The sequence below is a fragment of the Nesoenas mayeri genome, assembly GCF_963082525.1.
Source record: "Nesoenas mayeri genome assembly, chromosome: 2".
Taxonomy (NCBI): Eukaryota; Metazoa; Chordata; class Aves; order Columbiformes; family Columbidae; genus Nesoenas; species Nesoenas mayeri.
The window spans coordinates 61916106-61988194 of record NC_137543.1 but is presented as its reverse complement, the minus strand read 5'-3'; the positions used below and the strand labels follow the sequence as shown (position 1 = coordinate 61988194).

At 39.6% G+C, this 72089-nt stretch overlaps 2 protein-coding genes across 2 annotated transcripts; one reads left to right on the top strand and one right to left on the bottom strand.

Annotated features, from left to right (window-relative positions):
* Positions 1–25772: 25772 nt before the first annotated feature.
* LOC308053294 (uncharacterized protein C18orf63) lies at positions 25773–41219 on the bottom strand (the record flags this gene model as incomplete). Its single annotated transcript, XM_080364151.1, has 13 exons — positions 25773–25829; positions 27503–27616; positions 28583–29656; positions 30728–30911; positions 31451–31536; positions 31631–31727; positions 33021–33130; positions 34473–34549; positions 35539–35580; positions 36794–36905; positions 38184–38240; positions 39583–39661; positions 41086–41219. 13 exons carry the CDS (start codon positions 41217–41219, stop codon positions 25773–25775), a joined length of 2223 nt encoding a protein of 740 aa, XP_080220277.1.
* A 4094-nt stretch (positions 41220–45313) lies between these two features.
* Positions 45314–60275, top strand: CYB5A (cytochrome b5 type A). Its single transcript, XM_080339714.1, has 5 exons — positions 45314–45556; positions 53867–53995; positions 55694–55723; positions 58238–58272; positions 59136–60275. Exons 1-5 carry the CDS (start codon positions 45413–45415, stop codon positions 59212–59214), a joined length of 417 nt encoding a protein of 138 aa, XP_080195840.1. The 5' UTR covers positions 45314–45412; the 3' UTR covers positions 59215–60275.
* The last annotated feature ends 11814 nt before the right edge of the window (positions 60276–72089 follow it).

Genomic DNA, 72089 nt, shown 5'->3' with positions numbered 1-72089 from the left:
AGAATAAATGCTCAGTGAATAGTCAGCAAATGCTTGCTATTTTTATTTTTCCTATTGCATTCCATATGAATTTAGAAAATGCAAGAGTAATTAGCAACATGAAAACACAGTGTAGAGAAATAATGAAAAAATAATGGAACACTTAATCAAATTCTGCATTTTTACCCATCGATTTCACTGAGCTTTCTTAAATGATTAAAGAGTTAAATATGTTGGACCACATTGTAGTCTCCAACTCTTAGAAAATATCAGATGAACAGTATTACATTAGCCATAGCCATATCGTCGAAGAAGCATTAGATAATGCAAGTGTACGACATGAATTTCCATTGCCATTTCATTAGGTATCTCTCAAAAGTGAAGAAATGAAGCCAAGAGCTGGACAGGACAGTGATAAGCACTGCTGAAATGCCTGCAAATGGACTCTGTGTTAAATAGCAGGGACAGATCTTCAGCCCCACCTCATTCATTTTGCTTTTGTTTTCCCTTGCATATGCACTTACATGAACTCACATGTGACACTAGCATGTTTTAAGGCTCAAGTTGGATTTACACCAGCATAACTCACTGACATTTCAGTGTGTGCTCTTGATTCATGTCAGCAGGAGAGCAGGAGCTCCTTGCATTTTAAATGGGCAGAGGCAGGATAGTAGGAGCAATAAGCTCATTCAATAAATGTGAGAATATAGAAGTTTTGCTATAGCCCAGAGCTTTTTTCTTCCCCTAGCTGAAACCTCTGTGGGAAGAGCAATGTATGGCTGCACTATCTCAGAAGTCATCTAGGGATGCTCCTTAAGGATCACGGCACTTTCCATCACTATGATTCCACAGATGATGGCTCAGCAATGGCATGTGGCACCCTGGTGATGGGGTTGCGGCTCTGCTCCCACCTCAGCCACCTCCTCTCGGCTTCAGGGCAAGGCTCAGGGCCATGGGTTCTTATTCTCTTCTGCATGTGGACAGTGAGCAGATAGATCAGAACAACCTGCTGGTTGAAGGTTGTAGCTCAGCCCCTCTCCTCCGACGGTGCTGATCATTAGGTAATGAGTTATGAGTGTCCACTGTCCCAGTCCTTGAGTGCAAGCTTACTGGGAAAGAAAAAACACTTGCCTAATGGATCTTCATAGAGTGCTGGAGGGCGAGTCTCTAGCACCGTTCCCAGTACAGATGTGTCTCCTCAAGGAAAATCTCTCCTAAGTCTCTCCTGTGAGGACAGGCTGAGAGAGTTGGGGTTGTTCAGCCTGGAGAAGAGAGGGTTCCAGGGAGATGTTATTGCAGCCTTTCAGTACTTAAAAGGGGCCTCTAAGAAAGATGGGGACAGACTTTTTAGCAGTGCCTGTTGCAATAAGACAAAGTGTCATTCAGGCTGGACATGAGGAAGAAATTGTTTACAACAAGAGTGGTGAAACACTGGCCCAGGTTGCCCAGAGAAGTGGTAGATGCCCCATCCCTGGAGACATTCAAGGCCAGGCTGGACGGGGCTCTGAGCAACCTGATCTAGTTGAAGATGTCCCTGCTCATTGCAGGGGGTTGGACTAGATGACCTTTGAGGGTCCCTTCCAACCTAAACTGTTCTATGGTTCCATGATTTTGTGATAACTGGGGCTCTTCCCAATCCCACCACCAGGGTGGGTGCTGCATGGGGAGCTGCACTACTCGCTGTCCTGCTTCTCCAGTGTGGGCTGCAACAGCCTTTCCCATGCCAAGACTGGTGTCTCAGAGTAACACTGCATTCATATCAAGAAGAGCAGCGAAAGAAAACAAAACAAAAACATGGCAGCATTGGAAGTTTCTTGTCTTTTGATTTCACCCCATTCCCACAGCTCTGGGATTTTGACAGCCTCACACAAACTTTGCTGAGAGAGTCTTACTCTCATAACATAGCCCGCTGCCAAAAAAAAATGCAGGGCCAAATTTAATACTATCTGCTTTTCCATGTGGGAAACAGATAAGAATTGTCTGAATAATCGCTATGAAATAAGGCACTTTTTCTGGAACACTTAAAAGAAGAGAATGAATTTGTTGGGCTCAATCTTCTCATAATACAGACAGCAAAGCAGAGCAAGGCAGTGTCTAATTTGTAGTCCAGGAGTTCACAAAGCTGCCAGCCAGGTCAGATGTCGTCTCTGGAAGCAACGGGGATTTCAGTGCAGGCACACACACCTGCTAGGGCATTTGGATAAAAGTCTGGTAGCTGGAGCATACAACTACACAGCTATAAATATTTAAACGAGCTGCTCTGAGTACATATTCTCAAGCTGCAATGATGCTGGAGTGTTGAGCAGAGCTGGAGCAATGCCAAATCAATAGGCATGGGCTTTTAAACCGTGCTTGTATGTACCTCTGTAGACACTTCTGGTACTGTGAAGCTCTATTAAAATAAAATGATAATGGTATCTTTTCATTAGAAGAAGAAAGCCACACAAAAAAATTACAGCCTCTCTGTTGCATAGGAATAGGAAAGACTATTAGAAGAGGCTGGTAGAACTGGGTACATATAGCCACAAGAAGTGACTGCTGTCTATAGTAAACAGGACTGTGTAAAGAAAATGGGCCCAAAACTCTCTCAGAAGCTCGTGGTGGCAGGACAAGAGGCAACAGCTGCAAGTTGGAACCTGGGAAATTCTAACTCAGTATCAAGAAAAAGTTTTTTTAATGTGATGATAGTCTAACACTGGAACAGGGTCCCAGAGATGTTGTGAAGTCTCCATCCTTGGACAAATTCAAGCTTGACAGGACAAAGCCACAAGAAATCTGGTCTAATTTGGCCTCCTTTGAGGAGAGGGTTGAACAAGGTGACCTCCATATGTTAGAGAAGTTTAAAAATCAGAGAAACGTAATGGTCTTCCTTAACGATTATTACTCAAAATGCTCAAATGTTTGTTTTTTTTTTTCTTTTTTTTAACTGAATATTCTTCATGTGAAGGATCAAAAAGCACATATTTGGTCTCTGCCTAACAAGTACCCCATCCAGTTGTTTGCAGCTATATTCTCCTTTAAACTGAAGCACAGATTTCACACTCTGTCCTAGTCAAAGCCAACTCAGGCTCGAGGAAGCTGGGGAATGGTGAGAACAGGAGTTTCACGAATGCCAAGGAACTGCAGAGTTGCAGGGTCAGCAGGAAGGATCTTCTGCAAAATTCTTAAATCCGAAGACTTAATCTCCATCTGAACACCCAGGACAATATGAACATGGTTTAAACATTGTGTTGTCTCTCTAAGGCTAAGTGGATCAGGGCCTCATTGTGCCCAGAGCTGGACAGGACCTGAGTTTGCATTCACATGTGGACCACTTTGGCCTGCTCTGTGAAAGACCTTCAGGGGTGAGAGTGGATATCAGTATAATCTATGCCTACTGCAAGACTCCACATGAGAAATAACAGGAATTAAGCCCAATAGGTTGTTGCCCTTCAGTGTGACTTAAATTCTTCCTCCCAAACAGAAGCTCAGTGCTGAGAAAATCCTATTACTCCTCCTTTACCATGGGCACAATTGCAAGATTAAGGACAAAAAGAGATCAGCCAAGCACTGGAAGTACAAAGATTTTTAAAAGTAGCTGTCATGTAACTAGCAGAGAATTACAAAATGAATTCTGCAGAAATACAAAAATAAATGCCTTTTAGTTGTTCAGATGAATAAGACATAGCAAGATTCTAAATAATGTATCACTATTGTTAGAAGCTTGAATATTATTGCTTTTTCTCTCCAACTAAGTAGTATATGTGGCAGCTACAAAAGGGTTGTTGTTTCGTGCTTAGGTTTTTTTTTTAGCATTATGCCAAGTTACTGTTTTCAAACACATGTCAATGTGGGGAAGAAATGGGCATGTATCCATCTTGCCTTCAGGCCAAACCATTTAACCAGAACTGGGAAGACTGACAAACTTTCTCAACCTCTCTCTCTCCAGTGCAATTGTATAAAGCAACATTTTACAGATCTCTCTATGAAAATGACCAGTAAAAATCTCATGCTGCATGATTCTGTCTATGAAGTGGACAATTATTTTTAATATATTCCTGAAGAAAGGTGACAGATATGCAGCAAACGTTCTCACGGTCATTATAAAGGAGTATCTGTCAGTCCATAAATCAATTGCTGGCTCGATGCCATTAGCTTCTGAATGGAAGCTTGACTAGTTTTGCAGAGTTCTGCTCCCAGCAACTGAGCATCAATTCTAAGTAGTGTGTAGCTATTAGGGAAAAACTGAGTATGACAACACAAATCATGGAACCCCTGATGAACATCTCTGCACATGGCTGCTTTTTCTAATCACCAGCAGAATTTAATGAGACACCTGCAGTTTATAGACAGTCTTGTTCCAGCATAAATTGCCCTGACAGCACAAAGTCTTCTTTTAAAAAATATTCTTCAGTAAACCATAAACCACAAAGAGCTCATTGTCTCTAATAACACACTCCTCATTAATTTATAATTGTATGAAACCATATTGTTCCACACATGATCTACAACAGATCTGAAGTCAAAGGCCATTAAGATCTCCTAATTAGCATGGTTTTCAACCATTTTAGTTTTCATTAATAAAACAGTGCTGGAGACCTTGAAATTGACCCCTTGCAATACTGCAAAAATACTAATTTTGCATCTATCAACCCATATCAGGTGAAGGAGATGACTGAATGCATCCCATGGGTCTCTGGGTAGGAACAAGCTCAGGCAGGTTGGAATTCCTCCTCTGCTTGAAGCTGCCACGGCATCCAGCTGACTGCAGCCACAGGTGTTCCTGACTCATCTTTCACATCCATTGCAGTGAAGAGGCAGCTTGGACTACCAAAAAACATAGAACATTAGAATGCCAGCAAGGATAAAGGCAATGTATACCTTGTCATACCTTGTCACATTTCCAGAGAGGAGACAATAAAAACCTTTACTTTCTAATCAGTGATGTGTTCTTTCCTGTATGGCAGAAGAAACTGAGCGTGGCATCTTCTAAAAAGAAAACAAAATGAGCTTCTCTGAATCATGAACTTAGAGAGAGAGAAAAGGCTTGTTGCTGAGAATTAGGGATACTGCCATCCACCAAGTGAGCGGCTGGAATCACTGACACAAATTGCTGCCTCTGTGGTGCATCCCAGGTCTTGGACCAGAACATGGTGTGGCCACAGCAAAACAGACGATCGAACTCTCTTTAGTAGGTGCACACGCTCCCCAGGAATTTGGCTACCAGCTGTTTTGTTACCATTGACGACAACATTTTGACTTTTTAACAAGTGGGATGAATACTTGAGGATCTTTCATCTAATTTTGTTGCAACCTGCAAATATCCGAGAGCTACCTTAAGACTTTCCTTCAAATGGTCATCAGAAATTGTTAGCGCATTATAAATTGTGATCTGTGCTAACACAAGCCTGCTGCTTGTAGGAGCAAAAAGCAGGTTTGTGGCATTAGTAGAAGAGCATTTAACAGTAGCATTGACAAAAAGCAATGGAGATTTCATTCTCTTCATCTTTTGTTGTCAAATATAATCTGTTTGTCAGTGGTTGCTTCTCCCACATTTCATAACGTCTTCCCTCCACGCACAGTAGCTGCATTTCAGACTATGCCAGCTGGTGTAAATAGACTCATCTCCAGTGAAGTTAATGGAATTGGGGCTCTTTATACAGTCTGAGGATCTGGTGCTGAACATTTTAAGCTGGCTGTGCATTCTCATCAGTTATTGAATGGGACATGTCAGAGAGCCACTCTGAGTCAGACAAAACAGTTGTCTAACAGCTCTGCTATCAGGAAAGCCACAAATGCTCTCACAAAAACAGTTCTGGTGAAGCTGATAAGTATCTTTTACAACATTGTCCTTACGGGGGAAAAAAAGGGCAGCACATTCTTATTCCTTTCACATTATTTGGAGATTTTCTCATAATCAGAAAAATAAAATGTCAGAATAAGTTTATATGAGAAATGATTTTCTAATAAAGTAAATGGAACCTTCTCATCTATCAGTGAAAGAGAATAATGTTAATAGAATTTTCATTAAAGAAAAATTCTTTTCAAAATAGTACTGACCATTGGGAGAGGAAAATTAGCAGTCAGATCCTCACTGGCTGCAATCTTGCATCATTCTAGTGACAGACCAGCATCTCGTCTAGTCTTGCAAGTGAAATTACATAGTCAAGTTGTGCTCTGACATATGCATTCGTTATGCACTACCTCATATTTGCTATTGTTACCTCAGGGCAGAGAAATAAATCTACTTTTAATAATGAGAAATAAGCAGGCAACATCTAACAGCAAACTTCTTGAGGGTTCTTCCTTAAAAAAACAAAACCAAAATAGCCTACAAAAAATTACAGAATTCAGGATTTAATCAAGCCTCAGTGGTTCAAAACTTCAATCTTATGGTCAAGGGAAGTTTTGACATGCTCACTACTTGCTCAGCACAGGGTCATTTCTATATCACCTGTACCCCAGGGGCCAACCCAGAGGATGCCCTTTACCACCACAACTGAGTCTACAGCTGTACAAAGGGTTAGTTGTGTTGTCAGCTGAGCTATCCTGGTAAACAAGGTCATGGACTACTTCTAAAAGATGCAACAAACATCCTGCCTCCAGATTGCATGAAGGTAACCTACTGATTTGAGGTTTTTTATGTTTTATTGTTTCCCCATGCTTGAATTGCCTCTGCCACTGTCATACCCCAGGACACAGAGGCTGAGAACCCCACAAACTTCAATGGATTTATCCTTGAGCGATACCTCTGCAAAGCAGAGCTTTGCTACTATTCATTTTTCCATGTATTTTAGAGACAAAAAGGAGTAGGGCGTTACACTATTATTTGGATTATTAACAGTCATGGGGAGCTAGTTACATTGCAGGTGGATACTCCAACTAAGTACTTATGTGGATCTCCCAGCACAAGTATCTTTTAAGCCTCGCCTGATCAGACAAGCTGACATAAGATGCTTGGAGGAAAGGTAAGAGTGAAACCCTGACCTTTGGGCTAGTATTTTCAGACCGAAGCCTCCAGCCCCTGTGTATGCCTTGCATTACCACCCCGGTCTCGCATCCTACCTGCCCAGAAAAGCACCCTGAATCACAAGGTAGTGCTGGAGTTGGCAGCTCTAAAGCATCAACATCTGAGGGGAGACCTTATTGCTGTCTACAACTACCTGAAAGGAGGTTGTAGCATGGAGGGTGTTGGTCTCTTCTCCCAAGTAGCAAGTGATAGGATGAGAGGAAGGGGCCTCAGGTTGTGCCAAGGGAGGTTTAGATTGGATATTATGAAAAAATTCTTCATGGAGAGGGTTGTTGGGTGTTGGAACAGGCTGCCCAGGGAAGTGGTGGAGTCACTAAAAGGCATTTAGATGAGGTTCTTAGGGACAAGGTTTAGTGCTAGAATTGGTTTATGGTTGGACTTCATCTTAAGGGTCTCTTCCAACCAAAATTACTCTATGATCTCCATGGTTTGCAGCACTGGAAAAAAAAAATCAGGTGGTGAAATCTCTGTGGAAATCTCTGTGTTTCTCTCCTTCAGTCCTCCCAGAAGGAAGGGAGGGGATGCAGCAGGGCCCGCTCTATGGCTGCACGGACTGGAGGTGTGGTAGATGGGTTGGCTCAGACCCTGAAGTCACCGTCCCTCAGGTCAAGAGCAAGTTTGGTGCAGGCTCATTGACTTCCCTTTACAGGCTACAAGGGTGAGGTGGCATTTGGCAACATTTTAGAAGGAAGCAGGTGATGAAATGTGCAGAAACATATATGCAGCGGGCATGAACAGAGAATCAGGTGAATAAACATCAAATACAGAACCCAGGGAACAGAAACCTTTTTTTCCTGTCAGTCAAATCACAGCCATGGGGCCCAAACTAATTCCATTAGGAAACTCAAAATACCTGAGAGGCACAGGAAAAATTTGACACTTAGCAGGAAATCTGCTCGCAGTGAAGCCACAGAGGGAGCTGGCAAGATAAATTACTTGAATGCATGGAACAGAGCCAGGGAAAACAGACAACAATCGACCAGACATTGCAGAAGATTCTGGGGATAAATCACTCTAGAGAAGCGCAGTGCTCCTTAGGCTGGATTCAAGCCTATTTGAGTATTATTTCTTGTGTAAAGCCTTCACAGCCAGCTGCTTTTGATTTTTTTTTTAGCAACTTTTTAAAGACTGAGAAATATCAATTAATCAGAGCAAATATTTTGTTTAAAAAGTGTATCTGTTTTGAGAAATAACCACGGGAACATGAAAATGACACTGAACTGGTGTGTTTTCTTGCCAAGTTGACTACTAGGTTTAATGTCTGGAGTCTTTTGTTCTGTGGTTGCTCAGCAAAAGGGATGGTCCCGCAGATGCCAAAATTTTCACACCTAGGTATAGCCCTGATTTGTGAGCTGCCTCAAAGCGTAGGACCCCACAGTTTCCAGATCATTTTGCAAAACTGGTGTTGTAGATGCTCCAACTCAAATGACGATTTTCAGAGAACACATGCACCATTTGGGAACCAGGAACTTTGAGCAAGAGGGGACCGTGAGATGCAGAACATTTGGGAATCCTCTGTTGCTGTGAATGATGCTCACCATGCTGCACAAAACGAACTCCCAATTTTAGTGTCACTTTTTTGTAGTATTTAAAAATATAGACATGCCCCCATTAACAGAGTGCTTAATAGCTTTGAAGTATTTTTAATAAACAAAATCTTCACATTTTTCAGCACTGAAATAAAAGCATAAGTGATCCTTGTAAACGTTTTATTTGAATCAGTATTAGAAATCAATTTGGCACTTGTTGTATCATTTGGCCCCTTCCTATGTAAAAGCTTCCTATTCTGTTTGGTATATAATTTTATTTTGATTACTGTAATTTTGGTTGCAACTAAACACGCATTAAAAATCAGCTAGCCTTGAATGGGTCTTCATAAAAAGCTCAACACTATGCTGCTCATTCTTGATAATTGATGCATTAATGCACACCTGATTTAAAATGCATAGTACAAATACAAAATGCTAATTATAGTGAACCAAACCGCAAACATCTTCATGGCTCTTCAGAGTGTGGTGTAGTATTCTCCAGCTGTAGCCCAGGGGCTAGTAGGCTTCATTTAAGTCCTTGTTATTTAATCTATTCCCAACGACCACCTTCCCTGGGAGGCGGGCAGAGGATTTAATATGTCAACTTGGAGCAAATAGCACTACAAGAGCATACAAGCTCAAAAAAAGCTGAATCCTGGGGTCTAGTTCCTCACTAACCTGATTTCTAAACAGCTCCTCATGATGAGTACGTCCTCCCATCCAAAACTCATCAGGCCATTATATTGTTAAATGATATTAGACGATGTTATCTTTTTCTAAAATTGGCGCACTAACCTTTTTTTTTTGTTTTTATAGTTATAATTAGATGTGGTCCACACTTGCAGATTTAGGGCCTTTTTATTTCTCCGGGATGCCTGATCCCCAGTGTACGAGGGAAGCGCTCTGCAGGCTTTGAATCAAGCTTGTGATTCTCCGGCGCAGCCAGCACGGCTCTGTGAGACCACGCTCAGAAGCAATTGCTAGATCAGATCCTTCATTTGTACTTGACAATATTCAACTCACATGCACAATAGGTGGGTGAGGGATTTTGATGGCTTTCAGATTGTGTGGGGGGAAAGGAAAAGAATAGACTTTGTTCTGTATCTGGTGTGAAAAATAATTAATCTCTTTTATATTCCTTTATGGTACAACATGGATGTGGAGTGAGAGAGACTTAGATTTTAATCTTTTCACTGGAGCAAGATAATTAAAAGGTTTCACAAACTCATTTATTTCCACATGAAATATTCTACATCAGACATGTTTGAAAAAGTGTTTCAGAAGTTGGTGATTTAAAGCAAGCAGTTGCATACTGATAACAGGGGCAATATCTCACTGCAGCTTTAGATCACAGGAATCTACTCAGCAAAGGAACCAATTTTTCTTTCTAAAATTTTGAAAAAAAAACCCCACTGGTTAGAGTGCTAGCCTGAAATTAAAACATGTCTGCCTATTTTGCAAGACAAACATTATAAAAATGGGTTGAAAGAACTGCAGCTCTTTTAGTATCTCACAAACAATAATTTACTGCAAAGAGAAAAGCTACTGAATTCTTCTTCCTGTAATTACTATTAATTTGTTATATATGAACAGAATATGTGCCGCTGTTCATATGAAGTCTATGCTTGCTAGAGAAGTTATCGTCACAGAGAGGTGACAGCAGTGGGTTAGATGTGCTCCCAGCGCCCATTGCAGTGCATCCCGGGTGGTCCCGAGCAATGTTTGTCTGCTGGTCTCAGAGTGGAGACTCTATCACCAAAACCATCTAATGCAATAAATGCTTGTAATGTTTTTTTTTTTTTTCCCACCATGTAAAATCCTGTTCTTGTACCTTAGTCCCTGACGGCTCAGTTTTATCAAATGATAAATGTTTTATCACTGCTTAGATGGAACACTTGGATGGAAATGTGTTTTAGGAGAACTGGTGAGGACTTACATGTTGGTTTGCTCCATCCATTTTTCTGTCCTTGGACTTGCCAAGCATGAAGACAGTCAGATCTGGGCAGTGTTTACATTTGATGTCTATCTAGAATAAATGAGTCAAGGAATTATCTCAGACTGACACTTGGAGTCACCAGAGGGTTTTCTGGGCCAAAGAGTGCCAGTGGTGGGCAGACTATCTCTAGTGGGGCTCCTTGGTGGCCCATCAGGTTAAAACCATCCTCTCTCTGCTGTGAGAAGTTTTCACCTACAGATGTCTCCTGTGACATATGGACCCATTATCTTCTTGGCAACTTTTTAAAACTGGGCTTTTTCAAAATAATTTCCCCATTAACTCAATAGTTGGATGTTCAGAGTTTGGCAGGCTTGGAGAAAAAGATTTGCAAGAGAATTCAGGGTTCAGAAAGTCACACTCGTGTTATCAGTACTTTAATTTGCCCTGAACTCAGACTTAAACCCAGAAGGAATCATTAAATATTGTAATCTTCTGTAGATCACAGGCCATTGACTTTCATACACTTACCCTTTGTTGAGGCCCCAAAAATATTTGTTTGATTACTAATTTCTTCCATGTGAGATGTGATTGTTGATTTGAAGACATCCAGACATGGAAAGCCCTCTACTTCTCTTCGTAGTTTGTTTCAATAGCTAATCACTCTCACTTGTTTCTCAATTAAATCTGTCCAATGCTGGCTTCCAGCCATCTGCTCTTACAAGGTCCTTCTTACAGCTTTGGGTAAGTCAGGGTCAGGCATTGGCAAGCTATGTTCACTCAAACAAAATACTCTGCAATAACAGTTGACAGCATTTTAAATTATAAACTACTTATATATTTGTTTAAATTAATTGAAATTTATAAAAACACAGTGAATTAATGTAGTTTTTATATTGCATTTCAAAAGGCATTAAGCACTATATGAGTATATGGAATTATTTTAATATCTCTCTAGGCAGGAATTATTACAAATTGGCAAAATAAAACAAAAAACCCTACCTATTTGTTCTTTTGCTTTGTATAACAAGTATCTGCATTCTTGTGTACCTCGGGTGGCTGTTTACGAAGTTAGAGAAATCTACTGCCTAAGGAGCAGGCCAGAACAGCATGAGAAACTCAAAAGAAATAGCAGCCAACAGTCTGGCTAACTAAAAACAGTGAAACAGAACTCAAAGCTTCACCTGTCTTTAAGGAAAATCATAGAGAAAACCACAAAGTCCCAACTATGGCATTCAACAGCTGCATTTTCAGTAGGACACTGTCTCCTTTCTGCAGACTCTACCCTAAGTTCAAGATGAACAGAAAAACTGAGGCCTCAGATGCCCAGAAGAAACAGGAATTATTAAAAACCACAGAAAACAGCAGAGAGAAGAATCAAAAAACCTGGGTTGGCATCCATTGCAACCAGTGGAAGCTTTTCTCTCAATGCTAACATACGCTTTCCTGCTTGAGCTGAAAAGTTTCTTCTACACAGTCCCCTCAGACTCAAGAACAGTTGAGGTCACTCCTCACATGTCACTCTCCATGTGAATGTCACTGTGCTGGGGTGAGTCCATCTGCTGTGTGTTTCCAGGCTGGGTGCTGAAGGATGGCACCATAAGGACATAATGAAAACCTGTAAAAAGCACAAAAATGCTTTGCAAATCCACCAACCTTGACGCCCAGTGATGTAAAATCAGGCAGAGAGCCCAGGGGTAAGGGCAGAAAAAGTAAAAATATATATTAAAAAACAACAAAAATAACAACAAAAATACAACAACCACCTTCAAAGCACTGCTCTAGAAAGCTAATGTCATCTTTCTAATACAAGTTTGAAAGTAGACCCCTACAAAACAAACTAGCTAAGATTTATTATAATAATTGAATGGTCTAACTTCCTACTCTCCACCACGGAAGAATGACACTGCACTTAACTAATGGTTGTGAATGAATCAATTACACAATTACCATTAGTGTGCTTATCAGATTATGCTCTTTCACATAGCTAAAGGAAATCAAAGACAATCCACACATATTAATGTGCTGCACCTTTTCTACAGGATATTCTGGCATTGCATTAAGTGCTATTTGTAGAGAATGCCTGCAGCGGATTTAAATTCTGCTTGGGTTGAATAAAGGAAAGATAATGTTACTTCAATCCCTCAGAGTCATCTGGGTTTTGTTTTGATCATATTTCAGGAATGCTTCCCATACATACTGTAAGAGTATTTTTGTAACATAAAGTTCTCCTTTCTAAGGTCATATATTTTAGTTTCAGTGCAGCCATGCTGATAAATGGGAGATGAAGGGGCATGAGAACTTACTTCTCCATTTAATCACAAACTCTAAGCAATAAAATGTGCTCCCCAAGCACTAAGAGTAGTTTGGAGCCAAATCTTACATATGGTGACTCTCATGACTTTTAAGTAGCAGAGTCAAGAACTACAGGTTTCATCTCTGAGGCCACATCTATACTCCTTTATGAGGTTAATCTGGATGGTAACCGAGGCTGAAGCACTCCTGTATCCACACCACAACTCTTTAGGGCACCTTGGTAGACCCTGAGCATGGGGTCTACACCCAAGCCCTTGCAGCCCTCACATAGTTTTTTTACATTACACACACCCAGGGCCCTAACGATCTGGCCCCACATAAATGGTTCTGCTTGGCTTACATTAACATTTACCACTGACACTTAACACAAAAAGGGAAGAGGTGGGGAAACCCACTCCTGAACAACCTGGCACTGCCCACTGGCATCCAGAAACCGGGGCTGAACTGAGCAAACAGCATTTGCACCCTCAGGTTTCCCCTGTCACTTGCACAGGTGTAGATTTTATTCCATTGCAAAGGTCAAAGTCCATCAGTATTGTCTCATGTAAAAACACCTTTGCTTTCCACATTGCCATGCTTTGCTCATACCTATGCAGCAGCGGACTCTCACGGTCTTAATGCTCTGTGAAATCTCAGTCCAGTGTGGGATGTCGTGGAGGCCATCGTGGAGCCAGGCCCACCATGAAGACTGCCATAAGACTTGCCATGGCAGGACAATCACAAACAAGGCTATCTGTTTTTCTAAAAAGGCAAATGAAACCATGCTGAACACAAGGAAACTCACTGCGGGGCATTTTGTGAAGAAAAAAAAGCTTGAAAACAGAGAAATCAGCTGTTTTGTAGGGCTGTGAAGGGCTAGTGGTTAGTGTCAGTAATGGATCCACCCTCTTTGTGTTTTCTCAGCCTTCATGTCCACCATACACCTACTCATTGGGTAGTTCTGGTAGTGCCTAACGGAAGCCAAGACATGCAGAAGGCACAGCCATCGCAAACTTTCTTGTTAGATGGCTTCTGTGTCAATGTTAGCTCTGGCAGGGATGGGGTGGTTTTGCTGGTACAGCCATCTCCCCATCTTGGGATGCTACAGGATCACTTTCCACATATCCATGTACAAAACTGGAGGAATGTACCCATTGATCTTTGGGCACAAGAGGATGCTAGAAGGAAGATGATGGTGTAGTAAGGTGAAGAACATCATGCATCTGGAATTAGCAGCATGTTCCCTCACCCACGCACCCTGGAAAAGCCGCTGCTCTCAGACCTCTCTCTCAAAGGTCCCTTCAAAGCAAATCTTGCAAGAGTAGACAACTGGTAAACTTCTTATTCCTCCCTGGACACTTGCTCAGGCTGATACAAGTGTGGAAGCCAAGGCAGGGGTAAGAAAACACTGACTAGTGACAGAGATTTCTGGCTGGGAAACATCAGACCGGGGTAAGACTGTGGGAGAGAGCGAGCCCTTTGTGAGAGGCTGGTGCTGACTGGGGCACAACAGGCTGCTCAGAAATAGGTTTCTGGCATGTACTCACAGATAGAATTAGCTGCTGCCAGGCCCAGGAGGAAATCAGCTCCCTGTGGCTCATGTAGCACCACCAACCCATCTGGATAAACATTGCGAGCCTGGGATGGGGAGAGGGAGGGGTGGGTTCCAGGGTGTCAGGTGAGGCAGCCAGACAGGGCCCGGCCATCAAGCAGGGTCAGCACCTTACAGCAAACTGTTTGCATCCAAATGAAGACCATTCCTGGTAAAGTCTTTTCTGATGTTGTATAAAGTGGCTGTGGGAAGCTCTGGCTTGCTCAGAAGTTACTTAGGGGCTGAGTCTGAGGACAGGATGGAGTTGCACACATGAAAGCACTGGGCACACACAAGCAGCATCCTGCTGCTGCTGACTGAGGACACCCAGGTTCAGTGGCTGTCTGACCACCAGTATGGGCATAGGAAATCATGCTGAGGAATGGGAGAGATGGTCCTGATGTCTGACGGGGCTGGAGCTGTGTTGTCCTGCCTGGGTGCCCGGCCACCATGGGGACACCTGCCCACAGGCCAAGCTGGTCCCAGCACCACTCAGCTGGGCTGATGCCCCAGGGTGGAGACACCTGGGGCAAGGACGCCCTGAGGGACTGTGGCCCTGGGTGATGTGCTCAGGATCAGAACAGGAGGAAAAGCAGCAAGTGGCAAAGAGCAGCAAAACATCATCATGGATGGGAGTGCATGGCCTTGTGAGACAGCGCATTCTAAGCACATGAAAGCTGATGTGGCAAGGACAAGGGTAAAAAAGTCACAAGCAAGTATATGAGCAGAATACCTATGCTCACAGTCTTATTTCAAGTCAAAATATTTTTCCCCCAAGAGTAAAGGTTAGAAGGAAAAGGTAAAAGAAATCTAATGTGCACGGCTATGAATTAAATACCTTAATATCAAAAGACTAAAATGGGAAAAATAAAGCTTATTTCAATTCACGTTAGAGTCTCTTCTCGAAAGATACCTGGCTCTGACACTCTGAATGCATTTAATCACATCTGTCCTATTAAGCAAGTGTGAACAACTTAAACTGTATGAAAATTGTTGCTAGCCCAAACATGACTCACTAGGAGTGAAAGCCAGTGCCATTAATTACTTTCTGTAGAGGGTTCCCAAAAGGGCATTACTCACACTGAAGTTCTAAGCACGTTGCAGTTCACGAGGCAGAGGTGAGAAGACCATAATTCGGATGCAGGCAGAGAGCTACACCTTTGGACTGAGCACACATAAACTTGTGGGAGAGGGGAGTGACAAAAATGACATAGCATTAATTAACTAACTGTAATAGGAGTGCCACCATAATCAGAAAGGGAGACAGGATTAAATGTACAAAGAATTAAATGGAAATCAGGTGACCTATAATCAGTTATAAATGTTGATACTTACCAGCTCTGTTCCTACCCTTAGCCTATACCTTCAAGTAAAGGTTTCACCTGTCTGGTCAAGTATAAGCTCCTCAGAACAGCAAGTGTCATTTCCAGCGATGAAATGTGACTTCCAAATTCTCACAGACCTTCTGAGCTTACATGACTGTTTTATCTAAAATGATAAGAAAACATGTTGTATCTTAATGAATGGTGTGTTACTGTGCAAATATTTTATCCTGTGTTCACAAAAATTTAAAAAACCCACTTGGTGCATTCTGTGCTAAACTCTTTTTTTTGTAATGAACATGTTAAAACTGCTGTATTATTATTACGAATTATTCTGAAAATACTCACCCTCATTATGCAGTAGTAGGCATGTGCAGTTGATTTGAAGGAGCTAAACTTTGCATCAAATTTCCCCTGAGTACTGTGTGAAACTGCACAGTAAATGAGTGTTGCTGTAACCTAAACAGATACTAACTCTTCCGAGACACGAAAATAAAAATGTTGTAGTGTTAAAATGTAGCCCTGACAGGTCTATTACACTCTTCACGAAGTCTGATAGTTTTCTTCTAACAGTAGCTGTCTTAAAAATTAATGATGCATACTTTCAATATTATCTCATTACTGATGCACAACTCAGTAGGTTCAGATGAGATTCCAGCTAGATGGGTATGTCCTTGATATATAGGGGAATGGGCTCAGTTCACCAAAAAGCTTTCCTTCTGTGTATCTTTACTTTTCTACTTAATCTACATACTTTCTGTGAGACCCTCCACTCTGTGTTCTCTTTTCTAGTTGCCAATAAGACTGCTTTAGATCTCCATCTTGGGTTAAAAGTCCATATGAAAGCATAAAAACAGGGGTTTTTTTACTGAAGTTTGGAAAAAAAGCTAAATATTTTAAGCTGCGAAGCAGAGAAAAAGCCTTCTTCTATAGCACCTTTTAATCTTTCCAGTAATATTTGAAAAGATCCACACAGATGAGAACATTCCTTCATAAAGATGTATACAGCATTCAGAGTATGTAAACTCCCAGAGTAATTGTTATGATAAATTCTCACTGGCTTATCATCACCAAAGAACAATGAAGAAAGTAAGTAGCTTTTAGTTTTTTAATTTGGACTTGTTTAAAATTAACTAATCTCTGTAGTCATATTCTGAACATGCAAATCAGCTTTCTAAAGGGGTGTCTCTGTGATTTAACACAACTTCTTGCTCACTCCCACCAAGTCAGCTCCCTCCAACCCAGAAAAAGCCTGGGAAAGTAGGTAAAATCAGCATTCTGACCCAAAGGCCGGCTGATTTGGCTTTGCTGGGGGATCACAGGATGTGAGGGAGTTCAGTTCAGCATCCCTCGCCCAGCTGGGGCCTCAGATTTTGGCAGACGCACGCACACCAATAGCTGGTGTATATATGCACAACCAGTATTCCCAGTATGGGTGAAATCTCCAAAGTGATGTTTTTTTTCTTTTACATCTGAATGGTGGTTTATACTACTCGAGCTTGCACTGCTAACACCAGTCGATTCATCTCTAAATGAGAATTAATGAAGATGGATGCCAAATACCAAGCTGGGCTGGCCAGGTGCCCAGGTGTGGGGAGCTATACCTCTCCCATTATTGGAATGCATTTACTTTCATTGATGTGCAGAATTCAGATTTTATTGTTATTCTTTCCGAATTAAAAAACCTACAGCGGCAGAATAACCCATTAGTACCATAAGACTGAAAAATATTAACCCAGGTTTGGCCAGTAGGACAAAGTGCTCACTTTGTCTGGGTGTCACTTCAGTGGGGGCGTTTGTAAAGGAGCTGTGAGATTTGAAATGAAATGTTTTTGTCAGCCTTCAAAGCATCTGTTCTTCCAGAAAATAAAACCTTATGGTTCTGAGTCTTACTTAAGTCTTTCAACAGAAAGAGCACTACAGAAGTGTCCTGATTAACAAATGTTCGAATTTATGCAAATTTCTGTTCTTTACAATGCTGGTCACATATGTTAAAAGATGCACAGTGATCTGCAGAATGATAGCTATTTTACATAGAGTCCATTTTTTCCTTTTTCCATATTATTTTCCATTATATGAGTGGTAGAAAAAGAAATAAAGTTAATTTTCTGATATTTTTTTCTTTAGAAGACTGAAAACTACACATTATCTTTTTGAATTATGACTATCACCCTTTTTCCCCTCTGCAGCAGAGGCTGAATTTTGCTTCATTTACCTCATCTGCTTTGAAATATCCCACAGCCATACAGCTCCAGGTACAATACAAATATTTCTACTGCATCATATAATAAAAAATATAACATAAAAAGTTATATAGGTATCTATCTGCATCTATTTTGGCTGTGTATGCATAGGTATCTCTTTCACTTTGCAGTGGAATAACCCCTTTTATTTTTATTCTAGAAAGCATGTTGGCGCTGAGCAGCCTTAGCTGATTTCCCAGGTACTGTTCACTGGCTGAACTGAGACAGGTGGTCAGCTGATTTGTGAGACAAATGTTTATTCTGGCTAAAATCTGTGCTGTGATATGATGCATAATTAAGGGAAATGCGTTCTACTGGACTGTGGAAGCTGAAAAGTACATCATCATGTGCTTTATAGAATCATTTAGGCTGGAAAAGACCTTTAAGAGCATTGACTCAAACTGTTACCTGGCACTGCCAAGCCCACCTCTAAACCACATCCCTAAGAACATCATCTACAGATCTTTTAAACCCCTCCAGGGATGGTGACTCAACCTCTTCCCTGGGCAGCCTGTTCCAACGCCTGACAACCTTTCCATGAAGAAGTTTTTCCTAATATGTTTGGATCATCTGCCCAGGTGACCACCTGGAACCCCAGGCACACCTACAGTGTGCAGACTGTGTGTTGGAACAGGTAGGTCCTGGCACGGAGAAAAGAATAAAGGTTTTACCTTCACTGCTAAGTTGGCATCACCCCAGATTTCATACCACAGTCACACTGCAGCTGCAACTATCAGGGCACTTGGTTAACTGTTGATTTATTTAAACAGTAGTTGATGGTTTAGTAGTATTTAATTAAGCCCATACACCAATAGAGACAGCACAGTTAAAACAAGCTATGCTTTGGTAGCCTGTTCCCTTTGACATAAATGGAGTTTTGTGTCATGGGTTCCGACAAGGCAACTGCAATGGCAAAATGAAGATTATCGCTCACATATGATCCTGTGGCATCTGGTGACAGGGATCACCAGACACTGCTGCTCAATCTGAACTGTCTGTACTAGAACAACGTTTTTTGCATTACACTTACTCTGCATATTTTTTAAACATATGATGAAGCATAGATATATGTATGTTTGTGTCTGTATGTGCACACATGCTTTAACATGCATACATATGCGTATACTTATATATTTACACACCTGTTGGGCTACTCTCACACTGGAACAAAACTGTTCCCGAAAGCGATCATTTTATTCCGGACAAGGAGTTTTATCCTGCAAGAAGATCAGATGTATTAGCTTCCAACACTTTTGAACCTCTCTTTCTGGAGAAAGCTTAAATCCCTTTTACATATTGGGTTTATTTAAGAAATTTGTTGTCACTATTTTGAACAATTTAAAAAAAAAAAAAGTAAGAGACTACGTGTGTTCCTGATGGATTGGGGAGTTCTTTGGGAACAATTTTCACATATTTTCCAGCAAAGTTAGACTGCTTTGTCCCAGATTCTAATGCTACCCTGGGGGGATTAAGCTGTTCAGAGGTTGCATCAAGGGATCTCAGGGAAAACATACTTGCTCATCCTGCCCGCAAATTTTTAGGTGAGAGGTCAAGCTGCTGCTCTGTGCTGTTCATGGGCCAGCAGAGCTCCAGAGTTTTGTGAAGAGACAGAACACTCTATTGTCTCAGGGCTGCACCTAATATTTTTTCTGAACTGGTACAAGAGATGTCACAATTCTTCAGTTCCCAGTTCTCTGTGAAGCTAGGACAAGCATGGTGATGCAAACCAGCATGCTGCCCGAAGTTGTTAAATTGTTGTATTTACTAAATTACATTGTGATATAGTGACATAGTACTTTTAGAGGCCTTAATCTGACTATTTTTAAACTGAAAATGAACCACGGGCTGGTATGTAACCAGCACCAAAGGAACTCAACAGCAAGCTCCGCTGCTGTCATAAGCACCTAGAAAATAATTTATAAGCTTTTAATTTCAGATTTGACAGCGAGTTTGAGTGTATGCCAATTGAAAGTATGTAAGGAGTCCCTCCAGCTTACATCTGTGAAGAACAGGGAGGAAAAGCACACTGTCAACTTATGAAAATATTTCAGAAAAGATCACTCTCTGGAAGTGCATATTTACTAAATAATGTGAACTCATTACAAACACTTCAAGTGCAGCTCTAATACGGTGGCCAAAAAAAGCCTTCTCCAATGTAACTCTGAGTCAACATAGACATAGAACCAGATTATTTAAAAACTGAAAAAAAAGGCTATGAAACATTATAAAACCCAGCACGTGTCAAAGAGCAGGTGATATCTTCTGCCAGTTGACCTCCTTTTGGCTTCTCACATCTGGGGGATTGTTTTAACCTTTTACATTTCCACTTGTTCCACATGTATATACAGGGCATTTAAAAAAGATGGACCCCATTTCAAAGTAGTACCAGATCAAACTGGGTCCATCTTTTTGAAATACCCTGTGATTCCGGGTCTGTTCCTTTAACCCTGAGAACTCAAGTCTGAAGATATCGCACGTGGAGGCTCCAGGAGATCCTGGACGTTGAGGGCTCCTGTGCTTTGACAGCTTCGTGTACGTGCCAGGAGCGAGGAGATCCTGCCCACTTAGTAAGAACTGATCAAAAGGAGAAAGTGAGACGAGCTCTTACAACCCCTCCAGTGAAGACCAAGGCAGCAGCGAAAGTCCCTTCAGCCTCGCCAAAGCCTCCAAAGGCAGCCACAGCACTAACTCTTCCTCCTCCTTAGTGGCATTTCCACCACTGCTCCCGCACCCAGCTCCGTTCCACTCACTAGCAACATCTTACTATACATTTACAAGGAGTGGGTGGGTGGAGTAGAATAACAGTGTCCTTCCCCACAGCACAGACCAGGAAAGTATTTGGCAATTTAGCACAAATGAGTAATTCAGTAGTTTATTTTAAATGGAATAATTGGATCTGCAATAATTACATTTTCTGTATTTTGAGTACTAGAATAGATAACGCAAAATGAGGTAAACATTTTCAAAAGCACGAATAATGCAAAATGACTTCTGTTATAATACAAGGCAAATGCTGGCAACCAGCAGCATTTAAACAGCAACAACAGGAAACAGATCAGCTGAAGTACACATTTATATAGCATTGTATATAGGCAAATGCTCTGCAAGCTTTTCCATATTGTAAGACAAGAAAAAGATCAATTATATATACTCAAACCTTTGAAAGAATAACTAATCAACAGCATTTGAAAAGTACCTTTGCATACCAATTTCCAGACAAAATGTAAATATAATTTTGTTTCTTCCTGAGCATATTGCTCCAATTTTTGTAATATTTGCACTGGTTTGTACTTCTTGTATTACATATGAGAAAATTACATGTTGTTCTTTTCAAGCACTGGCACCATTAAATTAGAGCTATGTTAACAATTGCCATTCAAGAAAAAAACAAAACAAAAGTTGTCATTGTAGTAGGGAAAAATCCTGCTTTGAAAACTGAGGTAAACAAAAATATAGCCGCAGCAATATAAGCCTAAAAAGGTTTTCAGTAAGTGCATAAAATCCATTGTACCAACTTCTTTAGTAAAAAAATTTTGCAAATGTATATCCAAAGCAAGTGTCAAACTACAGTTCTATATTGTTTGAGTTCAGGAGCTAGTGTGACATTTGGTTCTCATTTTCCAGGTAACATAATAATATTCACTTAAAAAAGAGCAATTATGGGGCAAGAATCATATATAAGTATATATCTGTAACTATACCTTCAAGTAGGTCATTGAAGCTAACATTTATGCTAATAAAATTACTCAAAGAGCAGCTATACACATTCTGCATGAACTGCTAAAGAATGGCATTATCTGTTTGTCTTAAAAAAATCTTTTACAGAGTAATTTCATTTCTGAAAATGGAAATTCATTAAAAATCATAACAAGAATTAATGAAGCTTAAATCAAATCCAGCCTTCAGATTATTCCCCTAAGAAAAAAATGTACTGTTTATTTTCTAACCACCTGACTTAACATGGAAAAGTGATTTAGGAATGTTTTACTGATGAAACAAAGAAGCCCAGACATTGTTTATAAGAATTAAATATAATTGTATCATAAAAAGACAGACCTGAAACTTCAAAATAACTTGGAAGAATGATTGTGTAACCAAGTGCTAGGACAGACATAATGTGATTCAAAAACCAAGCAATTAGCCAAATTTTCAAATACATTAGAGGCTTATTAACCTAAACTGTCTGGAGAAGTTGTTGATACATGGGTTCACTTGACTGTATGTCTTTAACCCTCAGTTTTTCATCCAGAAACAGGTACCAAAGATGTGAAATAAAAAGAATAATATTCACAAAGCTCAGAGATCCTCAATTATGTTAATGCCCTCTTGGGAATCCAACGGAGGAAAAAAGTTTAGATCACGAAAGAGACCAAAAGACAACTCAAAATTGTATAGTTAACAGGCAAACATACGTTGCTGTATTTCCACATTCGTATTTGTATTCTGTTTACAAAGTTTGGATTTAGGGCATTCAAGTTAAATGTCTGCATTTTTTACACAGAATGAGAAAGAATTATCTCCTTGATAAACCTATGATACTATGCTCAGCTTTATTCTTCCTCTTCGGTTTTCAATTTTAAAGCCCTCAAAATATTATAATCAGTTGTGGTGCTGGAGGAACTTCAATTGCAGAAATCTGTTCACATGTTCTTAACCAGCTGAGATCAGGCAGCCAAACCACATTCTTAAAGCTACAAAAAAGTAAGAGACAGAATTTTCAGAAACACATACAATTTCCATGCAAATATTTACAAATTTAAGTTAAAACTGTTTATTCACAAAAACAGCTCAAACTATTATATTCATACAATATCTTAAAAGGTGTTATTTTAACCTAATATTTCACATCAAAGAAGCATTTGAAAGATGGCTTTGTTGAAACTGTGGTACCATAGACTTCTAATTAGAAGAGAAATTCCTAAATGTTGGCTTGGGGCAACCCACATTTTAGAAGAAACAGTTCAGTAAATCTCTAGCCCTTCTGTACAAAACTGCTGCTAATTTTTATCTAACTCCAGTTGTGTGGATCCCCTGCTATCACCTTGTGTTCATACAATATCCTTACAGTAGTGGCAGCAATTACGTTCATGTAAAATATTATTACTATATATGATTAATTTGTAGCTTCTCATTTGCTAAATGAAATTTGGCAACTAAAAGCAAAGGTCAGCATCATATGACAACCCATGAGCAAAGCAAGAGGAAGAGCTCTGCAGATGAGTGGAAAAGGCTTGGGAACTTCAGTGCAGCTATTTTGTATATGTCTATTTCAGCACCAATTTTTATAATGATACAAATCCATCTTTGAAATACTTTTTCTGGACTAGTATATACTCTTCTTTGGAAGCTCCGCTATTCTGATTGGTCTTAGAAGCCAACTTCCCTTTCACAGCAGTTTTTTACCTTGAAATTATAGGATGACTTTTGTTAATGAAAGACATAGAGACTTTTGTTTTAATTTGACAGCAGATATAAAATAGCTGAGAAGAATCTACAAACCTCTTTTGAAAACTCTGTAATGATGCAGGTCTTTATTTAAATTGAATAACTATTCTAGTCTGACTCTTGGGATGGTTTTGAGCTCCAGATTTACAGTACTTATGTTTAGCTGTCCACATGTGTTAGATGCCAAACTCCCATTAAACTCAATGGAAATCTAGTAGCCATACCCAACAGGCTCTACAGAGCCCACTCAGCAGCAGATATCCTGCCCCCACCCCACGGGCTGGGCACCTCAGCAGCCTTACATGTTCCACTGGCCCAATCTGCATGGCCTTGAAATAGAATGATGTACCCAGCACAGTCCAGACCCCTAACTATGGGAGCGGGAGGGAGGTATCTCAAACTCATGCTTAATATCTGTATACTGTTTTTATGCTGAAGAAAAACCTGAGTCCTTCCGTAGAGAGTGGAGGACTGTCTACACGTAGGTAAAAACAGAATGAATGAGAATGATTTAGTACTGGAATCACATGTCCAAGTTCTTGAAATGTTAAATACTTCTCTCACGTTGCTTTATTAGCATACCCACTATTTTCACCAGCAAAATAAATAAGAAAATTTGGATTATGCTGTGATTTCCTGGACAACATAAGACTCTGTACAATCTGGCACATTAGTCATAAAAACTGACCCTTTTTGCAAGATAATTGTAAAAAAAATGTTTTTACTGCCATGAATTATAGATCCAAGACCTTCCTGTTGACTACATCATTGAATTCCATTATAAGACCTTCTCACCCATAAATGTTGCTACACAGTAAATTTGAAAACTTAAAAGTAATTCTCAAGTGTTCAAATGAAAACATGCACTCTGAATGCATGTGTAGTAATATATAATAAAGACATTCAGACCAAAGCTTGTCAAGGTCAAAATTGTAGGCACAGATCCAATTGCAGAAGTTATATTAGCTCTAGGGTTTTTTTTAAATCATCAACACCAATGAAGAGCCCATACCAATTGGATTCTTAGAAATCATATTTTACATGTTTTATGGAAGACACTGTTTCCTCTCTAGGACTTAAGCATCACCTACCATGATCAAAGTTCCTGTGGTATCTAACTCATAAAGAAGAAAAAAGTTAGATTTTGTTGTTGTTGTTGTTGAAGAAAAAAAAAATCAAGTTCTGACCATGCTTAGAGACACTATTTCTGTTCTCTGTCCCCAGTGAAAGTCACAGACTTTGGACCTACAGATATCTATGCTGAAGCACTAGAACAGATCACCTCTGCAGAAGGATCGTGCCTGAATTGCCTGGCTGGAAGCAGGAGAGATGAAATGCTAGACCCAGGAACTGCTGAATACTGGAGTACGAAGTTTCCATCCATACAATGGACTTCCTTTAGGGAAAGCAGACAACTGATACATATGTTCACCTGAGGAAATTTATCCACGAAAAGAAAGGAAGGACATAAAGTGCATCTCTGAAACAAAATGCACATCTGGCTACTTGTTATCACTTAGTTGAAGCCAGAAGCCAGATTAAAAGGTGCACTGTTTATATTTTCCTTCTTTATTGCGATGTTTTTTCTATTCGTTAAGTACAATATGCATTTTTTGTGGTGGTGTGTCTGTGTGACCCTCTTGCTTACATCAATATTTTCTTCTGAATACTTCTATTTATCTTTTAAACAGTTAACTGTATAGGCTACTCCTTCCTGCATGTTTAACTACTGATAACTTGTGACAGGCGTTAGGACAATCAAACTGGTGTTTTTCATATGCCATATGTATCCTAAATATTTAAAGGAATATTCAAAGGAAAACCTTGTTCTATCCTGCAACACTATTATCAACAACCACCGACAACATGGGTTGAAATATCTGGTCACAAAACTAAGTTGATTCATTTTGTTTGACAGACCATTTTGTCCTTGAATTAGATTTTAGCACCACAAAAGCTTTTAGCCACCCCATTTCATGTAATGATGTTAAACAATACACACAGCTTCACTTTAATGGTTTACGATTTTAACTTCAGCTCAGATTCAAATGAAACTCAGCAGCACAAAAAACACGTTTATTTTAGTCTGAAAGAAAATGAGCCAATCAAAATACACATTTATGCCAAATTCTGAGTTTTACTAAGTACAAAATGCCTTTGTATTTAATGTTGTTCGCTTCACAAAAAATCAAAGCTTTATTTGCTAGTGTCCAATAAACCCAAGAAATCTTAGCTTCTGCTACCTTCTTATTTTGCTCTAGGAGCCATTTGTTCAGTAAAGTGATTGCTTTGGAAAAAGGCAATACCATTATCATGATGCAAAAGAGTAGAAGTTATTATAAATGTGATACCATTTTAATAAAGAAAAAATATTTTAAATTTGTAATGAACATACCTGGAGTTTTCTTTCAGTATTCCAGAACATCCTAAATAGAAGGCTTACTTCTTTTGGCTTTCTTTAATTTTAAATAACCTTCTTCTTTCTGTGAACAAAAAACAAACAAAAGGCAAAAAATAGTGAAGCAAACAAAGCAGTAATACTAAGCTAACAGCTCAGCTAAAAAGTTATTTCTGAGTGAAATGATTAGTTGAATGATATGAGAAGTAATTTATAGAAGTTTCTGTTTTCCAGCATAAATATAATTTAAAGTATGTTTGTATGTACGATGGGTAAATAATTATAGTCAGAGCCATTTTGAAAATACTCTTTTACATGGTGGCAGCCAGGACTTTCAAAATCAACTGATCACCTTGGGTGTCCAAACATGAGATAATGACAAAGGCTTACTCTTCAGAGAAGTGTTTAGCGGTTAATGATGACATTTGACATGGCAAGTTTATATAGAATCATAGAATCATTTTGGTTGGAAAAGACCTTTAAAATCGAGTTCAACTGTTAACCTGGCGCTGCCTAGTCCACCTCTAAACCATGTCCTTGAGAACCTCATCTATATGTCCTTTAAACACCTCCACGGATGGTGATTCAACCACTTCCCTGGGCAGCCTGTTCCAATGCCTGACAACCCTTGCTGGGAAGAAGTTTTTCCTGAAATCCAATCTAAACCTCCCCTAGTGCAACTTGAGGCCATTTTCTCTTGTCCTATCGCTCGTTACTTGGGAAAAAGAGACAAACACCCACCTCGCTACAAGGCACTTCAGACTGATCATGTGTAATGAGACCTCAAATGGTCACATGGTTGAGGTGAAATATAAAAGGCAAGGGGACCTTTGAAAGGCATATTAAGTGAATGCAACTTTTCCCCCTTCTGGCTTATTTTCTAGAGTTATTGCACAATATTTTCAGTTGGCTATTATCACAAATAATACATACATATCTAAGTAAGAAAATACACTTATACTGAGCAGGAAATTTGGGACCTGTTCTTTCTAATCCACCTAATTTCTAGATAGTAAAAACATTAAGAAAGGGGTTGTAAGGAGAAGGATACAAGATACAGCTGAGTTTTAAAGAACTGAGTTTTAAAGAACTCATATTAATATTTAGAAACAGAAGCGTAGCACAGTGGTACATCAAAGCAATATTTTAAAATAATGAAAAAATATTTTAAAGATTATTTTAAAAGTACACGCTACTATGACAGAGAAGAATCCAGAGAAAAAAATATTAAAACCCCACAAACAGTATTAGGAACCCATATAATCCCTGCTGTTCACCTCTCTACCAAAAGAATAGCAACTGAAATACATTAAATAATTAAGAGAATACACCTTTTAAAAGCCCAGAATGAATTTCAAATAGCCTTTTGGAACTCATTTCTATGGAATGCTGCTGAATTCAAGCACTTAAGATGAGACACTTACAGAGCCAATGAGAATGCCCATAGTCATATTAGAGAGCATAAAACCGCTTTCTGTAGAATTCAAAAATCTGCTTCAGAAAGATGTTTACATTAGTAACATCATTAAACATTTTCATTTTAGTAGTATCTTTTGCAGGAGACAAATATTTTAAATGCACACTTGAAGTAACAGTAACATAACCAATGGTTCATTTTATCCAGAGTGGTCTCAATAAGATTTCTTGGTTTCCTCGCTTTAACTGGAACATGCTAAAATGAAAAAAGCTTTCCTTCTTATCTCTTCATTCAGGTCCTTGTAGACTGGATTAAGGGGTGTACATGTACGGGTTTTTTACCTGTCTTTTTCTGGCACCACCTTTCTTTACAGATAATACCAGGTTGCTCTCTTTGATTGAGGAAGCTGGTTTTGAGGTCAATGTTCCACATTTCACACCATTCCCTGTAATCATCTTAAAGTACAGAAATTTATATATTCATTAGCCAAAAAACCCCAGTATCATTCTATTTGTTAAAATTATCTACTTTGCAAAAGGTGCCCTCATAACACAAAGTTGAAACAACCTACCAAATTACCTTTTTTTAGGTGAAAAAAACAATAAGCACAATAGATTTCATCCATGTGCCAAATCTCTGGGATAGCATCCTCATGAAAATTCCACTGAAACCAGCTCAGCTGTTCATTTTATTGAAATGCAGACAGAATCATAGAAAATTTAGGTGGCAAAGTACCTCTACAGGTCATCTAATCATAATTTTTCCTCAAAACACAGCAAAGTTGGATCACATTGATCTGGGCCCCATCCAATTAAGTTTTGAGAATTTGAGAGGAGAACAACTCTACAACCTCTCTATGCAACTTCTTCCAGTACTTAACAACTCTCACTGAAGTTTTTTTTTCCTTATGCCCAGCAGCAATTTCTCCTTTTGCAACTTGTGCTTTCAGTGAAATTGTAATTATAATTAAACTTGTATTTGTCAAAGTTCCATATTTGTCTAACAGCACAATACCTTACATACACTGCAGTCAGCACTACCCAACTGATGAGGTTTGAGATTCCTTCCAGGAGCTGTTCATTAATGTGGTATCATATGAAGACAGGCCAAACACCAAAAAGTTCACCATGTGAATTTCAACTCACCCATATATTGATAACTGTCTTAAAGGAATGAAAACTAATCATTTCATCTTAAAACTCCCAAATTAAAAAGAAGTGAGTATCTCAGACAACACAGTAGATCACATTCCCTGTCAGAAAAAAAAGCAGCAGTGGCTGCAAGCATTAATTTATCTGGTAGAAATTTTAGAAAACGGTATTTAGAATTATGGCAGAACATGATTAAAGTCATGCTCTTTATTGTTTAACATTACCAAATTTGTGAGAAGCAGTGAGAATAAGCCCTGTTATTCACCGTACCTGTTCAAAGCTAGATTTGGAATGATGACTAGTTGTCTTAGCACTACAGTCTTTAGAATGGCAGGCTGCTTTATTTCCTTCATTTTTGGCGATGCACATTGTATCATCTAAGACAGAGTCATGAATATTTAACTCTGCTCCTCCATTTGATCTCTTTGTTTGTTGCTGTGATAAACCAAAGCCTGTCATTTTGTTGTCTGATTTACAAATTTGCAAAGGTACTTTCTTTGACTGGTGGTGTTTCTCAAGAACTTGCATGGTATTTTGACTTGTGGACTTTTTCCCTCTTCTTGTACTGGAAGCAGGAGATGCACATGTATTCAAACTCAGATTGATGTTTGATTTCTGAAGCACTGACCCAACATTCTTAAGAAAGGAAGGAGAATTTGCCTTTTTGTGATTGACTTCACTTGAATTCCCACCTGAAGCTGAGTTATCAGAAAGATGAGAATTAGTCGTTTGTCCACCAGACTCTGTTTTCCATTGAAATATAGGTATACCATGTTTTGCATGTGTTTTCGCATTTATTACCTGAAATATGCTGCTATGAGCAGGATTTTTGACTGACATATTTTGAACTGGCTTGTAAACCTGGAATATGCTGGATTTGCACACACTCAGCATAGAAGAGGAAACACCCATATTTTTAACTGGTGAATGCCTTTCAGCTTTTTCTCTTTTCTTCCCATCCACTTGATTTGAGGTCTTCCCATTCATTTGCAACAACTTTCCTTTGAAAATTGGTATAATTTTGCTGACTTTTTTGGGTGGGAGTTCAAAGGTTGAATTTACAGGCATTCCTAAAGACTTCGCAACTGGTAACTCTGGTACTCCTGGTATTTGCCTGTTATTCGTTGATTTCCCTGTTGCTTCGATGCTAACCTCTTCTGTACCCTTACGGCTACGCAAAAAAGCGTGTGTTTCTGGCTCTTTGATCAAATGCTCCATCCAGTGGCTGTTTTCCATACTGCATGATGAAGAATTAGGCAAAGTCTGTTTTCTTGGAGGAGTCTCTGTTAGAGATACTACACAAACCATCTCACCAGCCAGTTTCATATGCTTAGATTTTATTTCCTGCAATACAACAAGAGTTGATAAATTGAATGAACTGGATTAAAATATCTGATAGTTTCACCTAATGCATCAGTATATTATATCTACCTAATACACATCACAATATACAACCATACATTTTCCTGTTCTGAATTAGAATTAACTATATTTTTAAACAATATTTTGTTGGCACTATACATGAAGATTTGTTTCCTCCTCCTCCTAGTTCTTTGCTTATAAACTGTCCTGGAATATCATATTTCTCAGAAGGAAAGACTTAAATGACTGTCATTATCTTGGTTTAGTGTTTTCCAACTGGGTAATGTCTACCCCTTTTGAAGGAGTCTGCAGAGAGTTTGACTAACAGGGCTCCTTGTCTCTTAAGACTTCTAAGGGCATCTGTATTATGAGCGAAAGGCAGTTTGAACGTCTATAAAAAACAGAGATGACAAACAGGAGCCATTCTAGCTTTGATCACTGAAGAGACATAAACAGGAACTGCTTTCTGAAAGGGGATTATAGTATTTTACAATCTCTGCAACTTCTGTCACTATTCTTTGCTCAGAATTAATTACTTCATTTTTTCTTTCACACACTACTACCAAAGAAATTTGATTCTCAGCCTTTGTCACAACCTCAAATTAAAGGAGTTTTGATTGCCTGCCTCCTTTCCATCACCAGCCATGGAGTAAATCTTGCAGCTTGAGTGCTCTTAAATGTGTAATTCCACAGAACTTTTTACTTTTTAAAATTAAATTGTAACAATAATAACAGTTGTCATTATTATTATTTTTATTATGGAAGAAGTGTGAGAAAGTGTAACTGTAAAATACGGTCTACAGAACTGCAAATATTGACAGCAACTAATTAACACTAAGTCAAATTTTTTAATGTATTTGTGATGTGAATCACACAACAATGGCAAATAGCAATATAGTATTTAATTACACATTTAATTTAAAGTTAAATGATTGATAGTTGTTTGTCATGAAAAGCATAGTTTTATACTCTTACTGCGTTCTGAATGTGATAAAGACTACTTCATATCATGAAGAAAGTACATGTCATGAAACTGTTTACAAAAATCCTTACACGCACCAGAGCCCTGGAGAGTTCCTGTGTAGCATAAAGTGCTTTACTTGTCATTTTTACTGGAAATCCACATAGATGTGAAAGATTCTGCTTCATGTCAGAAAGAAAAGAGTTCAACACACTCTCTGAATCTGTTCTAGGGAAATACTGCACCGGCTGACTTCGAATGCAACTTAAAGGGTACCTGAATAAGTGTTCAGGGATACATAGAAAGTTTCTTTACATTTCCAGAATTATGAATCATCTTCATTGAGAAGAAAGTAGGAACATGTCTAAAGCTTTTTCAAAAAGGTGAACAAATGCACTTGCTTAAGGGACTGAAGCTTACAAAGTTACAGGACTTCGACATGATTATACCATACTAATCTACCAGAGTAAAGTTCACTCAATATAAGTAATCCTTGGTCCAGTGTTTCCTAGCAGGAAAAATATCTTTAAAACAGATATTTGTTGGCCATATTTTTACAGAAATTTAATTATTCCTTTTACATCACCAGTTAGAATGGCATTAACATATTTACAGAAGCTGTGAAGCAAACTGATCTATCTGACTTATTATTATTCAATACTAGGACAAAGAGACTTGACTAAATATTTTGTTCCAATTTGCCTAGTGAAACAATTCTCCACTAACTTCTATGAAATTATAGAAAAATAAAATGGGGCACATTCAAAAATGAAGTGTAGTAGAGGAAACACAACAAAAACGTTCCGAAAGGATACGTAAAGAACCTTTCCCCTATTGGTTTGAAGTAAACACTGAAGTATATTTTTTTCTCTTCAAAATCTTCTGGAAGAATATATCCATACTTTAAAAAAACCACAAACTTGTATTACAAATACAAACTCAATAGGTATACAACAGGGTAGGGAAAAAAGAAAGCAATGAATATTGTTTCTTACCAAATTCTTCCAGTGCATCTGAAATTCTGCATATGAACGGAAAGGAGATTCTGGAGGAATTATGTGGCTGATGTTTATGATCTGACCCATTTTCATGCTGTGCATAGGTAAAGAATGCTTAGACAGGGTGTCATAAAACTCAGCTGAAAACATACCAGACTTTTGCAAAAAAAAAGTCTTATTTTTGGCATTCAAACTATTTACAGACTATTTTTGTGTTTTCTAGATTAATACCCTTAGCTTATAAGTTTATGAGAGAACAATAGCAATATTTCCTGAAGTATGGAAAATAACTTGGCATCTACAAGTCTAACTTCTCTTGTCTGTAATACGCACTACCAGTGAATGTAGAACAAGAATAAATGTATCATTACTTCTCATATTTTTATGATGAAAATCATAGATGAAAATAGAGATAGTTTGTGGCTGTCCTGGTTTTGTTAAAAACAAGTTTCTCTTTCAGTGAATTTTGCCTGTCAGCTAAAGCCTTCATATTAACTGCATTTTCCTGGAGAACCAGACACATGTTTTGGTAAAACCTAGCAATGGAATGCAAAGTTATTGATAAGCATGGATGGACATCTCGCGAGAGGGGCGACGAGAAACAACTGACCAACTGTGTATAACATTCCATTCACGTGAATACTTCATATAAAATGGGAGATCACGAGGATCTCGGCCCTTTTTTTCCTTTTTCCCTATGGCCGACATTAGGAGAGGACCTTGCTAGTTGTCCCTGCGAACTAAGGCCTAGTGACAGACTGAATCCAGCTCTGGTTGGCTGTGGAGTCTAATCCAGGACTTTGGGTGCCGGCTCTGCAGTTGCTGAGACTTTCAAGATCGGTTTTGTATATTTTGTATTATTTTCTCTATTCTTATTAGTAGCATTAGTAAAACACCTTTAATTTTTTCAACTCTCTTCTCTCTGTTCTTCTTTTCCTCCCAATCGCCTGTCCTTAGTGGAAAGGGGGGAAAGGGAGGGGCAAAAGGGGGAAGTGGGGGGGGAAGAGGGGGTTAACAATACATCTGCCAGGGTTTTATTGTTACTCCGCAATCTTAACCCTCGACAGTGGCAAAGGTGGAATTTTTTTTTTTTTAATTGACACTTTCTGCTAAAACTATATCTGAGAAAAAGTAATGCTCTTGCATATGACAGAAGTAGCAGAGTGAATACTAAAATTGAAATATTTAAATGTGCAATTTATGATGCACTGATTTTTTTTTCTCATTTTCCGTAACATTGAGATCATAAAAGTAAAAAAGAAAGATTCCTGAATGTAAACCAAATTGTAAAACAGAAGTGTTCTTATCACTAACATAAAATTCACAGTTTGTATGGCAAACATTCCAGGAAATGTTTGGTTCTGCTGAAATGTAAACAGACTCCTACCTTGGCAAAATATAGCACCAGTTACTTAATATGGAATGCTGGTGAATAACAGTATTTTCATTGCTGTCAAACAGTTTTAAGGTGTTTGCTGAAATATCAAAATCCTCCAGCTTAAAACAGAAAAAAAAAATATTTGCAAATACTTCCACAGCAGTACAACATCAAAATATTCAAAAATAATTGTGTATCACAGTATACTGAAGCTTATACATTATTATTCTTTTATCAGCTTTCACAGACTGATTATTTCAGAATATATTCCCACTTCCAAAACTTAAGTACAAGTTTCAAAAGTTATTAGTAAAATGAGAGTACAAAAGGAACTTCTCAAACTAAGAACTGTCTCACTTTCATGTATATTTTTTGAAGTTCAAATTAGAAACCCACGTTTGACAGTCCAGTAGCTGTGTATGCCACCTTGCCTAATCAAATGCAAAGATCTAAGCAACAGAATTAACAGGACATACAGTTTCACACTGTGAGAAGTCAAAAAGCCCCCCACATTTTCACATATTTGACTGTAGGGGCCAATCAAACACTGAGATTTGAGAAACACTTCCTCTCTTTATGGTCTACCAGGGCTTGCACTTATTTACTGACAAGAAAATCTAGCCATTTGTGGTTTAGGAAAGTATTAAAATGATCAAACTGATAATGAAGCCACATCATGACAGCTTCCATCACTGCTTTGTGTCATTTTGGAAATTGATTCCTACTTTTTTTTCTCATTTAATGTTTAAGCTTTAATGTTTTCACTGTCCAACTAGGTCACAGAAGAAATCCTATTCTTCTGTTCTAACAAAGAAGAGTTTGGATCAGAAATACTTACTTCGGAAGAAATCAGCCAGCCTAACATATATATATGTTGAATATATATATTCAACAAAGGTGACACGGCTGTCAGAAAGGATGGTAATTTTTCAACCTCAACCATCATTTCTTAATAAATTTATTAATTATACTTAAAAGCAAAATAGTTCAGACTGCTGCAGTATTTTAGAAGCTGCATAGAAAATGAAGCAGATTCCAGAATAATTACATACACGGACTTCAAACACAGCGCTGACAACTTACTTGTAGATTCACTTTTAAGATGCTGCTCAAAACTATCTATGTATTACAGTGAGCGAGTGAATGGCTTCTAGAAAACACTGCTAGAAGAAAATCTAGAATCATAAAGACAGTTCACTACTATATTCTGTTAGCATTTTGAAAGGTCTCTTAATTAGTCTAGAATCTCAATTTTACAATGCTTGCTAGAATGCATCAATATAGATAGAACACGGATGTTATGCACTTATAAAAGATGCAGATTGTCAATAAGTAAGATTACTATCTTAATACAATCAGAAATAAGTGCTTCTATCCTCATCAGGCTAATTGCAAGTCACCTAACAGAAAATAAGATAAAAATCAGTAAGACAAATACAAGCATACAAAATCGTTTTATACCTCAGCGGGTGGCAACCGAATCGAGCAAGGCTCCACACTGATGCAAAGCTGTCTCTCTGATACATTGAGATCTACAACTAAAAAAAAAACAAGGCACAAAGCCTTGTTTTTAACCACAGTTCACCTGTTAGAAAGCTAACCCAAATGTTTATTTAAAGTAATTGTTAGTCAAAATGCTGCATTTGAAAATCAAAAGGCTAGACTACCTCAGCATGAAAATTGAAGTTAATTGCATTTTAACTATGAAAATTTAAAATAATAATGAATTACTATCCATTCGGTACACTTTCCTAGGAACACATGGCTGTCCATGCAGCTGGATGCTTGATACTCATATCCTAGATACACAAACACCCATTTTCAAACCAAATAGAGTTATTATAACCATCAGCTGTACTGAGTCATCTGACCCAGTATTATGCACCCAGAACTGGTCAATAGGAAAGACTATATGTACAAGATAAGCATATATTGACACATCCCCAGAACATCCACTCAGCTCTGAGCAAGATGTAGCACAGGGACTGAATGGATTATGTTCCTCAACATATGTCCCTGTCACAAATTTAGCCTTCGATATCCCCAAATGTAATCTTTAACTTTCATGCTAGATTAAAAAATTACTTTGTAATTTTTGCAATAGCTAAGCAGCATGCTTTGTGACTTAACTTTTGTGAACAGCAAACACAGTTCATACAGGAGAGTAACTTTAGCTCTTTTTCCTATTTATTATTATAGAACTTTCACATCAGTTGCAAGACTCATAATTTGAGGCAAGTGCATTTAATTGTAATAATTGTAACTTTAAAATGGTGAATTTCAATCTATGGGTGTAGATTAATAGTAGAAAAAATATCTTTTTTGTAGGTAATTTTTCAAACATGCAGTTGAGCTGACAACTATTATGTAAAGAGCATTATCCGCCACCAAGTATACTTTGACAGAGATTATTTCAGAATGAAAACCGAAAATACATTGTGTTGGTAATATCAACGTCATGGCAGTATGAAAGCACATAACTATGCATTGCTCTCACAAGTTTACCATGAACAGAATTTATACTTACCAACAGCATTTTGCCTTCCTGAATGAGACAAAAAATCTTTTCCTTAAAGAAAATAGATAGACATTATTTTCTAAACCATATGCCTAAGGTCTTTGTGCAAAATAAAGAGAAATCACACAGTTTCATTTGTGTGTGTCTTTAATGCTGAAGGTTTTTTCCTTTTACGGAGAGAAAAATTCCTCTATCAATTACCTTTGCGCTGATTCATTAACGTCTTATATAAAAAAGATACATAAAAGTATATTGGTGGACAGTAATTTATACATCATTCGTTCCCCCCAGTAAGGAATTTATACACAAAACTATGATTAATTGACTAACAGTTAACAAATTTCTCAGGTTCAAAAGCAAGTCTGTATCATATTACTACATATTTTGCCAACTGTCATGAGTTTTGTCCAGCTTTAGCAACATATATGATGAAACAAGCTGCACGTACCAAGGTCACATTGCTGTTAGTCAATACCTTTCACTGAACCCAGTTTTATATCAATCATCTAGCCCTCTACTTCTAGCTCCTATTCCTGAAAAAGTTCATTTCATTCAGAGAGCTATATATTTTGAAGATAATTAAAACAAGGTACTGCTAATATTGTGGCTGGAAATAAGATAACAACATACACATTTTTCTCAATGTATATTTGGAATGATCTATACCACTGTTCTGCCTAATAGGAACATTAGCTGAAACACATCTGTTTTTTCATACTTTGGTAATTCACATACATCCTACACAGGAGTTAGCAAAGGGATGTCAGACAAAGGAACTGCCATGTAAAAAGACAAAGCTTAGTAGAAGAAGATAGTCTGAAAGAAAAACATTTCTGCATTAGAAAAGCATGTAAACCATGTGCAAAATAACACCAATGAAAGCATGAATCTGAAAAATGGGCCAAATTTTTAGAAGACATTTGCAGCCCAGTGGTATTTGGTTTGGAAATTGTTCATCTTATATGTTGCATTCAGTGGACATAATTATTTCACCTATTACAAACATGAGGAGGAAGATGAAAAAGTGAATGATATGTTAATTCAGATTGTTAACTTGGATCACTGCACTTGGACAAAGGAACAATAAAAATGCAATCAAAGAAAAAAATCATAGGATGAAAGAACAATTGAATATAATGAATGAAATGAAATGGAAATGAATGATGGAAATGAAATAATTATGGAAATTAAATTACTGAAAATGATGCAACAATAAAGAACAGAAAGCTAAATGCTTGATCCCTGATCCAGGTGAGTCAAATACCTTGCACCAAGAGATGACCAGCCTTGTTCCACCTGGGAGCTAGTCTGGCTGTAAGTGTGTAGGAGAGACAGCTTTGGAGAATGGCTGGACTAACTGATTGTGGTGCTTCCAGCTAATCACATCAGTGAAAAAAAGAACAATACATTATTAATAACTTAACACATTTTTTAAAGGCTTCAATCAAAACTTAATCAAAGATACTGCTACTGCATCTTGGAGCCAAATCCTAGTATATGTTACACATCTTTACTTTTCATCTACTTAGATGCAAGAGGAAGTTAGCACAATATTTGATGTACGCATTTAGATTTCATGCGTCCTCGAAGTAAGGTGCACTACAATTCATTTAATGTTTTCACAGGGCTGAAAACAGACGTGGAGAAAAGATTAATTGAACTATTTGGAGTACTTTACTAGATGTGCATCTCTGTCCAGACAATAGGCACAACATCCAAAATTTATATATACTAACTCTACTGTCAAGCTCCAGATCAGACACATTTTCTTCCGATCACAAGAAAAATAAATAAATGTAGCTTTGTTCACCCAGTAGTACTACTTACCTGACTGCTTACCTGTCCTGCATAGCTTTCTATTGACAGTCAACATTAGTCAAGAAAAATAAACTAATTACAATGAATTTAAAAGAGTTAACTAATACACCTCCAAGAGAATGTTTCGAACAAGATCCTGCAAGGATCTGCTTGCAGCTCATGGTTATTAAATATACTTCATACTACTAATCTGCTGGTGTTGGAAAATCTAGTGATGGCAGTTCAGTTACACATATCAACATAAAGCAGTTTTGTAAGGTAAGCATATCTGAACAGTGTACGTCTTAATAAACCAGGTATGCATTTACATTTCTTAGAATAAAGATAAAATACACCCAACTGCATAATGGTTTAAAAATGTGTTAGGCTCATGGGTTCAGCTTCTCTTTGATTTTAGTTTTTTTCTCTGAGATGGTCCTATACGGGCTGGATAAATGCAAAATGTGAATGGGAAGACAGTTCAGTTGTCTGAGCACCCCCATTTATGGAATCCATAGGGCACACACAGAGGGGGTGACACCAGCAGGGGAGCTGCTGATCTTTGGCCCAAAGGGCAGGTCTGTCCTTGCCTCCAGGTCAAACCTCAACACCCCTAAAAAGCATCAGAGACATGTAGTGAAATTGCTTAGGAACTTCTTAAAACTTTTGACAGACAAAGTATTCTTACCATACTCAGATTCATAAGAGACACTTTGTCTATGGGACAGACTTTTTTACCCTGGAACTTGGCTTCTGTAGTGCAAAGTGCATGCTCTATGTAAAATACTCATCTCTGGCAACAGCAATTGCAGAGAAGTATAACAATCTTCAGAACTGCGAAATCTTTCAGCACTTACAGTAGCTCCTTGTCTCTCTATGTAGGCTTGACATATTCCTGATTTGTAAAATGGTATCTAAAAATAAATTTAAAAAAAAAAAAAATCAAGTGTCTGAAATTAAGGCGTGTTTTAGTAAATAATAAATTAAATTTTGGTCCATCAGTGACTTTGCCTAAGAAAAACACGCTGAAGAACAGTTAAAGCAGACACTATATTTTAAAGGAGAATAACTAAAATTAGTTCAGGCATTTGTCATAGTGTAATTTCACTTCCAGCTGAAGATACATTAACAAGCAAGCAAAAGACTGCCCAAAACAGAATTGCAGAGCTCTGCCCCTGCTGCTCCCATTGTGAACTGGGTGGCATCTTACCAATTAAGTTCATTCTGCTCCACCAAAGTTTCACCATCTGAAAAGGTTACTTCATCAAAAGAGTAGAAGATATAAGTTGTCATCTACATTACTAATGCACAAAAATAAAAGTTGGCTTTAAACGATATAATTTTACTTATCCTTGATCCTCAAACAAAACATGTCTTAGAGAAACATACACGTGATGGACACACTTGATACTTAGCCATACCTTGGTTCAAGCTGACCAAGAAGCAACAGGCCTCATGTCCTGAGAACCCCCTGGCTCATGTGTAATACAAGGGAGTGAAGGTGTCTTAAATTTTGAAGGGTGGTTTCAAAATCCAAAAGTGCAAGATAACCAAAGCACAGAACAGCATATGAGAGCTAAAATGAAGACATCTATCTTGTCTACACTATTGACTAGCAGCTGAATACTTCACCCAATAAATATCAGCAGCAGGATGGGTCCAGTTTGAGCTCTCCCTGACAGGCAGTTGGACCACACACCAGGTGACGCTCCCCTCGAGTAGGGACGACTCTCAAGGTTCACAATTTCTTACTAAGAGGTCATTCCTTACCCAAGGTGGAGAGCTCCCTTACCCACAACAGATCCTCGGTAAGTGACTGACAGATGCTGAATATTACAAAATATTACTAATTGATGTGGCTACCCAGATATTATAAACATTGTATGGATAATTCCATTAGACATGAATGGTTGACCAAGTCTGAGATGGATATTGGATCCAGCCACACCTAGGCTCCAAAAAGGAGTTTGGAAAGCAAGGGAGTGAACTCTGAAGCTCATGACCTAGTGGGAGGGTCCTCTTTATTCTTTGTACCTCCGGTCTCTGTGTGAGTCATTATAACTCAATTTTCCTTTATACATGTCTGCTGTGCAGTAATTAATATGATGAACCTTGCCATCGAACTTATTGAACTCTGTCAAATTATTATTTTACCTCAAGAAAATATATTGCTGTTTCTTTCTTTTGAGTGAGGTACATTCTGCTCATCCGCAATGGTATGTAATTGCATATACTTATTTACACAGTGATACTGACCGCCATTACAACTGAAATTTGATTTAGTGTTCCAATAACAGGTGCAGAAAGGACATCTTGATACAGGAATAGTAACTGTCTATAAAAAAAAAAAAAAAAAAAAAAAAGGTTAGAAAAGAATTAAAAAATAATTTTCCATATCTGGTTTCCTCAGCTTAAATTTATTTTCTTCACCTTCTGCAAACATAATACATTCAATTTTCAGTTTCAAGTGGTTCAGTATAATATATCAAACCAGTCCAAGTTACTTGCTTTTAACCCACCCTCAGTGGCCTAGGGCAAAGACTACAGGCCTTTGGCACATGAACAGAACTCTCCAGAAGTGCTACTTTGGCAGTATTTCTCATTTCTTACATGTCCTATTAAAGGGAATGACATAATTCTCAAGAAACACTAAGGACTGTACTTATGCTTTCCAAGTACACTTTTTGCTGAGATTTAACCTACATAGAATCATTTTGGTTGGAAAAGACCTTTAAGATCATTGAGTCCAACTGTTAACCTAACTCCATCAAGTCAACCTCTAAACCATATCCTTAAGAACCTCATCCACGTGTCTTTTAAACACCTCCAGGGATTGTGACTCAACCACTTCCTTGAGCAGCCTGCTCCAGTGCCTGACAACCCTTTCCATGAAGAAGTTGGTCCTAATACCCAATCTAAACCTCCCCTGGTGCAACCTGAGGCCATTTCCTCTTGTCCTATCACTTGTCACCTGGGAGAAGAGACCAACACCCTTCATGCTACAACCTCCTTTCCAGTAATTGCAGACAGCGATAAGGTCTCCCCTCAGCCTCTTTTTCTCCAGGCCAAACAGCCCCAGTTCACTCAGCCGCTCCTCATTAGACTTGTGCTCCAGGACCCCCTCCAGCTTCGTTGCCCTTCTCTGCACTTTCTCCAGCACCTCAGTGTCTTTCTTGTAGTGAGAGGCCCAAAACTGAACACAGGATTCAAGGTGGGGCCTCACCAATGCCAAGTACAGAGGGACAGTCACATCCCTCATCCTGCTGGCCACACTAGTTCTGACACAAGCCAGGACATTATTTGCTTTCTTGGCCACCTGGCCACACTGCTATAAAACAACACAAGCGCTCAAAAGATGTACCTAAAGCATTCCAACTTTGCAGGTGAACACAGATTAATTTTAACTGTTTATTAATTTGAAGTAGGTGGCCTTGTTAGTTTCAGCAGATGACATTTAAAACATAATAGAAATGTGTTTATTTTGTTTCCCAATAGCCAGCAAGACTCCCTAAAAAAACAAACCCAACCAACCAACCAAACAAAAAAACCAACCAACCAAACAAAAACAAAAAAAAACAACCAACCAAACAAAAAAAAACCACAAAACCCCTACCCTTATTTTGAACAATTTTATACTGTTTGCTGCTGCTGATAACGATTTTGCTGATTTTATTACAGTTAATTCTAGTACTGCTAATAAAATCTTCGAATAATAGCCACCAACAGCTTCTGAAAATAATAACCCTCAGAACTCTTTACCTGCAAATCTTTATTTGTGTACTCCTTGTCTCAGCTTCTGGTATCCGAGAATTTAGTGTTACTGTAGTGGCACAGAGTTTTTGTAACTCTGGCAGACTGACAAAGAAAAGAGACTGGTGCCTGGTGTCATTCATGTTATACTGTTGCCCCAAAGTGCCACCTGGATCTTAAAAAGAAAAATTTAAATTAACTTTTGTATGGCAGATATTTGTTTACAGAACTTTAGTATATGGTATCAGGTAAATGAATAATCTTCTGATTAAGATTAGGTAAGCAATATAACATAAACTGGTCAACTAAAACAGATAGATCTATACTTTTGCTATAATAATGCATAATAATGCATTATACTTGAAAAAATAATTATTTACAAGAGTCCAAATACTCAGAGTAAAGAAAAGGACAAAAGCATCCTTTCCATCTTTTTTTTAATCTAGATTGAGGCTGGAGCCTATCTGGGATGCAAGAGCTGAGGAATCACTCTGCAACGTTGGTTCCCTCCTGTCTGGCAGGAAGTTTAATTCCCAGGAGCTCAACAGCTATGTCCTCACTAAATCATACAAAAACCATGGCTGGCCTGTTGGAGAGAATGAAAGCCACAGAAACATGGAGGCACGCTAGAAATCTTTTCCTTTTTCTCCACACCAGGCTCTCTAGTGCTACAGGGAACTTGCATGCTCCCTGCTTAAATCTGTCTCTCTTCTCAAGTGGCAGGTGAACACTGTATTCCAACCTATGCAGAACTGAGTACAGTCTTACACCAGACTGAAAGCTGTACTAATCCAGAACTGCATTCAGCTATATAATTAATAATGAACAATTTGTTCTCCCATTCTTGTTCTGAAAGGAGAAATAAATGAAGAGCAACATTTTGTCTTGGAGGGAATTTTTAATAGGTATACTCTTACATATTTATCAAAAGATGAGAGAAAAACATCTGGCACAGGGAGCGGAATGTGATTAGACATATAGTGGTTCTACCAAAGTTGTCTCTCAGATCCTAAGCTTTGCCTTATAACAGAAATGATTGGCTATATTTTGTGTTCAAGAGTATAAGGCAGTTTGGGGCTCAGGCCAGAATCATTATCTTGAAGCGCACATGACCTAATACTTCACATGAAGTTAGAATACAGAGTAATGTGTTCACTGCCATACTGCTGAGCAGATGTGTTGCAACACCAGCATTTTTGGAACTTCCTAAAAAGCACCAAAAAGACTCCAGAAGTTCAGACTGAGAATTTGATCCTTTCATGCAACACTAATAAATTGAACGTGAATAATACTGGAATTATGCCCATTATCCAGCCTATTGTACAATCCTATGTACTGCAGCACAGGCCAGGCTCAGTGTAAAGGAATCAGAATACTTATTGAAAAAAAAAAATCTAATATTTCATTATTTAAAGAAAATACACCTTTTAATCACAGTACCTTTTTCATTCAAAGTGTTTCAAAGAAAAACGAGCAGGTAGAAAGTCTGCTTGTTATGAAAAGCCATAAACACTGCACACCAGAAAAAGCTGGTTTAATATTAATAGATCTCCCTCATTCAAAGCCTAAAAGCCTTTTGGGAAATCATCTTACCAGTGCAGTTAAGACAGCAAAAAGTAATTTGTTTCTGAATTTTATGAAATCACCAGGTATTCGCCTGAAAAGAAATTTTGGAAATCGTGATCAAAAAATGATGAACTGGAAAGATTTTTTGAGGAACAAAGTTAAAGACAACTTTGCTGTTCTGATTTTGCTTTCACTTGCTTACAGTGTAACACATTAAAAAGATTAACATCGGTCATATCCTAGAAAAATCACAAGATCAGTGTTTTATAACTGTAATTTAAAATAAAATAATATGTTTCCTTGCTTCTTGCCCTTAAGAAAAACATATTCAAAGTTTTTTCTAGCAGGCATGAAAAGCAGATTTTTTAAAAATGCCAGTCAAGATTATCTCTTCATCAGAGAACTCTAAAAGCTGCAGCTTAAGGGAAAGGGCCATTGTAAACAAATGGGAAAAAAACCTTGTCTGTTTGCACACATAGAAAAGAAAGCCTGAGTCCTCAGCTTTCATAACATTTAAAAGAATCCTACATTGCCAACTGGGGATATTTGTGGTGAAGATGTTGTAAAACACATGCTGCAACGCTCCAGTGATCCGCTTGCTGTTTGAGACCAACTCCCCTGTGGGAAGCACTCACTGTGTTCAGCATGTCATCTTAAAAGCTAAAGGGACAGAGTGCTTGAAAGAGCTTCTCCCTTCAGGGAGAGGATAAAGAGGGAACTACCAGTTAACATAGATCTTCCAGTTATAAATCATAGGTAATAAATGCAACTGCCTGCTATATAAGCAGAACTTAACATGTGTGGGAGAAATTACATCTTTAAATGCTGATAATCACACCACATGAACTTGAAACCACCACAAAGCTCCTGCTAAGCTGAACAGGACATCAGAGAATGGCTACTGCTCATTTTGTGTCAGAACAGGCAGGTAAAACACAAGAGCTTTGTAGTGATACTTGTTATTTTCAGTAATGACCTTATTAAAGCTCAGTACACCAAGCTGTGTGGGGCAGCAGCTACTCTGCCCATTAGGCTGACTGTAACAAACTGGAGATCATGGTGGCATTCCATGAGGGAGTAAGGAGCTGTCTCGCATGGTGATACCCTGTTTCCCCCAAAATAAGACCTATCCTGAAAATAACCGCTAGCACGATTTTTCAGGATTTTTGAGAATGCTTCAAGTATGAGCCCTACTCCAAAAATAAGCCCTAGATACAGTTAATTAAAAAGTCAATTGAAATAGTGTCCAGGCAGCTATACATGTAAAAAAGTAATAAATTTTGGAGCAAAAATATAAGAGCCTGTCTTATTTTCAGGGAAACAGCGTAAAGAACAGCACAGGCATCAGGTACCAAAAAACCTACCTAAGCACCAGCTTCAAGGAAAGGAGTCTTGACAAGTCACATTGGGTACATTTCATGCCACTTAGGTTATGGTGTAAACAAACTCCACAAAAAATACTCAACACATTATCAAGCCGAAGCGTGTACAACACAAGGTCATTGAAGTTGAGGCGCCCAAGGAGTGTATGAGCATGATCCAGCATTGGCTGCACAGCACAGGGCGCTGCCCTGAATGGGACAGTGAGGCCCATTCTGACTCAACAAGCAAACAAAGCCATCAAACGCATCTGAGACCAGAGCAGAGGAACTAGGTTTTACCTTCAACAAAACTGCAGGAAAAAGGGGTGGGCAGTGGGTGAAAGGGCGTCACCAAGCGCAGGGTAAGATGCTGCTCCCTGCGCCCTCACCCGCCCGGCAGCAAGGTGGGTGTGAGGGTGAGGCTGTCACAGCGCAGCCCCAGCTCGAGGCCCGCGGCAGAGCGCTCCCAGAGAAGGGCGGGGGGCTCCTGCGCCAGCCGGGAGATTGAGAGGAGCCGTAGGCAGCAGCCCCGGCAGGCAGCGACGGGCCCCACGCCCGCCCGGCCGCGCTCCCTCACAGGACTGGCAGGCTGCGGCACTGTCGCGCGCCTCCCGCCTCCGGCGCGAGCAACGGCCGCGCGCGGGGAGAGGGCGGGGCCGCGCGCGACGCGGCCGCCGGCGCTGCGGAGACCCCGCAGGGCCGCACCAGGGGCTGTTCGGGGACATCGGGGCGTGTGAGACTTCCCCCGCCGGCCGGAAAAGCGGGCAGGGAAAGGCACAGTACTCCCCGCCGGCACGGGAGGTGCCCGCCCGCACTTCCCGCCGCTCTTGCGGAGATAAACCAGCAGCAGCCGCCGGGATAAAAAGGAGCGGAGAACAAATGGTCATCTTGTCACTAGGCGGCCTGGCACGCACCGCAGCCAACCGCTGCCAAAGGTGACGAGCGCTGGGGTAACCTCCCCCAGCACCACGTTTCGCAAAGCTGTGTGGCAGAAAGCCGCGGGTTCAGAGCCCGGCGACAGCCCACGGAGCGACAGCCCACGGGGCGCCCGCGGCCACCGCCCGCCCGTAACACGCCTCGCCGCGGCACGTGACCAGCGGCGGGTCACGTGGAGGACACCGCTTACGCCCGCAGCGCGGAGAGAGGACAGAGCAACGAGGCCGCCGATTCGCCCCACAAGTCCCGCCCCCACGGAGCCACCTCGGTCACTAGCCTGACGCCTTCTTTGAAAGGCGTTCCGCCTCGCCAATGAGAAACCGCCAAGGAGGCGGGGGGCGGGCGGAGCGGAGGGGGCGGTGGCTGGTGGCGATAGGCTTGCGGGCGGGCTGCAGTCGGCGTGTGCGGCGGGTTATAGACTCTTGCGAAGCCGGTCGGGCTGGGAGTGTCGGTACTGTCGTGCGGTGAGAGACATGGTGGGCTCCAGCGAGGCCGAGGGTGAGTCGTGGCGGGGCCGGTACTACCGGCTGGAGGAGGTGCAGAAGCATAACAACAGCCAGAGCACCTGGATCATCATCCACCACCGCATCTACGATGTCACTAAGTTTCTGGACGAGGTGAGTGCTCGGGGAGGGGACGGTGAAGGAGGAGCGGGGAGCCTGGCGCCGCGCTGCCGGGGCGCTGCGGGTACCAGATCCCCCGAGCCCCGTGGGGCGGTGCGGGCTCGTCGGCCGGCTTTCCCCTCTCTCCGCGCTGTGCAGCGGGGCGGGGGCACAGGTTCTCGTCGGCCTCCCGCTGACCGGGGAGGGGAGCGGCACAGCGGGGTGGCGCCCTCGGCCTGCCGCCGTATTGCTCTGGAGAAACGGCCGTAGGGCGGCCCCGGGACTCGGCTGTAGGGGCTGTTGGAGGCGGGGTCGTGGCTCTAACGGCGGGGATGGGCTCCGGCATCACCCGCGGGGCAGCGGGCGCCTGTCCGGCTGGGAAAACCCGTGTGTGCCGGCCCCCGCTGGCGTGTGATCCGCTGCTGAGAGCTGCTTGTCTGCCTTCCCCGGCCTTTAAACTTTCTGCTCTTGTAGAAACCGAAGTTCTCCGGAGGCTTTGTTCTCTCGCTGCTGTCTAACGCCCTCTGCGGCGGTGTGCGACGCCGGTCTGCGAAGCTGCAAACGTTCAAACTCTAGTAGAATACAGCGGTCAAGTTGAGCACCTTTTGTTTGTTTGTTTTGTGGGTTTTTTTGTTGTGGTTTTTTTTGTTGTTGTTTGGTTTTTGTTTGTTTGTTTTTCTCCCACTTAACAGTTGATGTTCTCGGTCACTTCACAGAATCACAGAATGTTAGGGATTGGAAGGGACCTCAAAAGATCATCTAGTCCAATCCCCCTGCCAGAGCAGGAACACCTAGATGATGTTACACAGGAAGGTGTCCAGGCGGGTTTTGAATGTCTCCAGAGTAGGAGACTCCACAACCGCCCTGGGCAGCCTGTTCCAGTGTTTTGATACCCTCACTGTGAAGAAGTTTCTTCTCAAATTTAAGTGAAACCTTTTGTGTTCCAGTTTGAACCCATTACCCCTTGTCCTGCCGTTGGTTGTCACCGAGAAGAGCCTGGCTCCATCCTCATGACGCTCACCCTTTTTATATTTGTAAACATTAATAAGGTCACCCCTCAGTCTCTTCTTCTCCAAGCTAAAGAGCCCCAGCTCCCTCAGCCTTTCCTTATAAGGGAGATGTTCCACTCCCTTGATCATCTTCGTTGCCCTGCGCTGGACTCTCTCCAGCAGTTCCCTGTCCTTCTTGAACTGAGGGGCCCAGAGCTGGACACAATATTCCAGATGGGGTCTCACTAGGGCGGAGTAGAGGGGAAGGAGGACCTCTCTCGACCTACTAACCACTCCCCTTCTAATACACCCCAAGATGCCATTGGCCTTCCTGGCCACAAGGGCACAGTGCTGGCTCATGGTCATCCTGCTGTTCACCAGGACCCCCAGGTCCCTTTCTAACTATGCTGCTCTCTATCAGGTCATTCCCCAACTTTTACTGGAACCTGAAGTTGTTCCTGCCCAGATGCAAGACTCTACACTGTCCCCTGTTATATTTCATTAAATTTTTCCCTGCCCAACTCTCCAGCCTGTCCAGGTCTCGTTGGATGGCAGCACAGCCTTCTGGTGTGTCAGCCACTCCTCCCAGCTTGGTGTCATCAGCAAACTTGCTGATAGTACACTCTATTCCCTCATCCGAATCATTGATGAATCTGTTGAATAATACCGGCCCCAGTACTGACCCTTGAGGCACTCTGCTTACAGGCCTCCAGCTGGACTTTGCTGGACACTTGCTGGTAGTGAACATGTGATGTAATCATTGATAGTCATGGTTAACAAAGAAGCTTTTTAGTTAGTGAACCAAAACATTCTGCTGTGGAGACCTCATTGCAGTCTACAGCTTCTGCACAAGGGGAGTAGAAAGAGTAGGCACTGAATTCTTCTCTTTAGTGACCAATGACAGAACCTGAGGGAATGTCAGGAAGATGTGCCAGCGGAAGTTTAGGTTGGACCTCAGGAAGAGGTTCTTCCCCCAGAGGGTGGTGGAGCACTGGAACAGGCTCCGCAGGGAGGTGTCACGGCCCCAAGCCTGACAGTGTTCAAGAAGAGACTGGACAACACCCTCAGACACATGGTGTGAACTGTGGTGTTGTCACCTGCTGGGACAGGAGTTGGACTTGATGATCCTTGTGGGTCCCTTCCAACTCAGGACATTCTATGATAAATGCAACTACTGAGCCATTTTTGTTAGTATTAAGTGTAGCTAGGTTTTATTAGTGATATTTTGAGTTTTTTCCCTCACCCCTATTATCTGCAGAGATCTATCATCCAATCAAAAAGTGTGATTACAGATTTTTATTAATTGCTTTTGAGACTACAGTTCAGATTGGTAGTGACATGACAGAATTCAAGCCTCTCTAGTTCTGTAATCCCGTCTTGAATTTTGTTGTTGTAAATGCTTTGAAAGTTAATGGTTTTTTTTGTTATTCAGGCAAGGGTAATTTAATTACAGAAGCCCTAGAGGACAATGCAGTTTATCATGCAGCCTAAGAAACTGAAGTAGCTGTTCTTGGAAACTTGATCAGTTTTGGTTGATACATAACTATGTGAGTGCTTTCAGACTGGGAAGGGGCCCCCCTCCCAAAAAAAAACAAACCACCAAACAAACTACAAAAACAGAACAAGAAAATCCAAACAAACAAAACAAAACAAAAAAATGCAACAAAACCAACCAACCAAAAAAAACCCTAAACCTAACACAGCACAACAAAAAAAACCACACTTGGCAAAAGTCTGTGATCTAATGAGCTCTTGGGTTTAAGTAGTAGCACAAACAAGTTGACAGCCTCTTTCTTTAGTATGTGGTGAAATTGGTAAATATTAGGGGACACCACCATGCATGAATTTCTCCATGTTACTCTTCATTTCAGCTTTCAGAACAATGTTGCTAATTCAGCAGCATATCAAAAGAATTAAGTTTTTAAGCAGTTAAATATTTGTTTCTTGGACAATTGTGGGATGTCGGATGCACTCTGGTAAATATGTCCCTCAGTTCAAGAAGGACAGGGAACTGCTGGAGAGGGTCCAGCATATGGCAACGAAGATGATTAAGGGAGTGGAGCACCTCCCTTATGAAGAAAGGCTGAGGGAGCTAGGTCTCTTTAGTTTGGAGAAGAGGAGACTGAGGGGTGACCTTATTAGTGTCTATAAATACATAAAGGGTGAGTGCCATGAGGATGGAGCCAGGCTCTTCTCGGTGGCAAACAATGATAGGACAAGGGGTAATGGGATCAAGCTGGAACACAAGAGGTTCCACTTAAATTTGAGAAAAAAACTTCTTCTCAGTGAGGGTGCCAGAGCACTGGAACAGGCTGCCCAGGTGGGTTGTGGAGTCTCCTTCTCTGGAGACATTCAAAACCCACCTGGACATGTTCCTGTGCGACCTCACCTAGGGGTTCCTGCTCCAGCAGGGGGATTGGACTAGATGATCTTTTGAGGTCCCTTCCAATCCCAAACATACTGTGATACTGTGATATGGGTCAAAATTTAGCCTCACAGCTTTCAGTGGCTGGTTGTGGAGCTTAAATTCTGGTTCATATTCTGAGATAATAAATAAATGAGATTAGGTAACCATTTTCAACAATGGTTCTGAAAGACACTACAGTCCTAAGGAAGGCTCTTGGATCTTGTCATGTTCATTTCATAGGACATTTTTTTTTTTTTTTTTAAACATTTTTGAATGGCTTTGATACCTGGTGAATTTATCAAATGATGCAATAATTCTTTTGATACTGCCAGACACTGAGGCATTTACATGTAACAGAAGAGGAGAAATTGGAGCTAGCTTCTTGCTGGTTCGTTCTTAATTGAACTTAGATAGTCAGTGGACTGGGGATGGTGGTGTATATGTGTTGGAAATGATCAGGCTGACAGGGAGTGGAGGCACTGCACAGTGGGACCATATTAGCTTGGTTTCCTAAGGACAAGGCTTGAAAAAGATAATTTGAAATAGAGATCAAGTGCTGGAGGAGGAAAGGATTGTGTACTTTGACACCTTTTCCTAGGGCTTACTGAAGATGAAGATTCCAACAATTGCTGATATATATATTTGTGTGTGTATGTATATGTATATATATATATATATATATCGCAGTTGCTAGGAAAATTTTATAACTTGCATATATATCTCTGAATTTTCTTTGATTGTTAAAGTATATCCTCTAGAAGAGGAAATCCAGAGACCTCAGCTTTTGGAGTGCAGTATCTGAAAGCTCTTGGCATGACAGTCTCTTCTTGAGACCTGAAACGTGTATATCATCTTTTTCATTCAAAGGCTGTCAGATTTGTATGACAGAAAAATTGTGAAGCTTTTTCATAGTTTCAAGTCCTACATGATTTAACAGAAAATAGTGGGTAGAAATGCATGTGTACTCACAGCAGCATCTTATGTAATTATCTGTAATTACATATGTGAAAGGTGTTAAATGTCAATTAATGGATTAAGTATGTTGGTAATGCTTGATAGTATTTCTCCATAGTTTAATAAAGCAATCCCACTAGTCAGGCTTTTATATCAATCTAATGAGCCAAACAAGAGTACCTGGGCCTATAAAAATAAGAATGAAATGATCAGTGTCTTGATCCACTTGCCATTGTAGCGAGAGTTTGCCCTATTGCTTTTGTGGGAACTTGGTTGGATTCTTTAAGCTAGGCAGAGAAGCTAATAAGAATAGGAACATCTCTACTTGAGAGAAATTCCTTATTCTGGAAGCTAACTGTGGTCTGTATTTAATATTCATCTCATACAGACTTTTTTTTTGTTACTTCAGTTGTTGTTGGTTTCATAATTTAGTGAAAATATTAATGGCCAGTGAAAATTGATTTTTCATAAGGTGTGAACTTGCGCTTTCATAGTGCTCTTTCTAAACAGAACGGATAGCTACCACAAAGTTGTTCTGCAATTCTGATCAAATAAAGTGCAGAAAAACAAATATTGTTTTACTCTGTTGAAATGAAAAATGTTCTGTCCACTGTATAGTGATAAGTTATATTCATCGTATGTGATGATGTTGTGGAGGAGTAGCGTAACACCTTCCATGTGGAAGGTAATGAGTGACTTACATTGAAAGGTGCTGGTACTAGCACGTTTTGTCTGTCAATGTATTGTGCAGATTTTTATTGCAGAACCTTGCACTCTAAGGATCAAAACCAGTGTTATCGCTTCCTTAAACTCTGATGAACCTTGCAGGAAGATTTGACAATGCTTCAAAAAAATAGCAATTCTTAGCAGTCTTTTGTGCAAGATACTGGAAGCTGTAATTGTTTTTTAAGCAGGGAACTGGGTGCCCAGCTACTGGGCATTTCTTTTGCTCTTCATCTAAAACCCTAATAATGGTTTTCAAAAATACACTCTCATAAAGAGATCTACTCCCTTAGCCTCTGAGAATTTTACGTAAGTACAGAATTTCTGTCCTGTAACTTCAAGAGATGATGGAGATAATTGGGAGGACTCTTTTCAAACTACCTGAAAGTGTCCTTAAAACAAATGGGCATTGTTCTGTCTGTCTTGCACAATAAAGCAGAGGTTTTGTGGGTCTTTGGCTCTGCTCGTCCTTTCTGCTTCTCATTCTCTGTAGTGTAGAAAGCAAAACTTGAATTTATGAGACTGCTTGTGGTGGAGACCTTTGCTAATCTCCTGGAAAGTTAAACTGGACCCTAGATTTGATTCTGCCAATATGGGAAGGGGGAGGGTGCAGGAATTGTGAATTATGATAGTTATATTTTAATAGAGTCTTGAACTATGACACTGAGGAAGTTGCATGGCTAGTGAGGGGGAGGTGATAGGAGTTCAGGATGAAGTAATCACAGTCTTCTGACACCAGCGAGAGCAGTGAATTTAACTGATTATTTGCTTTTAGATAAAGCTTTCTAATGTGCTCCTGTTACGAATTAGTCCATGATACGTACCATTTCTGGCTTTGTGCACATTTATGTTACACGTGTAACTTAAATATCTATGTTATTATATTGGGAATGTCCTCGGATTGAGCTAGACTAGCTTAATTTATCAGCAAAAGCTTTTTCATTTCCCTTAAACCACAATTTTACCTGCAAAAACACTTTAGTTATTTGTACTGGCAGGATTTCGGTTTAGGAGTCGTTATCTGTATATTGTCTTGTGGTCTTCCAGTCCCAGGGTCTGTCCAGAGGCTCTTCATTAAAGTAGAAATTCTGATCGCGATCTTGGTTTACCATGCCAAAGTGTGAACAAAGGCCCTGTATAAACAAACTTTGAGAAACTCATCCAACCATGGAAAATGCTCAGCTTTTGATAGAAAAGTCACTTCTTGTCCTTTGTGAGACATTACAGTTTCTCCCTCTCATTAGGGGAGGTGATGTCTTTTCATTAATTGCTTGTATTACATGCTAGTTGTTTGCAGAGGGTTTGCAAATTTACGTCTTTAAGCAGAGGTGCTGTCTAAAAGAAAAATTTGTGCATTTCAAGGCACTGAACTTGAGTAATCCCTCAACTTTTGTCCAGTCCTTTCCCTAAGTACTTATCAGAATGGATTCAAGGGCAGGATTTTGGTGAGCGTGTCATATTTGCACATCTGCTTGCATAAGCTTTACTCGTAATGCACTCTTCTAACCTTTTTTGGCTCAGCTGCTGTGCCTAATCTTGCGATCAGCTGCTTAATCTTGTTTTTGCTTAGTCATGGTAGGGATCTCTTCTTCTAGCTGTAGTATCTTGGCTCTTTAAAAAAATGTGTTGGGTTGGTTTGAGTTTGTGTGTGTTTTGTGGGTTTGGTTTTTTTTGTGTGTGTGTGGTGTTTGTTTTTGTTTTGTTTTTGTTTTGTTTTGTTTTTGTTTTTTTGTTTTGTTTTGTGTTTTTTTTCTCTTAAAGCACCTTTCTTAATCTATTAAAATAAATACCTTTAATACAGAGGTCCAAGTTCTGGAGTTCTGGTACTGTTGGAAACTGGCAGTAGTAGTATTTTCCTGATCTGTATGAACAAGTCTTGTTGAAAGAGAGGGATCAATAGGAGGCTAACACGGTAGATTTGAGGAAATGCTAACCTGGATGGCCTAGACTAGTAGAAATGTTTATGCCATTTCTTTCATCTAGTGTCTAAGCATAGCCTTGCTGTTCAGCTATACCCCAGGCAACATGACCCTAAATAATAGAATTTTAATCTATTTTCATCATTTTAGATCCAGTAGTCAGAAGCATTAAAAGTGGAATTGAGGCTCCAAAGCCTTATTTCCTGTGTTAGAATTTATTTCGTGATTGCCCTAATTCAAGGCGGTAGTAATATAGTGATTTCAGCTTGCTTATCTGATAATTCTTAGGGTCTATGTGGTAGTTTCCTATATAAAGGTACAGTGGTGAGTTTTTATGGCGTGTTACTTATCTGTTATAAAAATGAGTAACTTGAAGCTGAGAAAATTCACTGAACTAGAAGATGTGCTGTGTCTTGCAGTACATACAGACTGACTTATTTGATGGACGGAGTTGTGGAACTTAATGCAATCCCAAGAGTGCATCTGGGGAAGAATAAAAATCAATGAAGAACAGGGATTTAGGTTAAGGCAATGGTGATGGGTGGAAGTATTAGGAGATACTGGAAGATGACTTCTCTAACATTTCAAGGGTTTTATCAGCAGTGTGGTTTTGGGATTCCATAGTCTGCTAAAACCAAATTGCTGTTCTAGTGTCATGTATGAACTTTCAGTTGTGCTTAAGCAGTTTCAAAGTAACTGGCTTACTAGATAATCATACAATAATTTATTTTGAAAAGGACCCTTGGAGGTTATCTGGTCTAACCCCCAGCTAGGATTAACTTGAAGGTCAGGTTTTTTTAGAGCCTTGTCTAAGCAGCCTCAAAGGATGGAGATTCTGCATGCTCCCTTGTAAACTGATTTCAGTGCTTGATTACTCTTGTGAAAAGCTTTCTGTTGTATCTACTTGGAATGTTCTTGCTGCAACTTACAGCTTTTGGCTTTTATGCTTTTTGCTGCATAAAATGTTGTTTGGATAAAAATATACATTTCCTGCATAAGTGAGAACATGGACTGTAACTTCATATAATAGTTGGGCTATTAAAAGACTGACTGATTCCTACACTGTTCTAAATGCTTTAGTTGCTAGGGATGATGCCTCTTACTGCTCTATTGCTGATAGAGACTTAGTTTCCTTGGTTTTTGCTTCAGACAGTACATAAAAATCTGTAGTTATTCAGAGAGGCTTATGTTTGCTCTAGGAAGTCTAGCAGCTGATTTTGCAAGTACATTTTAAAAAATTATTATTTTTTTTAGAAATGTAGAAATTAATAATTCCACTTTCAGCATATGCAATGGTTTTCATTAACAAATTTGAATCTTTTACAAATTGCAGCACCCAGGTGGTGAAGAGGTACTAAGGGAGCAAGCTGGGGGAGACGCTACTGAGAACTTTGAAGATGTTGGCCATTCCACAGACGCAAGGGCACTGTCAGAAACCTTTATTATTGGGGAACTTCATCCGGTGAGTATGTGAGAGTACAAATACTTACTGTTTACCATAGTGGTTTTGTGTGTAGTTATTTCTCTGGTAATTTACTTCAAAATAAAGGAGAGCTGCTAGTTTGGTTGGATGCCACCTCTGCAGCTGTTTATCGGTGGACCTGGCCTGGACATAGGTTCCTCCACAGTGAAAGGATTTGATTAGTGTAGCATAAAAATGGTCACATTGAAAACTTTGCTGTTTTGAAATATTTTACATCTTAGTTCTTGAATAAATTGAACATGGAATCATGCCATTTCTGGTGTATGCTGTGAGCTTTATAATGAGAGTGTATAGTGAAATGAGACTGAAAGTGAAATGTCAGAATGTCTTTTCTTACATCAGTATGTAGAGTGATTACTGACAACTGCTATCATTCCTTCGTCATTGTAAATGTATATGCCAGGTTTCCATCTGCATCTAAAAAGTACAATCCTGGCTCTTGATATGTGCATTCAGGAAATGGCTATGTAAGCATCTTGCTTATAGTTCGATGCTCTGTCTTCCTCTTCTCTGGCTCCCCCCACCTTGAGCTCTATCAGTGTTCCTTGTAGTTGTCAGGGTTGTTTATGATCAGTTCCCACTGGATCATCTGTCCCTTCCTCTTTTTTATACTGTCCTTACCATCTCCTGTACTTCCAACAAGCATCTTTCTGCTGCCTCAAGGTTTGAAGGATTTATTTCTAGCTGCAGAGCTGCTGCCTTGACTTCCTACAGATAGGCCTTATTTAAGGCCTCCTGCATCTTAATAGTTGAAAACCACTTGTTAGAGGTTTAGGCTCATAGTTTAGCTGCTGTGCTAAGGCAGTCTATTCCCTAACGGTGCCCATCTGCTCTGTTGCCCATCCCTGCTTCTTTTTTCCACGTCTGTCTGTTTTGTGTATATTTTGTGTAGCATTTGGCGTAGGTATCACTGTCTTCAGTAGCATGTTTCACAGTAAGATTCCTGATCTTGTATGTGTCTTAGGTCCTCTGTTAATAAACACTACTAGTGTAGCTTCTCCTAGTTTGAAATAATTCAGCTCTGATGCACACTTGTAACCTTGCAGGCTTGTCATCTCAGATGGCAGCTGATGCCAGTGAAGTTGTTCTTAACCTGGCTACCAGTCCAGTTCTTCCTTGTTTGATAAACACCTGTTTTCATTTTATATGAAACATACAGCTTGATACTTTAATGTACAAACACAGCACTGTCAAGATTATATACCGTTGGGTGCTTTTTTTGTAATAAATATGAGTATGTCAAGTAAAACTTAATGAGTTTAGAAAGATACATAGAGTTTGGGACCTTTGTACTGGACATTGGAACAAAACTAGTTAGATGACTTTGCCCGGTAATACAGGTAGGCTGAGTAAACTAATATGATTGTAATCAATGTATAAGCTAAGGTTGTGTGTACTGTTTAGAGACAAAGGAAATGCAAAAACATGGGCACAAGAAATAATGAAATATTTTGGAGACTAGGCTTTAAATTTATCGTATATTGGGAAATATTTAAGGAAGTGATCTTGTTTATGATAGCTCAAAATCATACACTGACATCCGCTCTTTTCCATAGCTGTTTCCTAGGTAAAAATAGGTACACATTAACAGAATTGTAAACTGAATTAAGTGATAAATGTTATCCAAATATTTTTTTGTTTTGTCTAAATGGGTTTTTTTTGCTTGCTTTCTTGCAGGATGATAGAGCGAAGCTGCAGAAACCAGCAGTAAGTGTGTTTCTTGAAATGGCACATTGTTTCTTTTAGGCATTAGGGACAGTGTCTGTAAATGATAAACCCCCCCCCTCGAGGCAAAAATAATTCAGCTTTATTTTAAGTGTAATTTTTCAGGTCATAAATCTCTTAAATGTGTTGATCTGGCTTCAACTTATTCTTCCTGTTAGCTGTTTTTTGATGTTTGTGTGGTTTGTTTTTTTGTTTGTTTTTCTTTAATTTGTATCATTGCAAACCAAGAGGTTACTAATTGTGTTAGCATTACACTATAGCAAGAAGGTGAGTTTAGAATCAGTGATTTTCTAGTATCTTTGTTAATAAAACATCAGTTTATAGACAGGATGGATTAAACTAAGTGTTTGTGGGGAAAAAAACGTGATGTTTATCTACTAGTGCTACCAATATATTATTAAAGTAGAGGCATTTGCATGCTGTGTTATAGATGAGCTAATTAGCAATTGTGAACCCTTTTCAGGATGAAAATACTGTTTGTTTCCTGACTGTTTCAGTAGATTTTACTAAGTGTCCTGTCAATGCAGTATTGCACTTTATTCTATTCAAGACATAAAAAAAATTGTCTTGAAACTCAACTATCAAACTCTTAAAATACAGATGTCCCTTAAAGGAGCAAGTGCATCACAGATTAATTTGTACGGTTGATGCTGCTGTGTGTGTAGAGGGTGTTTGCTCAGGGCTGGCTTAACAGTACAGCAGTGCACTTAGGAAGTAGTTGAAGATTATTTTTAAATGAAGTGTAGCAGGAATAGGATATTACTCTTGCTGTTTGAGAGGTTACTTTTAAGAAACAATCACTTTTGTAAGATCTTCCAATAATAAGTTAAAGAAAGTAAACAAAAAATATACATACTGAAATGTTTACCATAGCCATTATCAATGTTATTATTATTTAAGGACTGGAACTGGTATACTAATAAAAATAAGTAATGGAGTGGCAACTGGAATTCAGAGCTTCTTCCCACGAAGATTAACATCCGCTGGTCAGATTTTTGAAATTCAGGGCAATTTACACTTAAGCTGTAAGAGCTGCAGCTATAAATGCAACTGAGAAGCAGACTGCCCAGTGCAACTTGTAGTAATACAATCGCTTAATAAAGCTCACAGGAACTTACTAAACTGAAGCACTTAGAATATTAGCTTGGCCAAAGCATGGTCAGTTGGGCATTAGGGTGTATACAAATTGCTTTTTGCTGAATTCCTGTTGGGCTTATTCCATTGTTTCAGCACTGTTCATAGTTATCTACACTGCGTGTGTGTTCCATCATTCCAGAGAGAAGCTGGAGCATGTTCTTCCAGCAGGACGTGTGTGTGTAGCTGATAAGACAGTTTCAGTGCGCACTGTGCTCTGGGTGGGTAACACAAGGTTAGGCCCTCTGCCCTGCTTCACTGGGAGCTGTCAGAAGGCCCTGTGCTTTCAAATGTCCTCTCTCCTATATTTAAAGTATCTTCAGCGTACATGTCCAATGTCATACTGTTTAAAGACATTTTTTAATGAACTGGGCCGTATTCTTACTGTCTTAGTGTAGGGGGAAACCACTCCCTGGATTTGGAGGTGACAAGCCTGTTGTAGAAGGTGTTGACCTTGATGGTGTGGGCAGCTCTTCCATGCTGTTTGGCTTTGGGATTAGTTTTTATGGAGGTGTTCTCAGAACCAATATAGGCATAATCACTGAGTCTTTTTCTTTTAAAAAGGGTAGTTGTCATGTGTAAACCTATGATAATCTATGTGCTTGAAAACATAGCCTGTTTAAACCTATGAGAGGATGTTAGGAATCTTTTGCTTTTTTAAATGAATTGCAAATATTCTGATACTGGAGTGATTCATTTTTCAGTGATGGTTTTAATGCTTGGATCTTTTAAATGCACTTAGGGCCCTGTGCAATTAGTAGTATTCCAATTAATAAGTCTTCATATAAATTACATATATGTACCCGACTGGGATTTGATCTTGTAGTGCTTCTTTTTCTGTGGAAGCTGAACTAAAACTCCAAATCAATATTGGAAACAGCTATAATAATTTGACTGATTCTTATGCAATGTGAAACACCACACTAAAAAAACCCTGAGTTTAATAAACCTGTGGATGTAAATGAATAGCTTTCTTCACGCAGGTTACATATAATAAACACATGTATTAATTCAAAGTATTTTCAAATAGGTTTTAGGCAAATAAGGGATCTTTTAGGTGACTAAAAATTTCAAATGTAACCTGAGGTTTAAGACAGCTTCATGGGAAAACTTGCAGCAAAATTCTTTGTGATTATATTTATTTTAATAACTTTTGGTGCAATGTTGATTACAGAAGCTGCTGATACCTGCCTTCTAATAAAACAGTCTGTTATAGGAAATCTGAGAAAATGCTTTCCAGATGCAATGCCTAGCTGTTTTTAAACTAGTCCTACTTAATGAGTTTTGAGAAATTGAGGAGCTAGTTAAGATGGAGAGGGATGTCTGCCTGCTGTAAATATCTTATTATGCTTTGCTTTCCAGGAAACTCTTATTACGACGGTTCAGTCTCAGTCCAGGTATAGTATGGCACCTGATGTCAAACTTGAAGTTCCTTATGATTATGTTTCTGAAGTCTGGAAAGCTGAATAGCTTCTGTCTGCTGGAAGCTTAGTTGTCAGAGGATGGTACAGGAAAATTTCTGTTCTATATAAAGACCAAGTTGGTAACTCTACCACCTTAGAAGCATTTTAGCTTACTGTCCAGATACTTTTTTTTCCCACATCAATATGTATCGATATCTACCAAATGGTTTATGTTGCACAAGCCTTCCTTTCGGGAGACTATTGGGTGAACAGCAGGCACCTGGTGCTCTTGCTGACTTGTTCACTGACATGTAGTCCTCACTTTTAAGGCTTACTACAACTATTGCATCTAAGGGAAATCGAAGGATTGTGTCTGTAAGAAGGAAAATCTGTGTCATAATTGGGAGGAGAGAAAAAACACTTTGGAACACCACTGAATCAAACTTTATGAATTTATATCCTGCTGACTGTTCCATGCCCCTCTGAGTGGGGAGCTTGGGTGCTTGAAAGTATCATGTGATGCTGCTGCTTAAATGGCTTTTGAATGAATGATATTCTGGGCCTGGGCAGCATACCATGATTTTAAACGTGTCTGGAATCCTACTTCTCTAGTAAGCAAACTTCTTGTAAACTGTAGTCCAAAACCTTAACAGTACAAGCTTCTTTATTACTTGGCTAGAGTATTACTGGCCAGCCTAGGTATTCTGTGGGTTGATCTTTCATGTATTTGTTGGGATGAGGAAGGAGGTCATCTTTAAGCAGTGACTTGGTGCTGTGGGTTTTTTGTTGTTGTTGTTTTGTTTTTTAACTTGCTGGTTATTACTTCCTAAACTGCTGTTTCAAAAACTTCTTTTTAGTTCGTGGTCCAACTGGGTGATCCCAGCAATAGCAGCAATCATCGTGGCCATGATGTATCGTTCCTACATATCAGACTAAGCGCCTTGCTGAGAACTAATGCAAGAAGAGACTGATCTAGATATAAGCAATCTTAACCCAATATGTTTCCAGACAAAAAGCCTGATGTCTGAAGAAAAATTCAACTTTTTCTGAAAACTGAACAATTCTATTCTGCTGTGCACTTTTCTTAATGTTGCCTTCTTATTTGCTGTTCTGAAGTGATAAAAAGGCACCATTTCTCTTTTTGTATAACAATTTTATTCCCTAATGAATTACTTGATAACTGTATTGGTTTCTGTGTTAGAATATTGTTTTGTATGTAACGCTGATTCTGGTTATTTTTCTTTGATCTGTAATGGAGTCCATAGGACTCTCTTTACATATAAATTTTACAGCTTTAAATGACTACCCAAAGTGTGTACATGAATCTGTCCATGTAGGCAACTCAGAAAATCATGTTGTCTTCTTAAATGTAGTGTGTTTGAATGAAATGCTAATTAAATATAATGGAAAAAGCTGAGTGGAGTAGTGGGTCTAGGTGTCTCTAAGCAGTTGTGCCCTACTGATCAGGCTATAGTGAACGGATTTGTTTGTTTATTTCCCCCCTTTCCTTTCTTGTTGACATCCGCTCTTATAGTTTTTGTAGATACTAGCAACTGCTCTGTTTGGCTCCCATTGAAAACTACAGGCAAAATACAAAACCCAACATTTGGCCCAGTTATGTCTGTCTCAGCTTTGTGAAAAGTATCTTTTTTTTTGTTTTCCCAAGAAAGGCAGAAAAAAAGTGCTATGTAAATCCCACTACAGGTAATGTAACTGCTACTAAATAATACTGTTCCTGCCAAGCACTCAGGTGACTCTAGAATTTGTTTTGGAACTTTTAGACTTTTATAAAATCTGCAGTTTTGTCATGTACATTATGAGGGAAAAAACTGATGCGTGGAATCTGTTTCTGACTGTTCTGTGATGTGCTCCTTGGTGCTTTACTATGAAGAGATTACTATTTTCATTGCTAAATACAAGATAACTGAAAGTTTGCATTTTGTGGTGAACATTTTAGTCATATGTAAATGATCATGAATAAAAGTTTAATTGCCTACTCTTGTTGCCTCAAATGCATTCATTTCAAACTTTTTTTGAAGGCCTCGGAAGGAATATTCTTTCATATTGAGATACTTGTTTGATGGTGCATCCTGAAAGTCAAGATATGTTCTTTATGTGGGGAAGTTGCATGTAAAAAGTGGGAAAGTGTGTTCTGGAGCAGTTGGCATAAGTGAATGTTTTCATCAACATGACCTCAGCACCAAGTAGTGAGTTAACAGTGGTTTGGCCCTGCAAGCTCTGCCTCCCTGATGGGTCATCAGGACTTGCAGCCCCAGGGAAGATGCATGCAGTTCAGGCCCTGTCACAAGTCAAAATTGAAAGACAGTATACTGAACAGCAGCTGTTAAAAAATAATAATAATAATAATAAATGGTGGAGGGAAAGTGCTGTGACTTCAGGAGATAGTCTTGTGCATATGTAAAAATATCTTAATAGAGGTATTCTGTAAGGACTCCATATTTTGATATTCCTTTTCTGGGAATTCCTTTACTGTTACAGCAAATAAGGAGATCTCATATCGCTTCGATGGTGAAAGTGTATAGTACCTCTTATATTTGTATTCATGTGTTCTGTCTGACTTGGTTTACAAACACACATGCGCACTTACAGTAGATACACTCAGCTTCTTTATGTTAGATATCTTAACCTGCAGTAAAAAGTGCTAGGCACAATCTCCGACACTGCCATATCTCATTTTGTTCTATTCTTGCCCTAGCTTTTCCTCTGAATGTAGTGAAGCTCTAGTGACTTTTTTTTACAGATAACCTTTCAAAAGTATGTGTTAACTATGAGCTGGTATTTAAACTCATAAATCAAGTTTCAAGTACTGAATTTTCTGTTACCTTTTAAAATAACATTTAAGTTCACATGTCTGGGGTGGGGAGTGGGAAAGTGGGAAGCAACTTAAAGCTTAACAACTTTTTTTTTTTTTTTTCAAGAATTTCAGGCTGGGATAATTATGTCCACATCAGCAGGCAGGGTAGTGCAGTCAAAGTAGATCTGTAAGGCAAAACATTTGCTTTAAAAGGCCTTTTCTCCATGCTGTGTATGCTTTGGGAGTCTCAGTATGTTGTAACTCTTTTTGGGTCCCCTATACTGGATGTTTATTTATGCAATCCCCTGCAATACCTATAGCAAGCTAAGTCCCATCTGAAAGCAGTTGGACTGGCACATGCAGGGAATTTCTATGATGTGAGCCAAAAGCACAGTGAGTAGAGGTGAGTAGGCAATGCTTCCAAAGCTGATACAAGTTAAAATGCTAATACAGATGTACACAGCTCCTTCCCTATAATTGGTCTGTTCAGATTCCCTTCCACCAGCACTGATATAAATTGTTCCTCAGAGATGGCATGACTGTTTCAGGTTTTAAATGTAAGCTGGTTAAACAACAACAAAAAAATAAGCTGACTTATAATTTTCCTTTTTAATACCCTAAAGATAGAGCTGCTTTTGATAGGGGGCCATACAAGAGTATCTGTGTGACTTTAGCTTTTGATTATGAATATGAGAGGAAGAAAAAAGGTATATGGGTGCGATGAGGAATCAATAACTATTCTATTGAAAAACTAGGCAAGTGAATTAAGGGTAGTCAAGGTTTTTACAGTCTGACAGCAATAAGAAGACAGTCTGCTTTGTTCTCAGAACAAAATCCTTTGTCCTCGGGTACAATCTGAAGGTATTTGCAGTAATTGTCTGCCAGTTAGCTTTAATACTAATTTTCGCTTGGAGAAGCTGGTTTTGGTGTTTGATGCTTTACATCAGATACTGACTTACGTTGTTTACTTGTACAACCTCACAATGTTTATACTGCCCTTGTATCCTGAAATAAATTATTTGGGCTTTACAATTTTGGCCTTCATCTGCTTCTCCTCTGTTGTTCGCAAGAATGTATAGCGGCAGAGAGCTTCATCAAATGGAGATGGCCTTGGCTTCCTCTTGGTGTCTGTGGAGTAAAGCCAACACAACTTGTTCACTTGCTCCCTCTGCTATGATGAGAAAAAAATAGTATGTTGTCCTGGTCTCTTCAGTGCCTTTTTCTAGTGCTGAATGTTGTGCTGCAGTCAGGAGTTTGCAGAATGCCAGAGAGAAAACTCCAAGAGGCTAAAAGCTAGGAAAATGGAAGCTGGACACAAATTTTCTTCAGATGCAAAAAAAAAATGAAAAGGTGCTATTTTTATTCCCTGAGTGTTTGACTACAGAGGGTAAATGAATACTTATAAATTCTTGGCCGTTTTGAGCAAAACTTGCTGTATTCTCTGCAGGCTGGCAATAAAGATTAGTAGGTGAAACTGGAGCGAGAATGAATAGGCTGTATCAAAGTATCATACAAAACGTGTAGCACGTCAATAGCATTACAGTGTTTTCTCTTGAATATAGAACAGGATTTCAGAAACAGTATAGAAGGAACAAGGAGAGGAAGAAAGCTGATATTCATGCATGCTTACCTGTAACACCTGGCCAGATCTGAGGTGAAGCTAGTAGCTGATGGATCATATATTTGAATTTTACTTCCCTCATTTCACTTTCATACTATGTTATGTTCTTTGTCATGATTAATTCATTATTTGATGAAATATTTTGAGTTTTGAATGACCTGGCTTATAAGTGGGTGGGCAGACAAGCACATGAATTAATGAGAAATATTGGAACTTTGGACCTCAGTAGATGATTAATTCTGGATTTTCTGTTCTTTCTGAAAACTAGTTAGACTTGTTCTTAATCTTCTTGCATGTAAGGGTGTGCATGAAACAATCCTTGACATTTTCTTTACCAGCTTTCTAAAACTGGGGACATGCAATGCAACTACTTGTCTCGATAAGTACTGAAAGAGAGCTCAGAATGGACTAGATTGCACTGCAGAGTATCATGTATCAGGAATAGATTTTGACCTTTATCCTGTGTAGTATAATTTCTGTGCCTGTGTCTTACAATTTATTGTGCTTAAGCAGACAGCATCATGCCAGGAGCTCTCAGTCCTGTTCACTGAGAGAAGGCTTGAGCTGTCAGGCAAGAAGAGATGCGCACAAGAAAACCTTAGGGTAATGTTTTTGGTGTCCCCAGACAGAATATCACAGAACTCACATGGCCCCCCAGAGTCCAGGAACAATACCCAGTAGCACACTTACCTCAGAAATATCTACTTTTTCCATAGACCTTGGTCTATGGATGAAGCTGTTTGGCTGATCCTATTGCAGGTATCTCTGGACTTCCACCTGCTTAGGTCCTGGATAAATGAAGCCTTGTATTATTGGAAAATACAAGTTTTTACACAGCAGATGTGGGAAATGGTTCCTTTAAACAGAACGTGTTCTGGACACTGCTTCAAGGTGAGGGAGAAGGTGGTTAGAGGAAGGTGGGCCAAGCAAGGGGAGTGCTTTCCTCAGTGATGTCTTGAAAATAAGGAAGGATAATTCTCCTGTCACATTTGGTTGTCACAGATTTCTGAAGCCAGTTGGTGCTTTTAGTGTCACTCATCTAGTCTTAACATGGCTTGCAGGGCTGATCATAAGAGCATGATACGTGTGTTGTCTACGCAGGTGTTGAGGATGGACATGAAAGAAGAGCTTAGCCTGCTGCTTGGAAGCCTGCAGGGTGGTGGGCTAATAAGTGGGAACAAGAAAAAATGTCCTTTCATTTGAATACTGAAGGGATTCCCAACTTTCATTTACTTGTATCAATTTTCAGAGTAGTGTTGCAATGAGTAGAGTTGCATCAGCCTAGGGGAGAACAAGCAATTTATGAATAATAAAGGGAAGTTGGTATTTGAGCAGTCACGGCTTCTGGGATTAGAATGAGGCAACCTTGATTTATTTTTAGGTGATTCTGTAGAACTACTTTTTGAAAGTATTGAAGTAACAAAGACACTTGAGTAATACAGGTTATTACCTACTTTGTTGTCATGATGAGGAGATCTACAGACCTGAGGATATGAGTGAACAAGTTACTAAAATACAAGCTAGGGTGTGTAGATTTAAAGCTAGCTACTCCCTGGCGTCTCCTGGTGATGAATTGTTCTTAGTTGTGTGCAAGATAATTTCATAGAATCATAGAACAGTTTGGGTTAGAAGGGACCTTCAAAGCTCATCTAGTCCAACCCCCTGCAATGAGCAGGGACATCTGCAACTAGATCAGGTTGCTCAGAGCCCCGTCCAGCCTGGCCTGGCATGTCTCCAGGGATGGGGCATCTACCACCTCTCTGGGCAACCTGGGCCAGTGTTTCACTGTAAAAAATTTCGTCCTCATGTCTAGTCTGAATCTCCCCTCCTTTAGTTTAAAACCATCACCCCTTGTCCCATTGTGACAGGCCCTGCTAAAAAGTCTGTCCCCATCTTTTTTATTGGCCCTTTTTAAGTGCTGAAAGGCTGCAGTAAGGTCTCCCAGGAGCCTTCTCTTCTCCAGGCTGAACAACCTCAACTCTCAGCATGTCAATTTATCCCATTTTTGCTGAAGGATATATGACCACATGCTTGAGAAGCTCAACATCTAGTAGATGTGTAAGTCTGACCAAACAAAACTTTCCTGCTCAAAGTTCTGTGAGTGTTTTGATCCAGGATGGTGTCTCGGATCATATATATAACACATTAACATGATCAGACTCTTCACAACAACTTGTGCTTCTTCATACAGTAAGTTGGTGTCTGCAAGTAAGTGTCAGCAGATGAGAAAGAGTGGGAACAGTCACTGGAGAAAAAAGAAACAGGTTGTGAAGCAAGGACTACCCAGGAATTTTTTTTCCTGAGCTTTGTGCCCTAACTGCTAAACTGCAAAGAATTTCACTCTCTCCTCTCTGCCATGAATCCAGCATTGTTTTTTCTACTGGAACAGATGAACTGCTTGAATATTTACCCTGGTACTTGGACAAAGTTTTACAGCCTGAGCGAACTCTGGCCTAGTTTAGAGGGAACATGGATGTCTGCATCATTCTCTTGGGCAAAACCTTCCTGATTTCTGCAGGGCTTCTCTTCTGGTTTGCATGAAGCACAAGAATAATAGCTCCGGGCTTGTTGCACACTTCCATGTCCTTGGCATTTGATATCAAGGTTGGTGTGAGCTCATTATGAATCCTTTCAAACAGATGGCCTTCCTACTTGCAACTGCTAATACGAATTTTTAAAAAAGGAGCATAGAGTTAACATTAATAGCAAATCACTGAACTACATTATTTTTTTACTTTAAAAATCCATGTATTTTAAACCCATTGGTGCAGGGACTTTACTCTTATGTCTAGAACACCTGGTACAAACAGATTCTGATCTTGTTTGGAGTGCTCAGTAGTTCTAATAACACTGCAGAAAAGGTTACCAGTTATGGGGCTTGCAGGCAAGTGGATGAGTCTAAATTCCATTATAAATACAAATTTGTGTTAGTGATAGATTTTTTTGCTGTTTATTATGTAAACTACAAGAACAAATAAAAAAAAAATCTTAAGTATGGAATGAATTAAGTCTGCAAACTTGGTCTTGAAACTGAGCACAAAGCGAGACACCATATGTGAATGTTGTGATGAACTGTGCAGTGCTGTGAAGTGTTTGTTCTAAGTAAGGAAGGGGAGTACACATGTTGTTCAGCATGCTATTTCTTCTGGCATACTGCACTCTAGTCATTCTGTCTTTGGGCAAACCTTCCTCTAATCTTACTTGGAATATGCTCATATACTTATTAGAAGAAGTGTAAGTTTACTATAATACTTGTTTTATTAACACAATTAAAAAGGACTTCTAGGTTTTTAAAGTGTCGTGTAACTGTTACGAGTTCTAGTATTTATGGATCATAACCTGGCTGTGATGGAGATCAGTGATCAGGAATATAATGAAGAAAATAGGACTTCCACAGAAATTATATTGCTATATCATAAAAAATACTTTTTTCTTTTTTTTTTTTTTAATTTAGGTAAACTTTAAACTGAGATAACTGTTCATTTTAGAGGGATATACCCAGTCTATGCAATAAAGTGCTGTCAAAATGCTCTGGAATAAGGATAGCCTTCTTCCAGAAACAAGTTGGCTTAGGCATACATATTTCTTAGCATCTTGTTGCATAAATCACCTGTGTGTAGACCACAAAGCCATTAAAGCAGCTGCTCAGCAAATGACGAATTTTGTCTGAGGAGTGTAACAAAATAGACTTCATCTTTATCAATGTGTTGCACTATAAATAATATAAATAGAAAGTAGTATCAAAACAAATTTTAGTGGCTTTTGTTTAAGTGGCTAAGACATTAGTGAAAGATGATATACTCTATACCCTTTTTAAGCATTCTCCTCCTGATTTCTCAGTTTCATGAAATAGTTTGAGTCTTATTATTACAGTTTAATGTGCCCAAGCCAGAGTGCAGGCATTTCATTCCTCTCCCCTAGTAATAAAAATTTCATAGGGTTCAGCCAATGAGTTCACAAGATCAGAACTTAATTTGATTTCCACTCCAGAATAAAAATGAAAGGTTCACTAACATATTAAATTACCTTTTTTTTCTTTAATTATAGTATTTCAAATACCGAAGTTTGCATCTAAAAGTTCCTCCAGTTTCTAGTGGTATTGTGAATTACCATGTCACCAAGCAGTTCAGAGATTAGAAGTATCGCAGTAAAACAAAAATAGCTCATCAGGACTCTTTAAATTGCTGGCAATAGAAAATAATATAGAAGGTAAATGCAAAGTAAACAAGTTTTAATCGTTAAAATAAAAGTATAGTTTGCTCCAGGTAGTGGGCATCAAAACCAAAGCACGTGGATTTGAAAAACTTTGGAAACCCTTCTCAATCAGAGTTGCTTTTCTTATGTCACCTTCTGAGTGTCCTGCAACATTTTGTTGGTGCCAGTTTTCAAAAGCAGAGCATTTCTGGAATGATCTTTGAGTACTGACAGTCTTCATGCCCAGCTTCTCAAGTGTTGCAGCTCCTCTACTCTGCTCAGCCACCATGCTGCAGCTGCTGAAGCCTCCTCAGATGTCAGAGAGTCCTCCAGAGCAATTTGGTGGTACTTGGTTGCATTGACCAGGCTGATCTGTCTAAAATGGGCACTGTTGCTTCAGTTTAAAGATGCTTTGTACTAGTGAAGCTGCATTCACGAGAGGTCTTGTGCTGGTAAAACAAGGCCACCTTCACCCACTTGTTCCATCTATACTCCAAACCTCTTGCAGCTTGGTGCTGAAGTAGCTGCTCTCCCCAGAGGCACAGCCATGAAGAAGACACAGTGTTTACGAGAAATACTTGACCAAGTAAGATTTACTAAGCTGAGGTATCAGGGTCTTAAGGCTGCTTAATGCCAAAAACTAGTTGGATTATTGCTATGTGCTGCTGAATGGACCTAGATATCTTCCTAATTTTTTTATCTAGCTGCATATACATAGCTATATGTTAGTAACAGAAACAGGGAAAGCTCTCACAGAAAAAACAATTCTGAAGCGTATTTGCTCATCTGTGAGAGCTGAGCACCGAAAAAAATTTATTCTTTTTGAAAATATCTTTTCAAATTTTTACCTAAGAATGAGTAGCTCTCTTTTACCTTCTTTCTCAAGCCTTTCATGCCTTATTCCATGGGGCAAAACCTGTGCCTGGATTTTGTAGCTGTGCCAAAACACAGCTCAGATACAGGTTCCAGGCCAAACACAGAGCTGCTCTGTTGCCAGACAACACAACTAGTGAGGAACAACAGGTTTTGTAAGAGGCTGAGATGATCCATTAATTTTTTTCCTTGTCAAGATAAAATTACAGAAATATGTGCCATGTGAACTTACCTGGCTTTTGCAAGCATTGCTGCTGTGTTTTCTTCCTTCAAAGCTTTTTTCTCCCCAGTATGGGTGATGCACATCACGCCATGAGCGAGGCTGTCTGCGGGTTCGCTGTTAATACACCACTCAATCCCACTCCCCCCGTTTTACTATGCCTTTAATTAAAAGCTAAGCAGAGGCAGAAGAAAACTCAGTGCCTTTAAAAAAACTTTGGGCCAAATGCTACTTGACTCTAAGTCCAGGCTAATTCCCCCTGAGCTTGCTGAAATAACAGGTTTCTGAGTCATGGAGGGGCCTGGTCTGTGCCCGGGGGAGTTTTTGGATGATTCCCTCATTCTTAGTGGATTTTATTTCAAGTACTTGAGGTTCAGAGAAGGAAGAAATACCACGTACCAACCACAGAAGAGGAAATTTTGTATTCATGTGTCTTTTCTCAATGCTTGCCAGTGCTGGTTTGTTGCCTGAAGGCGCTTGCTGATTCACTCTGTGGCCCTGGGTTTAATTAGCTACAGCTGAGGGTTCTTTAAACAAATATCCAACAGTAGAGACCTTGGGTTTTAGAGGTGATGTTGTAGCACTGCCTATTGTGTTCCCAGCACTCTTTCTTTTCTGTTAGTATGGTTTTATTTGCAATACTCCTTTCATGGGCACCTCTGAATACTGCTAAGCTCTCAGAGCAAACGTTTCTCCGTGGGTTGTGACAGGCTGCTGGGGAGTTTCTTTTGAAGGTGCGCCAGGACCAGCTGTGTCACGCAAGTGCATGTTAAGGAAAAGAACACCAGTGAGCTTAGAGGAAAGGCATCATAAAGTTTCACAACGGGAACAGCGTATGCTGGGATCCTTGCAGGAATCTTGTTGATTAACTGTCAAAAAGGTTTTTCTACAATGATGAGGAATATAGTTGTGTCAGGCTGTGGGCTTACCTGGAGAGACATAATGAAGATGACATCTTGAATGAGAGTAGTGTTGTCTTCTGTAAAAATTGCCATTTACTAAAACATCCAAAGATGAAAGAAGGTGGAAAAAAACCCCTTAAGGTCTATTATTTTTTTTTCAATTTAATGAGAAGTCAAAATATTTTTGTTTATCTTAGTAAATTACCTGTAAATACAAAGTGTATAAAAAGAAAATAAGGTGATTAATTTAAAGTAAGCTCTTCACATCTGATTTTGATTCCTTCTAAAAAAGAGGAGGAATGATAAAAATCTTTCGCTTCCTACTCATTCAGTCATTTTTTTAACTCGGTGGCTATGTGTAGAATAATTTTCATATAAGTAGGAAAGGCTTTGTTCTTAGTGTTTTTTCTGTCTTTTTTCACTGCAAAACTTGGATATAGCTCTTATCCTCTATCATCGCCCTGCACTAGTAACAAAAATCAATCTTTTTATGGTTATCCAGGCAGTTCAATTTATCTTTCCCCTTCTTCCCAGTTTCCCAAGCAGACCAATAATCTTTTGTTTACTTGAACATCATTGACTGTGTCCTTCTGGACTGTGTGGTGACAGCAGTCCTGGGACAGAGTCCAAGGCAAATGAGTAAAATTGACCCTGTTGCGTGACAGCTCCATTCAGGGATTTGCTGCTTAATTAACTATTTCTGTTGCCTAAGAGCTATTGTCATTGTCCAGTGTCCGATCTGGAAGGAAAAACACTCAGAGTAATGTGTCCCCCAAGACCTAAGTCAAATCAAGAGACACCAGAAAGCCCAAGGGAAAGCTAAGATTGTTCTTGGGGACAGTGAACTGATTTGGGCTCTTCCTGAGCAGCCTCTCTCCTTTTCCCCTCCTGTTGGCACAACATGACCCTTTCCAAGCTTCAGGCTCCCAGATTTGGGCAGAGGAGGCAGGAGGCTGCACGAGTGCTGGTAGCTCCAGCTAGGCTCACCCCTAGCCTGCTCCTGCTCATGGGTGTATGCAAGCCCAAGCCATCATCCTTGCCCATAGCCTGGCTGCAGCTGGGATTTGGGATACACCGTGGCAACCGATAAGTTAAAAAAGGTGATGGCAGGTTAAGCTGTCAGCTGATGCCTGCATGGGTCACTGAACTCTGCCTCTGCTCAGGGTCCCTCAACAAGGATTGATGATTTTGTTAGAGTTAAGGATGACTGCAGAAATGTAGCTGCAGATGTGAAGGGATCACAGTGAATGACATTGGTTGAGTTCAGCCACACTTGACAGACCTTTTGGAGCCCAAGCACTACACTTTCTGGGAGAGCCCCTTCAGGCCTGAACTATGAACCCAACCTGAAATCAAACTCTGACTCCAGCCTCAGCCAGTCTAGCAGCCCCTGCTACCCTTCACCTGAGTACATCCATGCTTGTATAAGCCTTGTGACATTCAGATTCTTGTGGGGCTGTGGGGCAGAGCAGGGGATGCTGCGAATTTAGTAGTAGTATAACTCAAGTCTTAGCAGTCTAATAAAATAATTGTTATTATGCAGATTGATTTGTTTGTTTTTTAAAACAGGAAGAAAGAGGAAAAATATTAGGAACATTATTATTTATGGAAAGCCTCAGTAATAGTAATAATAATAACAGTAATAATAATAATAGAGTCAAAACTGTTATGCACACACTGTCTAAGCTCTACCATTTTCCCCTGGTGTCCTGCTCACCCTTCCAATGCTACTCTGGGTAAATGGCTTCTGTCTGGGGGGAGCGGGTATGACAAGGCAACAGCATCCTGAGTCCTTTGCTGGAAGAAATGTGGTGGGGTGGTTTCTTCCTCCTCCTCTAGGATCCAGTTACCGTCATATTCAAGTTTCCCAACAACTTTTGTGCTTTGTCTTTCTTCATCAGTCTGCAATTCTACATCACATCTCAATTTCTTATACATGGTGCATTTTAGCTATGTTAGAACCCTGTTCTTTACTCTTTTTGTTACTTTTTGTTACTCCTGAGATGGGTTTTGTTCAGCTCCCAGGTCTGTACTTTGCTATCTCATCACTGGTGTGTGGGTTACGGCATTGTAGCCTTCAGCATTAGCCCATGTCCCAACTCTTATCCTGTGCCCGTACTCCTCTACACCACCACTTGCAAGCCAGCCTTCAGGGCCTCTGTTGTCATACCAGACCTGTATTAGATCATTCTGCTAAGATCATAAATACTTCACGCTACACAGAACAGCTGTGTGTTACTGCTACCTGTATAAAAGCTATTATTATACCGTATGAAGACAAGCAAAGCAAGTTAGGCGTAGCTACCTGGACATTAGAAAAATGGCTGTTACAGTAACAAATCAAACTAGATAAAAGGAAAGCTCCAGGCAGGTCTAGACAAATTCAGGCAAAGCAAGCCTGATAAACCTCTGTCCTGAGCCTTTGCAGAGTCAAAGCAAAGCCTGTGCCCGGTTACCTACAACAGCTGTGCTGTCTTTACAAGGCTGCACCCGCAGTGTGGCCTGCACAAACCATTTATTATTTTGCCATTTGGTTTGGCAATACCAGAATAACCTCTTTCTCTTTTGGCCTAAGTTCAGCATGGGTCATGTGCTGGGATCCCCTTGCCATGTCAGCTTTGCAAAGAAGCATGGGTTTGTTGGCCCAGTTTTTGCAGATACTGATTTTTAATCCTGTTGGGTGGAAGGGGCCGTTTCATTTATTTTGCAATGAACATAAAACAATTTGGCTGTTGTTCTGGTAACTTCCATTCCTAACTTTATCCCCAGTATCATTCCTTGATCAGTCTCACTTCTAAGTGGGGGATATTTTGAGGGATGTTTATGTTTTGCAGTTGTTTAGAATAAATGAGACTTATTTGAGGGTTTGGTTTGGGATTTGACAATTTGGAGAGGGGTTATGCAGGTAGAAGTAATTTTTATGTTAGGGCTCCAGGCTGAGGTCTGAAGAAGCTTTAAATTTACTTCTGTATGTTTCGGACTCCAGGTTTTCTGAAATGAGGTTTGTTAGAGTGGTTCTGACACCCATTGTTTGCTTTTAAAAAAATGGCTCTCCTGGGCTACTGTGAGTTCAGGTTAACTCATGGGGCAGCTCCTCTGAGCCTCCATTAGAAGGATCACCCTTTCCTCCAGTGAAGCAGGTGGGTGTAAAGGATGGCTACACCAAACTATGGATGAGCACTGGCA

Excerpts from the sequence above, each read along its gene's own strand:
- CYB5A (XM_080339714.1), top strand. The coding sequence starts at position 45,413 with ATGGTGGGCTCCAGCGAGGCCGAGGGTGAGTCGTGGCGGGGCCGGTAC. Across the intron at positions 45,557-53,866 it reads TCACTAAGTTTCTGGACGAG|CACCCAGGTGGTGAAGAGGT; the intron begins GTGAGTGCTCGG and ends TACAAATTGCAG. Across the intron at positions 55,724-58,237 it reads CGAAGCTGCAGAAACCAGCA|GAAACTCTTATTACGACGGT; the intron begins GTAAGTGTGTTT and ends TTTGCTTTCCAG.